Source organism: Meleagris gallopavo, chromosome 12, assembly GCF_000146605.3.
Source record: "Meleagris gallopavo isolate NT-WF06-2002-E0010 breed Aviagen turkey brand Nicholas breeding stock chromosome 12, Turkey_5.1, whole genome shotgun sequence".
NCBI classification, from domain to species: Eukaryota; Metazoa; Chordata; class Aves; order Galliformes; family Phasianidae; genus Meleagris; species Meleagris gallopavo.
The window spans coordinates 14998720-15070808 of record NC_015022.2 but is presented as its reverse complement, the minus strand read 5'-3'; the positions used below and the strand labels follow the sequence as shown (position 1 = coordinate 15070808).

General features: G+C 39.3%; 2 long non-coding RNA genes across 11 annotated transcripts in view; both read left to right on the top strand.

Moving 5' to 3' along the window:
• The window catches only part of LOC104912866, a 27705-nt gene extending 24512 nt beyond the window's left edge, over positions 1–3193 (top strand). For 6 of the 9 annotated variants that reach the window (XR_004161084.1, XR_004161085.1, XR_794962.2 and 3 more), the window contains one exon: positions 1–622. This exon is cut by the window's left edge. This is a non-coding gene — a long non-coding RNA (uncharacterized LOC104912866). Of the gene's footprint in view, positions 623–2252 lie in introns of those variants that run through there. The other 3 variants (XR_002119015.1, XR_002119017.1, XR_004161086.1) reach the window with 3 other exon arrangements.
• Positions 3194–15342: 12149 nt separating this feature from the next.
• On the top strand, positions 15343–55393 carry LOC109369658. Of its 2 annotated transcripts, XR_004161082.1 has the most exons (4): positions 15343–17026; positions 17599–17724; positions 54478–54656; positions 54748–55393. It is a non-coding gene; the product is annotated as an uncharacterized LOC109369658 (long non-coding RNA). The 2 variants fall into 2 exon arrangements; XR_004161081.1 differs by having other exon boundaries at positions 16628–17026; positions 54478–55393.
• Positions 55394–72089: the final 16696 nt, after the last annotated feature.

Sequence of the window (72089 nt, the reverse complement as noted above, 5' to 3'; positions counted from 1 at the left end):
AAACTCTAGAGATTTGCAAAACTCCAAAGTGCCTAAATTGAGTTCACTGGGCCCACACAAGATATCATTTGATCTACTCATTTAATAGCAGGTCAGTGTTTACTCTCTATACAAAATATTTGCTCTTTTACAACAGCCAGCATCTCACCAGTCCTCATGTGGGTACTTGTATATTAATAAAGGACAAAAAGCTAAGAAGTTAGAAGAGAACTCAGGACACCAACAGGTCAAAAAAGAGCCTAAATACATTAAGTAGCTTCAGAAAAATACTAATATCCAATATTTCCCTGCTCAAACTGTGCAGCTGTTGAAATGAGACTGCCTGAGCGGAGCTTCCAGAGGGACATCTCTGAAGCCTTGCACAGAGCCATCCACATTTGGCTTTGATGGTGTCAAGTATTTCTACTACCTTTTTTTTCCCCCCACACCTCAGAAAAAAATCTTCTGACTGTAACACGTTTGCACTTGATGCCTTAGATAGTGGTTCTTGCTCTGTGACCTCCTTCTGCCTTATACAACATACATGAGATAAGTGCTAGTCATATACGTCCTAATTCTTTCTTGATTTCATCTGATCTAGAAATACCTTTTAGATATCTGCAATAAAGATTTCTAAAGATTTCTTTTGTGTGCACATCTTCATCTATTGTGTTTGGCCTTTTAGAGTCATCATGATTCTTACAGGATACTTGCAACGCATGCATCCAAACATCACTGTTATGCATTGTGCTTCTTTCCTCCCCTCCTCCCCCCGTTGACTATTCCTAAAGTTTTTTTGGGATGGCAGAAGCAAAATTGATCATAATAATGCAAGTGAGAAAACAGGGAACAAATGACCAGGAATATAACTATTTAAATGGAATTTAGATCTGCCATTCCCAGAGCAATTTGATTTGAATTAAAAACCGAGTAATTTCAAAAGTCCATTTAATACTGGGAAAACTATGAGCAGAATGCATAGGTCAGACCACATTTCATCTACATCCAAGATCCCAGCCATGAGATTACATATCTCAGAACAGACACCTCCTTAAAGAGGCTGTTTAAATAATAAAACTTCTCGCAATAATCAGAAGAGATGCACTGAGGAGAGGAAGCACCTGCTTCACAATGAAAAGTTTGATTTTAGAAAAGGCTCATTAGGTTAAAAGAACTGCACTGTAGCAGACAGCATGGCTTATATGGATCTTCATGGAAGTGACTATTTAATTAAGAGGTAGACATCTCAGTTTTCCCCTGAAACTCACACTAGAAATTCAGTACAAAGGTTTGCTGCATTTTATCAGGTTGACTTCATTACCTTCAGGAGCAGCAGAAATTGCATTTGTTTCCCTGGGCTGTAGAATACAGAGAAACCCATGAAAAGAAAGAGGAAAAATAAGAGATGCTGATTTTCTTTGGATGAAATAAAAAAAAAAAAATAGGGCTTTGAGAACATTTGAGTATAGTATGCTCTGGATTTTTAAGAGAAGCTCGAAGAAACAATTTTAAAGAAACATTTTCTAAATGCATGTCTGTCAGTTTATTTTCATTTTGTGTTGCCATGTATAATTACGAGAAACTTACAGAAAACCCATAAGACTTTCAGTCTATTAGAAGTGCCTTTTCCAAGATTATTCTGTAGGCTATTACTTCAGCCCGTTGGGTATCATGTGCAGGCAAGGTGTAAGATTATGCACATGAATATTTCTGCCTACCACTTCTGTGTGCTGAGACAATACCAACTCACACTTTCTTCTATCATTGGTCCTTATTCCATTGAGAATATTCTTAATTACCAGCAAGACAATTGGGTAATATCATATAAAGCATCACAGCATCATTCCTGCGACGATTTACACCTGCTAAGAGCCTGATTATTGAATTTTAAACCATATAGTAAGCTCAGAAGGTAGACAATATTTTCTACAGGACACTGTTTCTATTTTTAATATAACTACTCTCCTTTTTCCAATTCATTGGCAAAATTCTCTTAAAAGATAGAATTTTTGTACACAGACATCATTTCTGAACATCTGAGCTGTCCTGACAAACTCAGAGTGCTCCTATAGTTTGTACTTTAAATCAACTCGAGTCTAAACACTGAATTTGACAACGTACATGAGGGTCACAAGGAGCACATCCCTTCTTGGGGATTCTAAAGAATACAAATAAAAATACAGAAATAAAAACAAGTTCACTGCATTCCTTGCTCCACTTTGAGATTACGGTTTTATATGACTTTTATTTGTATTTATACACAACCCTTGCAGGATTATTCCAAAATCTTTGGGAACGATGGAAATTCTGTGGACTCCAGTCTCTGCTTTCCATTATGGAAGATGTTTGTGCAACAGGTTTGCTGAGGATGGAACACTAATGAAAAGGGTAATTTTATAAACTCATCGGGGAGGGTAAGTGTCCAGCAGAAAAGAAGTCACACAGAGATGCAGAAATTAGTCTGCTTGAAACAAATAAACTAAGGAATGCCTGCTAAGGAGTTGTGAATTTCTTTAAAACTGTTACCACACATGGAACACTTCTTTTTTTCCCTAAATCACCTACAGAAACTCTGCAGCTGAAGATGTTTTGATAGCAGTTATGATCAGAACACCACCACTTCTCATACGTGAAATACAACATTGGGAAGGATTTTTCCGCTCCTCAAATCACTCTTCTGAGGCTTTATATCAATCTCAAGCAATTTGCCTAGCCATTTCTATGATAAAATAGGTGTTTTTATCCATTTAGAAGAGCAATAAAACTAAGGAAAATTCAGGCAGAACATGCTCTTTCTTTAGAGCTTCAACTCAGATAGTAAGAATCTGGTTTGTGCCGTACTTCTCTCATGAACTCAACTTTCCATAGTGCATTAAGTGTTGTAATAATGCAAATCAAATACAAATTTTAATAACTCCTTCCATTAAAATGATCTATTAAAGTTTTAAGAGTCCAACACTTATGAGCATTATTCTAATTGCATGATTTTGCTCGGGGCAGGTTTTACAGATCTGCCTGATCATTGGATATTTGCACATTTAGGATTATTTTAAATTAATTTTTGGAAGAGTTTCAGTCTCAGTAGCAACAGTTATTTAATAGTTGTCTTGTGGGTAACTACGCATCTGCTTCCACATGGGAAAAAAAGACTACATACATTTAGAAGTCTGGGAAAGGAGGTGGCAGAGGTTTATAGAATGACAAGCAATATGAAGAATATTCTGAAGCAAAAGAGGCTTAAGTTAAAAAATACATATATTTGTTATGCAGCACAGTTAAATTGTGGTACTCTCCCACAGAACACCAAAAAATATAATTGTATGAAGGAAAGCTTTAGAATTCAATGAGTGCAGCTCCTTTGATATCATTAACCTTTCTGGTTTCGTGCGACTTGTAGGATGGATTTCTGATAGAAGGATGCGCAGAGGAATTCACACGCTGGCTAAGAAAGCGGGCAGTGCTGTGCAAAGCTTCCTAACGTTTTTATGTGAACGGAAATAATTCAGATCAGTTCTGGGGGACAAAGTTCTGTAACTCCTCCTCAGAAGCCATCCCAAACAAAACCACTGTGAGATATTACATGATCTATATGATCCGTGTCTGGGGTTTTCCATGAAAACTTTGTATGGGATGATAATGCCAAAAAGGGGTGGAGAGAACAAATCAGTTTTCAAGAGGCTTTCCAACTAAAAAGAAGTTAAAGATATTTCAAAATAATGTGAAGTGTCTCAGTAGATACTCTTCTAAATTATCATTGGCTTTGAAATATGCTTTGGTTTAAAATTTTAATTTCTATATGAAAGCAAAAAAAAAAAGAAAATATTTTGAGATTACTGAAGAAAATAATTTGGTGCTTACTCCATTCCTTTTAAATGTATTGGTTAGTCACAGAATTAGTTGAAAAAAATGAAATCTTAAGAACTCCCAAAGGATAGGATGAAGTATTTCTATACTAGTAACAAAATGAGAGAAAAATCTTACGTCACTTTCATTAGCATACAGATTTAGTGAAATACTCACATTCTCATAGAGGTTGCACATACTGGAACTCAGAGTTTGGGTTCCTTTCCAAGTGTGATACTTACACACAGTAAGTGATAATTCTTTTTTTATTAGACACTGTCATCTACATTTCTAGAGAAATACCTGGAGGTGTTCCAGCCTCCACACGGGTGACCGCCTTTTTTTCCTTATGGAATAGAATCCTAGAATCCTTTGAATTGGAAGGAGCCCTTAAAGGTCATCTGGCCCAACTCACATGCAATGAACACGGACATCTGCAACCCGATCAGGGGGCCTTGAGCCCAGTCCAGCCTGACCCTGAGTGCCTCTAAGGACAGGGCATCATTTTTCTTACACTGCCACAAACAGGACAGGAAGTCTGAGAAGGGAATTTCAGCCACTTTTAGTACACAGACTAATGTGTTAAAACAAAAGTGATGATTAACTCTTAAGTTATTTAGAAGTCGGCTATCCAAGGTGAAAGAGCCCTAGATACCAGGAAGAGTTAGTCTTTGGGCAGGGGACAAGGCGGACAACACAGGGATGGTGTGCACAGCCATACTGTGTAATGATAATGGTGTGGGGCAGGAACGACCCGAGGTGTCTGCTCAATTTGTCAGGAATTTCTCCTCTGAACTATTACCTCCAGATCTCTCCAGAACACCCTTGGTCCTTTTATCTCTTGAGCTATCTCAGAGTTTACTGCCTGCCTATCGCCTTGGCTGAACTACGCTAATAGTGAACTAATTACATATGAACGCTCTAATTTGCTTTATGTCTTTCTCAAAAAACCACACGTGTGCAGGCATGCACACAAGTAAACTTTTGCTCATGCTATAAAATTGCAGCACGATGTAGAATCAGTGCAGCAGCCCAAACATTACAAAACACCACATGCTCATCTACTGCTTGTCCCTATCGGGCCACCACCAGTGCTTGTCATTCCTGATCTGCGACATCACCTGCTGCTCCAGACCAGAGAAGGGAGCGAAGAAGAGAAATACGTGTTTGTCATTGAAGTGAACTGAGAAGAAGGAAGACGAGAACGATAAGATCATCGCCTGCAGCACTTTGTTTATGAGAACATCCTTCCAGTGATATATGCCTGCACCAGGTGAAAGTATTGTGTCACCCCTAACATATTTTAAATGCCAGGGCTGTCCTGCAAGAAGACAATGATGAACAAGTTTAAACAGACTATGGTATTGTAGCCATGTGCAGTGTTACCTTTTAAAGGTTTGCATCAGTAGCATTTCTTAACAAAACATTTACAAACTGTTACATTCTCCTACAGAACCTCTTTCATACCCTCAATGAAACTATTTCTATTGTAGATGAAGTATGCATAACATAATACATACATTAAACAAATTAGGCCACTTTCTCATGCAAGTTTTTCAGGCTATTTCACATGACCTCCCAGCCATCCTATTTGATCTTCTCTTAACTCCTTGGATAACAATTTAGGGACTACACCTCACTTGGCAAATAGGTCAATAAAGGGACCTCCACACTGCTCCAAGAGCAGGAGCCTGCCCCAGGTCAGAGGTTTGTTTGGTTGAGCTCTGATGTGTGCCCATGAACTCCCAGATTGCATTACCTAGTTTAATTTCACACAAAAGGACTCGCATGCTGTGGAACTCAGAATGCAGGGTCAGCTGGATAACTCACTTAAAATACACTCCTGTCCCAAAATGAAACACTACTTGAGAAACACCTCTTGCCACAAAGCAGGTATGCGCAGAACTATCAGCATATGGCAGTTTTCTTCCCAGATAAATATGTCAAGCTTAACTGCACGAACACCAGCACTGTGCCACAAGGCCATTGCACAACATGACTATTTTCCCAGACTGACAGTTCAGAGAGTCTTGGGAACACCAGCATCCAACACATGATTCTGAACACACCCACGACCATATCCACTTCGGATCCAGATGGAAGAGCTTTAACCACCTGTCTCATGGAAGTAAGGCAACCATGTCATCAGAGTTTTCCATCTTTGTGGTCAGAGCCATTCTGTGAACATCCAGGACAGTATTAATTTATAGGAGAGGGAAGGGCTTTCCTGGTTGCCTGAGAAATGCCCACACAACTAGGATTCCGTAAACACTGCCTGGCTGAGGGGGTCCTGTGTGGACTTGTGTAACCTGTTCAACACCTCCCCATCAGTTTTCTTTTCTGCAGAACGGAGACACCTGATTTTTTACTCACAAGGTTATTAGGAGGACTTTCCAATTAAAGTTCTTTACAAATGAAAGTGTTTTGTGAACAGTATTTAATCACCTGGCTAAAAACAGTCTCCAATTTCTTTAGGCAGAACCTCAGTTTTCATAGGGACTGGTCAAGGTGTTCGGTTTACGTAAGGCTGCAGGATCTTACGCTGCATCTTTAAGACATAGTTTACTTCTGAATCAGTAAATGTACTAGACAAAGCAGCCATTATTTATGCATTCCTGCATACATGGCAAGGTGAAAATAATAGAATAAACATCATATACTTCATTATGATATCGGTTTACACTTCCAGGGTACACAAAAAGAGGCCATTTCATCAAGCTAATTGCCTGAAAGTAAAAGAGAGAACTTTAGCTATTAGTCTATTATGGGGCTTTTTTCTTAATCACAAATAGGGGCCGTGTGTCCCCAGGGGGATGTGTATTCTAATTTACAATTGAACTACAGATCAGAGCAATCAATCTTGTGCAGCACTTTTACAGTGTAATTGCTGCAACATAACAAATAAAAAAAAGCAGCCTAAGTCGAGTTTCAGCTTGAGGTGGAGATATTTACCAGGCATTGGGTCGGGGTGGGAGGGAGGCAGAGAGGCACCACAGCCATGAATATGCAATGAGGGCTCATTAGTGCCCCAGTGTTGCCATGACGAATGGCATTATCCCCAGCCTGGTGCAGCCTAAACATGAATTTTATAACGACCCATTTATCATGACTTGTCATGGGGTTCTTTACTGTACTTTCTACTGGCTCTCACACCTTCCTCCATTATCACCTCAGAATTCCTTTTGTTATTTTGTCTTATTCTGGTTTTGTTTTTGGTAATGAAGCCCAACTTACAAGAGAAGATGACTGCAAACAGCAGTGTGCTGATGTGCCTGAGCAACTTAAGGCTTCCTCAGCTGGAGACCCAATGCCAAGCATGTAGGTGGTCTTCAGTCCACTTACTAGAGGATAAGCATCCTCGTTGTCACAAATATCTGCAATCTTGTCAGTTGACTCAGCAGAAAGGTCTTAGATTGACTGAGCATCAAGACAACTATCTTTCCATTCTGGCAGATGTGATGGATGAATCTGTTTTGTTGACCCAGGCCTGTCTAAAAGTGCTCTTCTTCAACCCACACCAGCGATTTGTACAGTGTAAAAATTCACCTCTTGCCTCTACATTGATAAAGGTACCGAACCAGGTAAGTAGACAAAAACTGCATTCTGCCTAACTCCTGTTGAAATGGAAAAAAAAAAACCAACTAGATGCAAAACTGAAGTGACAGAAAAAGCATTAACTTGCCAGGAGCAAGAGGTAATAACCAACTCCATAGGAAAACAAAATTACCAATAAGTAATTAGTGTGTCTGGCTTGAGCTCATTTTTGGTCACTGCACGTTGTCTGTTTTACTGCTGTCCCTTTGGCCTACCCGATTCCACATTTAATATACCACTGCTTATAAAGAAATCCCTGCGGCTCAGGAGGCTGAATTGCCATGCTGGGGTAGGGCCTGCTCTCCAGTATATAGAAGCTTTCATTTCCCAAGTTACAAATCTGACATCTCATGGCCAAATCCATGCCAGTTTATTTCTGGGAAGTCTGTCCTCATTATTTACCCCAAATAGTTTCACTGTCAGTATGCCTTTTTTTCCCCAGTATGAAGTGGCTGCAGCATCTGAAAGTATCAAGCCTCTCTTTGTTGGATTTTACACTTTTGCTATTACAAGAATTTGTCTTTGGGGACAGAAAAATCAAGCAACTTATTTCCAGCTATTACTTGGATAGGACTTCATGTTCTTAAACAAGTTGTGAGCTCCCATGATCTCTGAAAACAACTCTCCCGAGGTCTCACATCAGGATAGTCCTACAGTTCTTTCATTACTCTACTGGATGTTTGAAAATATTAAAAGGCATCGAACATCCCAGTCCAGCAATTTATAGACTCAGAGCCTGGTGCTGTAGCCCTCAAAGCCTCTATTTCTTCCACAAAATCCGCATTTTGCTATTATCGCCACCAAGACAGGCATGTGTTTCACTAGAGGAGCAGTTTGTCAAAGCAACAGTCCATTACCCAGAGATTCATCACAGGTTCTCACTTCAGCATACAATGGGAAAGAGCCTGCATGCCAGAAAATGAGGGGGAAAGGAAAGCTACCTTGCAATGAGGTGCATGAGGTATGTGGCACACTGATTTAAGTCTGATGAGGGCAACAAATGCTGAGGTGTTCATGCCATCCTTTTTTTTTTTTTTGCCTGCCCATAAGGTCAGACTGCCATACCTGACTGCACTGCCACTATCTGCAGCTTATAAGATGCAGTAAGCAGACGGCCACTTCAGTTGAACTTTGTGATTCGTAGTCCCACACAGTGAGTTTTTTCTATTACTTTATAGCAATTGCTGGTGGTCCTTCAGGGAAACATACTCATCTTTCTCCCACTCATCAAAAAGACAGACATTGAAACAGATTATTAAAGGCCAGCCAATGCAGATGACATCTAGATCTATGTCACTGTAACACCCAGTGCCACTACAATTGCATTGTAGATTTCTAGGTTGAGATCAGCAGCCATATGGAGGGCAGCTGCGTGAGACAGAAAAGCGTTTACTGTTCCTCAGTCAATCTACAAATGGCAATAATTAAAATAAAATTCCAATCCTCAAAATATTAAGTCCTTGGTTCTAAACCAACAGGCCTCAGACTGTAAGAAACACCCAAATCCCAAATTTGGGTGGAAAAAAGTCTGTCATATGAATCCAGATCCCAGTATATTGGATGTGAGATCTTTTGAAGAGAAATTATAAAAAGGCAATATTTTAAAATGGAAGATAAGCACATAGTGTGAGACTAATTGTTTATCCAGAATTCAAGGGAAGCTTAATGACTGAGTGCCTTAGAATCAGAAGCTGGCTGTGAGCAAACCCACTGGAAAGTACTGCACCAAATGTATGTTTTAATGCAATCAAATCCTACCCACAAAAATATGCATACTTACATCCAACAGTTTGCTACATTTACAGAAAGAATTCTTAGGACACAAGAAAATATGGAAAAAACTGCAGGTGTGATTACTGTATAATGGTGTTCAGTATCTGTTCAATTGATGTATTTACAACAAAAAAAAGCAGATACTATTTCCCTGTATAAAGTAGCATACTTTAAAGGCATTTGATAAAATGCATGCTTGGAATGAGTTCTGTATTCAGTAATTTGAACACCTAGACAGTGCCAGGAACGCATCCCACCGTGCCTGCAAAGACTACCAGTTATACTACACAAACCTGAGCAGTCTGTTTTTAGGCTGTTTCTTTCTGTGGAGAAATCCCACCCTCCCTTCTTAATTGTATTTCAAAAGTGGCCTAATAATGTTTTCCTCACTGTTCTCCCTCCAAGGCTTAGCTTTAGGCATCCTAATAAATGAACAATCTTTTCCCTGGTTCTATTTCAGTTTTGGCTTTAAGCACTGTCTTTCCTTATCTGGAACCAATGGCTCTCTGCTTTCCACTTTTAAGCAAACAAACAAAACGTCCTTCTCCACTGTCCTCCTCTTATCCCTCCACTTTCTTTAATGACATCTTCAGTCATTAATGAGTTAATAAAAATCTCAAAGTCATCTGGGAATAGATAAGGGGAAAGAAAGAGGAGTATTGTACACATAATGACAGGCTCCCTGCTGGCCCTAAGATGTCATGGGTCAGCCATGTTAAGAATGTGTGTGCCCAATCATCTGCTGATTTTTATCAGCAAGGCCTCAAGCAGAATCTGACACGGCCAGTTTGGGAGTTACAATGAATAAACAATGACTTCTTGGATTGTTGGCGGCTGTATGATAGAGTGAGAGGGTTTATATATACTAAAACATGATGACATTAGCAATCAATATACCAATTACTGGACAAGTTATTGGACGAAGAATGCACATGTCTTGAGCTTTGTGCACTTTGAACATGCTACCAATGATGGAGACCACAGAAATAATGGTGCTTAACCCTTCCCAAGCTAGATATGCTATTTCTTGACAATGCCTTCAAGTTTGATTGCATGGTGAGAAAAACAACGACAAACAACTGGTCTGATTCAGCATATTAAGTCTTCCAGATAGAAGACATAAGCTTGACTAATTTATTTTTCATTAGGACTTAAAGAAAGGAATAGATTTTTCAAGTGAGCATTTGGATGCCTGAACAACGGATAATTTAAATTGTTCCCCATAAAATTTCAGAGGAAATCGATTTCTTTTCACCCAAGCACCACAAGCATACCACAAACTTCATCACTGAGAAGTTAGAACACATTTTTATAGGATCATTTAGACAAATATTCCAACATGCTTCACTTGCTTATTCCACAATAGACGAAGAAGATAGAACTCTAAGATACTTGTTTTATTCTTGTGCTACCAGAAATACATTTCTGCATCTGTTCAATGTCATCTTCTTGCTCTCTTTAGAGAGCTCAAAATATTCAATGTTTACAAGTTTATCTTCTATTATTCTGGAAGTGATTGTGAAGATTCAATGTCTGTTTTATAATTGAAACCAGAATGAAATGTGGTTAAGTCAATCACCTCATCCAAAGCACAAATGCAGAAGACAACTGACACAGAGACCAAAGAAGAGGACAGAGCTGCCACATGTGGGGCACAGCAGAAGCATTGGACTAAGTGGTGTCACCTCTCCATTCAGATAGACAAGTATACATTCCAACAGAAAGCTCACGGGCTTTGCCTTGAGATGAACCATTAAAATTATGTGGGAAAGATTTTAAAATGGTTCTCTTTTTCTGTACAACATTATGAATGACAGCTTTTACTGAGATCTGGGAAACAGAGCTGAGGAATCAGCAAAGCCACATGCATTTTGCCTTTTGCTCAGGTGAGAGCAAACAAGACAGGGCATAAATATATAATGACTTTGTCTCCTAGGGAATCAGGCAACAGTAGAAATTGTGCAAGAAAACCCAAAACACTCTCTGTATTTTGTGTAGATTAGAGGCTGAATAAAATCTTAAGATGCATCTCTTACAGACTGTTCTTGTGATGCAAGAGCTGAAGTGTTGGTCCAAATTACAATCATATCTGCTCCAGCTCCTGAGCACTAAGCTCTCTCAGAGTTGTGTTGGACAGTAATGGCAGAGGGATCAGTCCCAGACATGGAGGGAAAATAGATGAGACCACATCTGGTTTTAACTGCAGTAGTTATGAAATGCTCAGCTGCATCCTCTCAAATGGCTCTTCCCATTAAGTTTGTGAAAAGTTTGGAAGTGAATTTGTCCAGCATGTCTGATATGAATAACAAAATGCTTTTAAATGTAAATGTTTCATAAAATAGTACCATTATCATACATTACAGTGAGTACAGTTGAAAAAACTGAATCCCTCCTCTGTAATTTACAATTAACTTTTTGCCTCAAGGTAACAGCTACATTCACAAAAAATAATGGTAATAGATTGACCTTGTTATGAATGGATAACAAGCTGGAAACAATATAGTTTGTCACAGAGCATTAACTGTTACTGTTGAAATTGTAAATAATGCGTACAGAACATACAGTGTAAATGGCTCCCCTTAAAAATATTAATTATGTCGATTAAACACTTGATGTATAATGGATTACTCTGAAATCTACTTAAGTCCATGTCAGACTGAATACACCATTGCCTAAGATCCTTTTCTGCCCTGACTGCTCATTGTGGACCTAGCATTTACCGCGCAATTAAAGATATATGGCTACTTTTTTTTTTTTGCTTGGACTGCTTGCATGCTTTTCCACAGAATACAGCATCAGAATATTAGACTATCTAGAGACACTAGGCCCTTCTGACATGCTTTTAGGCTGCTTTGGAAGCTAATGAAAAGAAGCCCTCGTCCAACAGTACAGACCACTCAGTGAAGGATCTCTATGGGATTCAGAGCACACCACAGGCTTCTATGCCTCTTTGTAATCACTGGTAATGGGACAGAAGAATACAGGCAAGTTTTTACAACTGGCTGGTTTCTTACACAGAAGTGGTGCAACTCGTCACCCATAAGGAAGCAAAAGCTTTGAGGGCTGATGCTACTCAGCCGATGTGTGCTTTGTGTCCCCTTCAGAGCCAAGGCTGCAGTCATCTGGGAGGAGATTGCTATCACATGGCTTTAGAGAGCAATCCAAAAACTAGTACATAACACATGGCATAGAAAAGATTAACTTTTCTGCCAGTGCCTGAGGAACATTAATTCACAAACAGGAGACTAAACCATATTTTTTGTGCTTTCCAACCACAGTAAGTGCTCCTCAGCTGTGGTTCAACACTGGACTTAACAGCACAATACTTCACTGTTCTGGCTAATTACCATGTATAGACTATTGCATTATAAAGGAGGGATTCCCGCTAGATTATCCACATAGAGAAAGTGATATTAAAATGACAAGCCACCAAAAGGTCAAACAACCAGTTGCCAGAAGTTAGAATAACTAGACTGTGGAGCAGCAATATCTGGGGAGCTGGCATGTGTCCCAGGACTCGTTGTCATACAAATGGAAGAAAAGACAGCTGGAATCTTTCTGGATTGACTGTTATTTTCTCTGAGCATAGTTTAAATCCATCACTTTGGTTTTTCAACCAAACGCCTGAATGGGGAGTTCAGAAACTGATACAGTAAAATATAAAGTTTCTTTAGACATCATTTTTCCACGTGTGAGCTTCAGCTACTTTACGTTTTATCCTTTGGTATCAAGGACTGTTCAGGTTGTAAGCATAAAAAGTCTGATTAAAGTTAGACCTCTTCAGTATGCCTGTAAACCAAGCAAATACCTTATAGCCACGCTCACCAAGAGGTGTGTTCTCCTGTCTTAGGAGGGAAAGTCACTGCAACTGAGGAAGCACCTCTTTCCCCATAATGGGGTCAAAATCCCAGCACATGTCTAGTTGGTAGGGAACACTCAAGTTTCCCTCTGCTTTTCTCTGGGCAGCTCTTGTTTCACCTTCATTTAAAGTTTAGCTGTTTGCTATACATTTGGTGCCATCTCTTTAAAGATATACATCTGAATGGGCAAGAAAGTGAGGGATTAGCAATGGGCAGAGGTCAAGTCCGTCAAGACTTTAAGCATGTCATTGGTTGTAAAAGAGATTACATTACTGGCAGCTCTTTGCCAGATCAGTACTTCGATGCCAAATGTTAATCCTTGCTGGGGACACGATGGCTTGTAAATGTTATAGGAGAACATAGCTTTTCCTGGAGAAAACAGGCATTTATGGTTAAAACATGGATTATTTTCTCATGCTTACACTTGCATTTCATGCCAAATCACTCTAGCTTGCTATGAACTTTGCTTCAAGTATTTGTATGTATTTGAGTACATTTAATCTCTTCAGATCTTCATTTCTATAACTAAGGATACCATGTTGGAGTTCTTAAAACTCTAGGAAGCAGAAGAGCTAGAGCTGAGTCTCAGGCTTTGCAAACTAGGCAAAGCCTGTTCGCTTACTGAACCTTAGCTTTCCCATCTATAAAATGGATCTGCATGTGAAAAGGATCTGGTAAGATTTACGATTGCTGGAAGGGCAGTATTTACCAGACTTATAACAGCAACTAGCCTTTTCTAGTCTCTAGCTATAACTAGTATGTCTAATATCTGACTTTATAAGTAACATCCTTTCCTACAATTACACAGGTTTAGGCAAGCTGAAGTTTCTAGGTCAGACTTTTATACCAGGATAGCCAAGGCACAAGTCTGTACAAGAATTTATAATAATACAAGTCTCAATTGACCAAAAGTTTGTTCTGCTGTGGACCAAGAGCATAACACCGGGTGTAACCAGCAGCTGCTAAGCACATGCAAGACATCATATGAGAGTAAGACAGTCAGGAAATCCACACTGTACCATATTCAGTAGCAGCTGACTATGCTTGCACAGCTATACCTCAGTGTTCAGCCTGCAGAAAGTTATTTGCCTGTTTACAGCACACCAAATGAAAAAGAATTTAGCAGGTACAAGAGCAAGCTGTGTTCCCACCTGCTTTTGGGATCTTGAGATCCTCAGCATACATGCCTCAGTTTCTTATTCACCTTTGGGAGGTAAGGAAAAATCATGCTAATGTAGAAATTAATAAAGCTTTACTACAAAGGGCTTGGTGAGGTCAAAACCACCAGTGCTTCCTGCTTGTGAGTTCAGGAGTAAAGGAGACTGCATACCCTCCCAGATAAATTTGATAACAGAGTATATAAAGAAAACCCAATCATCTCAGCCTAGGGAAACCTGAGCTTCTTTGGTTTCATGCTGTATACACTTCGTGCCTATAAAATTATAAAATTATAGTAGAGGGGAATTCAACATTTTTCCAGCAATAATAATAGATATTAAATTGTGTTAGTTTAGTTTTGTTATGCAGATTATTTTTTTTCTTTCACTTCTACTCTTTGAAATGTTTTGAATTAAAATAGCTTACTCAAGGTCACTGAAGGCATATGGTCCTGCTCAAAACTTTAAACAAAACATTAGTTTTTACAACCTTTTGTAATTTGGTATTGTATACAACATGGTTATAGACGAGTTTCTGTAATCTTTGCAGTGGGTGACAGAAATATGAGAGCCAAATTTATAAGCCATTTAGTGAAGCATTTAATCAATTTCATGCATAGGAAATAACACCAATTGCTTTGCTTTATCAATCTTGCTTTCTCAGAGACCTGCAGTCACCCCAACCTAAAAACACTCAAGTGTGGGGGGGAACCATATGCAAAAGTCTAATGCTGTACACAAAATGTCAGGGACTTCAGAGGGCTGCTTAAGCTTACTTGCCAGCATCAATAAGGCTTCTTGAAGCTATTAATATATTTCAGAAAGAAAGCAAAAAGCTTAATATACATAGGGAGTTAGAAGGCCTCTTTGTACAGTTATTCATTAAGCACTCTCTGCTTAGAATGTCTTTTACGCTGTTTAGAGTTATGCATATTATGTTTGCTTCTAATACTAAAATGCTTGTGTATGCTGCCTCTAATCACTTACAAACACTTAAAAAATCATCCTTGCACCACAAGTCCCCGCGTTTCCAATAAAACATCAGTGGCAAATATCATCTGACAGACTCAGAGAGACATTACTCAAGACAACATTGCTCACTACAGCCTTAATAAAAAAGCAACACATTGAGGTCTAGACTGCCTTCAACCACTAAGAGTTAAAAGTCACACTTACCCATGGCTGTAACCTGGGGGGCTGGTTTGGGGCTTTATCTTGTAGAAAACAGGACTGAAGGGTTAGAATGGCTCCTCTTCTGGTCTTCATAGCATGACTCTGGGTGGCATATTGGTGCCTCGGCATCAGACGAGCAGAGGGAAACGACACTCCTCACACTTCTGCAAGGCAGCACCTCATGAACTGGAAGATCCTCAGCACTGCCATGGAGGTGGACCAGCACCAGCATATTTGTGTATGCCAAATGCCAGCATCAAGTTATTACTCTTTCAACAGAAAAATAGTGTTCATGCCAACCACGCTTTTCCTGTCTTGTATCTGAAAACCTTCACTGGATTAAGAGTTAAGGCTAAAAAGGCTATTTTAGAGCATGCTTTTCTTTCTTGTGTACAACAGCTAGTACAATACCCCAAAGCAGAGTAGTACAGTGACTTTTTTCCTAAGTGAAAAATTCCTGAAGGAGCAAAAAGGCAATCTCTCTGATAATCATCAGCTGCTCAACTATATTAAATTTAGACAAGGCTACAATAGTGCCAGAGTTGTCCCCTGCCCTCTAAAATTAGAACTGAAAGAATGGCAGGCATAGTGCTAAATATATAACTCATTTAAAAATAATGTGCTCTCAAGGCTTTCCTAATGCTTGAAAAACTGATCACCATAAATCCCTACAGATGTGCTTGCAGCCTGCCTGCCTCCATCAGCCCAAACACATTCCTGTGGGATACAGCCTTTCTGAACATCCTCTTTCCTCTACAGTGCTCAGGAAAGAGAAAGCAGTAGAGCTTCCTCGCATTTAAACAACACACTGCCCATTTATCCAAGAAGACAAAAATGTAATCTGGCCTCCACCTCTTATATGGAAGAGGGGGGAAAAAATAGGAGGAAAATAGAAGAGAAATAAACATTTACTGTATTCTCAGACCTAGCAGGTAGAAGAAGGGCCCGCTATTTGAGATCATTAGAAGCAGTAGCTCTACATCTGCAAGCTACAGGACAAGGAAAAAAGCAAGTTAAGATACCTCATCCCTATTTCTGTTACTTAAATCTCCCAAAGTCTAACTTTAATAACTTCAGAACAACCAGAAACAGGACAGATGAACAGCAGATTTGTGGAGAGACTGAGGTACAGAACTCTCTTCCTCACTTCCAAGTTCAGAGCAACTCCTACTCATTAAAAAAAAAATAAATAAATTCTATTTTCCTTTCCAACTTCATCTAAGCATTAAAAAAAAAAAAACCCTAGGAAAGCATACATATATGCAGAAGAAAGTAGGAGTAGGCTGAGGCCTTCACTGAATTTATAGCCAGCTGCAGCCTGTGGTGCAAATTGGCCCAAAGGAATGCTGGGAGCTTAGAGGACTTAACAGCCTCCATCTTGGAGGGTGTGGGCTTTGATTTGCCATCTGTTTCTCCTTCTCAGTTAATTTGGTTATTAGAGCAGCTGTAGCAGATGTTAAACCTCTGAGAAGAGTAATCTGAGGGGGCAGAGAGGTTTTTGTGGATGAATCTGAGTGCCCTTACCTGTGCGCTGCAGCTCTGGGAGGGTAATGAGCTCAAACCTGGTCTTTGCAAAACTCGGACCTCGCTTAAATGCAAAGATGAGGCCAAGTGGTCGTGCATGAAGTTGGGCTGCTGCTCTTGGAGGTGATTCTGCTTCTTTGACTTTAAAAAAAAAAAAAAGTGTCTAGGATTTGTTTTTCCTTTAGCTTCCCCTCTTTTCTTTTCTATTTTGTGGGATCTGGAGATGCCCCAGCACTGTTCCGTTGGCCTCCATGGGCCTGTTAGGTGCCTGTGTCCTTGGAATAGGGTCTGGACTTGATCTGCTGCAAATGCAAAAGTTTGTTACTGATGCAAACAGGTCATATTACACTATTCTTGTACCTTAAATAAATCAAGAAAGGTGTAAATGCGTTACTTGTGAACTTATTTCTCCCTTGGGCTGCTTCCATGAGATGTTTCTTTCTCTTCCTTTCTTTCCCCCTTGCTCCTGCTTTTGCTGCCTTGAATGGTATCAGCTTATTGAAGGATTTTCTGAAAATAGCAGTGCTGGAAAGGCATGTTCTCTGCTCGTCTGGAATATTCTAAGAGGAATTAAATCCCTTAATTCTTCGCTTCATAAATTTGGGGTTCCCTTTTTACTTTTATCTTGGAGATGTGTTAAGGCAATAACAAGTATAAGTAAAAGAAGCTGTAAGGTTTGGCTTTCTATTTTTCAGGAATGTGGTGTGTGGATCCAGCAATATGCAGGCAGGGCAGGGCTCCTGCCTGGGGCTGGTGGCTATTTGCACATGGGACGTCTTGATTTGGTGTCAGGGGACCTGCAGCTGACTGATGCACTCAAGGTAATGTCTAAAACTTAGCTGGCAGAAAAAGCCATTTTATCCTGCTACTTTTTATTCTCTTTGTTGACAAGGAAGTAGAGGTTTGGGTATGTTCCTTTTCTTTGCTCGTGAGTGTGAAAACTTAAGGCATTCCTCCAGTGGCTGTGGGCTGTTTTTGGGGAAACTTGTGTTTCTGACAATTCTATTTGTAATATGGTTCTTTTGCTGCTCCCAGGAGCTGTTTGTCGCTTTGTGGATTCTTCTGGGCTTGGTCTAGAGTTGTTGAATTTTTGCCAGTGAAGTAAACTAGAGTTAAAGAAATGCCACAGTCTACTCAGTCTCCAAAGGTTGTTTTCTTGAACCAGAGTAGACACAACAATTCAAAAACCTCAGTCAAAGATTGGTTGTGTTTTGATTTTTTTTTTTGGCTGTTTAAAAATCACAATATTTTATAGATGTAAGTTACAAACGGAAAAGAAGAGGGCTATTCCCAATATTATCTTCTAGACATAAATAACAAACAACTCTAGTAATCAAAATTTACTGCGATTGTAATAGGTTTTGGCATCGTTTATGTATCACAGGGAATGTTAACATAATGTTGACTTTCAGGACTGAGGCCAGTTTCTTTTTGTTGTTGGCTTTTTTCTTTTCTTTCTTTTTTTAATGCTGAATTCATTATAAAAAAAAAAGCTCCAGTATATTTGTGGTTTTTATGGTATTCAAGAGATTAATTCTCATAAATAACACTGTTTATACCTCCTTCTAATCAGAAAGTTGAAATTATCTGTGACAATATGAACACTAAAAAGTTGTATACTATGAAAATATTTCAATAATTAATGCATGCACTATCTAGAGCAATTGACAGTGAGGTCATAAACATAATGGGCCATCTGTGTTTGATTTGTATCTGAAAATGCTTAAAGGGAAAGGCAGGTAATTCAGGCTGCTCTTGCAAATGTAGACAGGCAAGATTTTTTTTTTTACCTTCTCAAAGGTTGTTGAACCATTTCATTGCTTTAAAGAAGGAGAAAAAAACTCTTCCACACTACAGTCTTCTAACATGCTTGCATTTGGCTCCTGTGTTCTCCAGTAAGCAGAGCACACCAGTGGGACTTTCAGTTTTCCTTCAGAGTACCCAGGGGGCTGTCATTCTCCCTTATTTACTTTGTATTGTTTGCTCTATTAAAAAAATGCCACTCCAGGCTCCGGAGTGCATTCTGCATTCTGAAACCTGGGTTTAAATAGTTTCCTTTGGACTTTTCCAAGTTCAAATCTGCACTGGCCTGTTGAAAGGCAGCAAAACTTTTATGCAGGGATCTGGCTCATTGCACCTTTATGACCCTTCTCTGGATTTGCCCCAGCTTGTCTCCTGAACCTTTTCTCCTTTGTGAAAGTCAAGGTTCAGGTTACCAGCATATCTGGGATAGGATTTAATTTAGCACTAGGCTTCTGTGCTGCAATGGGGAGAAACGGAGTGTCTTGCAGTCACTAGAAATGACTCTTTATCTCTGGACTTATATGCATTGGCATAAAGCCGATATCAAGCTGGAATGACTCAATAAACAAACAACCAAATACCCCTCTTGTTTTTGCTGGCTGATTTGATGACAGTCAGACTCCTGCTCTTGGCACTGTCTAAGGCTCTACTGAAGGAAATGCCATTATCTCTCTTGTGCCAGGCAGAGATTAATAATTTCTTAGAAATTGAATCCAGACAGGACTTCTAAATGATTTCATGTGACCTCCTGTATATCAGAGCTATTAAATACTACAAATTACCTATGATAAACCCAGAGATTGCTACCAATTTAAAACTCTGCAGTTTTTCTCTCTGCTCTGCACTTCCTTGTTGCCCAATCCGTAAGTGTAGGCAGAGAAAAAATCACAGCAAGATGCCATCAGGGTATGGGGAAACCAGCTGAAACACGTCCAGGTAATGCCATGCTTTAAGAATTCCTTCCCTATCCCTGATAATTTGGTCTGGGTTTACTTTCCTGCTCTGGTCTGAGTTTGGTGATCAGTGTGATCCTGCGAATGAGAGGAAAAGACCCCCAGCTGCTACTACCAGTGAGATTTCTCTGTTGCCCCTGAAAATTTGGACTACCTTTTCAGAATCTCAACCTTAGTATTGCAAAGTCATTGGTGTACATTAGGAGAAATAAAAAGTGGAATAGAGCAAGACCAAAATCTGAATTATATCATGAAGATGTGAGAATTGTTCTCAGTATTGATAGTGCCTATCCAAAGTTTAGTAGCTTTCAGTGCTGGGAAATGCTATCTAACTTCAGGGCTGAGTTTCTGTGATTTCTATTTTTGCATCTTGTCAAGTTGGCAGCAAGGTCAAATACTCCATGCTAACCAGTGTTCTCCTTGCATGCAGGTGCCACTGCTCAGAAATAAGTCCTTGTTCATCCTCTTTGTCAAACTGCAGAATTTGATGTGGGGTGTATGAAGCTTGTTTCTAGTACCTGGTTCATTTTTAACTGATGGTTATGCTTCAATATTGCTGTCTCCTTTCTGAAAGTAGAGTTGGACCCAGATATCTAATGAGTTATCCTAGCAATTTTTTTCAGAGATGAGATAATTCCGTTTTCTATTTGGGTTTTTTTCTAGCTCTGGACTCCAGATACTTTTGGCATCTTTATGCTATAGCATTCAACATAGGTGGAGATGAAACTCTGAATCCTTCTAATTCAACTGTTTTGAGACAGTTTTATGTTCTATAAAAGTAGCTGTGTTCCTTGACTTCTGTTGTATGTATCTACATTGCTTTAAATAGGCAGTAACAGGCTGCTCTGAGTAAGCATCTTGTCCTCTTCCATCACTTTCTGCCATAATAATTATTTGTGTTGTCTATAGATTTTATTAACACGATTTTGTGTAGTATATGAAGATTTAATAATAAGGCTCATTATTTTTCTGTAATTTAGTTGCAAGTTGGGTCAAACCTAAGCAACACCTGGCCCACGCATCTTTAGTGACGGATGCTTAGGAAAAGATTTGAAAGCAGAGCTCTGTGTCCTTCTGATTTCCACAGTCAGCAGTTAAGACATTCAAAGCCAATGCTTAGTAGCACCCGGTGATTTAAGTTTCTTCAAGCCCAACTTTTGTTCTCATCAACATTTGTGTAAATTAGTTCCATCATTTAATTTGGACTGAGGAGGAAAATACTTTTTTTCTAATAGGCCCCACAAATTGTACTATGAAAAACAGTGAATAATCATTTTCTACTTACCTTCTCTATCCTGGATTTTGTAGGGTAGGTATCATGTCCCCTCTTTCTTTTTATTAGGTATTGTTTACTTAAAAATGGGGGAAGTGTTATAATCCATCTATTTTGAATTAGAATAACCAGAACTACTGTGGATTTATACATGGTGTGGGGTATTTTTTGGGTCTTCATTCTCTACTCATATTCTTGTATCCTATTCTCCTTGTTGTGGAACACGAAATTGGTGCTTTATGGCAAATCATTGACAATCACTGAGGTCTTTCTGGCATAAATGTCTAGTGCCTGTGTGTCACACTTGCATTGCTTTCCCCTCAGTGGCACCAGATTTCTGCAAATTATGTTGGTATAATGCCATGATACTCAGTACAGTGAGAGCTTTTAGCTTGGACTGTCATGAGTAATTGTGTCTTTTAATGTATGTGACCAGCATAGCTGCTAAGATAGGGAGGACTCTGCTCAAAAACAACAAAATAACACGGGTATTTATTCTTTTGATCATCTCATCCTATAATCGGTCAGTATAAGGGCCTTTGCTGTGACACCTTCTCAAGACCTTTCAGGAGATCTGTGCTTTCTCCCAGAACATGCATTTTTTTGTTTCTTTAGAGAACTTGGATCATTATTGAAAGTGGTTTGTGCAGAATATAACTTGGCATTAAAAACTGCAGAGATTTTGTTTTACTTAGTTGAATATAAGGTCTCCAAAAAGACCATGGATTTCTGTTCAGGCCTGTGGTCTGGCATTGAGGATATGCAGGTTTGATACTCATCCTCTGCCAAAAATTTGTTTTACTGAGCATGTTGTTTATTCTTTCTGTGGTTTAGTTGGTCAGGGTGCAATCATTGCTTATTCCTTTCTTTTTCTCTATCTAGCACCTAAGTTTTCCAGGATAGGGGCAGTGTATTTATTTGCATGGCTCTTTAAACAGTTTTGTTTGGTAACTCTGGATAATGTCATAATCCAGGCTGATAATGCATTAGTTAAGGTCAGATAGTTTGATGAGGGCACTAGGTTACCGATTTTAATCGGGCTCTGTTTCACTCCCTCAATTAATATTTTTTTTTTCTAATTTTGGTGATGCATTATCTCGATGGGAATGTTTGTTTTGGCCAGTAAATCAAGCAGCATGCTGTAAGCAGTTTTTAAATTCTGTGTTATTTCAAGTGAAATTATTCTGCTGTTTTAAAGAAGCTGGTTGGACTCTGGCATGAATGTTGTCAGCAAAAAAAAAAAAACCCAAGGACTTTTTTTCCTGGGATTTCACTAAGGTGCTGTAATTAAGAAATGCGAAAAGAACAAAACCAAAAAAAATGCTTCTGCACTGAAGATGTGCCTTAAAAGTCTGAGTAATAGCTGTTGGGTCAGTGACCATAAAACAGCCCTATAAAAGCAGAATATAAGATCTGAACTGGGGCATTGCCTTAGCAACAATTATGCCAGCAGCTAATGGTAATATCCAGTGGGGTGCCCTCCTTCCTCCTTCCCCACTTAAAGTGACAACATCCCCATTTTCACTCTGCATCTATCATAAAGACACATTGATTTCCTTTTGGAGGAAAACACATATTTCTTCCCTCCTGCTAAGAAGATAAATCTGACAGATTTTAATCAAATGTAGTTGTTCACAACTATAGAAATGTTTCCAGTGTCATAGATGAAAATCTTTTTTTTTTTCCTTTGGTGTTTTGAAAAGGAGGAGGTTTCTGGAAGCAAGTTTATTTGGAGAGTACACCTGTGCTAAAAATCTTACTATATGCACCAGCAGTTAACATTTCAGGATGCCCTATGGGCAGGTTTAACTTTACTGCCCTCCAACATAATGCCTGTCTTGTAGTGGTAACCATGAATACTGCTATAGTTAAGGGTCTGTCAGTGGTTCTATCATAAACTCCCCTGTTTCCAGGGTTTTTATAACTCAGCCATAAAAGCTCTCTCCAAGCTAAAGCTTAGCTTACCAAGGCAGACCTGATTCTGATCTTGGAAAGGCGGATGATGCATATCCTTCTGTTGCTTCTGAAATTAGCTATGGTCCCTGAGGAAGGGCTCTCACAAGTCATGGGTGCTACACATGCCCAGAGATATGAGGAATGAAGTGTCTTAGGCTTTCATCCTCTTCAGATAGCAAACAAATTGGCCTTTGTACTTTGAAGCGAGCGGAGTCAAACAACGCACTGCTTTCCAATTTAAATTGCATTTTTACTTCAGTCTTTTATTTCTTCAAGTAACTTCAGGAGTTCATTACTTCTTAGCATGGGCCACAGGCAACAATCTGATAGCACTTAGAAGTGTGGAATATTATTCACAGTTTAAGTATTGCTTTGGATTTAAATCAGTGGGCATGAATGTAAAAGTGGCTGTCCTGAAGAATAAGATCAATCAAATCTAAGGAGAGCCAATGTTCAGAGCAACATAGAAACAGTGGCTGTTTTGACCCAGAAATAAAGGAATCTGTCTTAAAAATGGGAAATTACAGTTCAGCTTTCTACTTATATGACTGTGGACTTAACCCAGCTTGTAAACCAGGCTGGGTGCGGTGAGCTCTGGAAGTAGAACAGATGTTGGTACGTAATTATCTTTAAGGGCAGATAGTGTATGTTTGGAAATACATTATGTGTTCCTCAGTCAAATTAGAATGTGGTAGATGAATGCTAGCTGTGTTATGGCTCTGATGATGTGTCAATGACCACTACTGAAAAAAATGCAGCACATTTTGGATATTTTGGAGTAGGAAGAAATGTTTCTGAGCACCATACAAGGAGTGAGGTGTCTGGTCTTGGTCTTGTGTGGGTGAGGTGTATTTGCTCTGGTTGTCACTATTAAAGCTTGCTTGGTGTGAGTGGGGGAGCAAGAGAAGCCATGGCATAGGCTGACGCTGCCCCTGTTCCTTGCAGGGAGCGAGGGAGAATCAGGTCCATAATGTGCTTTAGTTCCTGTTCCTCCTGTGCTCCTGGGCTGATCTGTTCAGCTTCATGCTTTCTGCTCTGACTGGGGGAGCAAAGGAGTGGGAGGATGTTCCTGATCTGTCTCTTCCAAAGGGGTGTTTACAACAGCCTGAGGAAGAACTATGGAAAGTGAAAACAAATGAAATGAGAAAGGGAAAAGTGCCTTTTATTTGCTATTTCTATGCTAATAATGAAACACTAATTTAAACCAGGACCCTTTTTGGAAATGAGTCAGAAGTGAGCTATGGCCAGCTACTTTTAAACAGTATTTCTGCTTCTATGTTGCAAGGAGCTTTTACAGCTCCTGCCCCTAAGCCAGATCATTAAGGCCTTGTTCTGGTGACCAAGCTTTTCTCTAACGCTCGTGCCTTATGAATCTTCTCAAGATCTCAGGGAAGCTTCCCTTTTTAAGAAGTCTAGTCCCCCAGTGATCTCGGGCTGGATTTGCACATTTAACTCCCATCAAATGCTAATAGGAATTCCTTGGTGAAATCCTCTCCCCTGTCCCTCTTCGAGCCTCCCTAGGAGAAAAGAGCCATTAGTGTGTTTAAAAGTAAATTTCAAGGTTTCCTTTTTTTGTGTGTTCCAATGGCCAAGGTTTATTCCTCTCGTCCTTTTTATTTTATTGTGAGGCACCTTGAGTTATTTGCATGATAAGACACCCTGTAAATGGATTATATTGTAATGCATTGTGTAGGTTTAATGCTGACAACAGCTCGGTTTGGAAGTAAGATAGCAACTTAGATTTTTAGTTTCTGATGTGCCATGCAGAGAAATGCCTTTTGAGAAAGCGGGAGGCAAAGCAGGAGGGATGGGGAGGAGACGGCCGGAGTTAAATTGTATGAATAAGGCAAGGGAAAGCTGGCATTGAAGAGAAGCAGAATACATTAACTTCTCAGCCTCTGCACCGCAGAGAATCAATGGCACGAACTGGAGTGTCCCTTTCCTCTCTGCCCTAACAGTTAATGTAGTTTTTCCTCTCCTTTTTCCAAGGATAGCAAAGAAATGGCAGTGCTTTCTGCTAACAATCATTCATATGTGATGAGTGTACCTTTGCAGCCGCTGTGCCCAGAATGTTATGTTGTTATATACTGCTTACTTACAAACTGGAACTGGTCCCTTAGAGAAGCCTTATATTTCATAAAAAGTGTTGGAATGAACAAAAATCTGTTTTCTTCTTCTGGGGAGGGGGGAACTGGACTGTGTAATAAGTGCTGGTGTAGGAAGTTTGGTGGCCTAGCATAAAGCATGGAAAACATACGCTGCCCAGGAACAGCGTGCTTAAATCCTGGCAGGGAGCAGCTTGGCTTTCCTTTCCAAGGTAACCAGCAGTTTTCATTGAGTGGGTATTTTAGATAATACAGTAAAAATATAAACGTGGTGTGGACACTGAAGTACTCATCTGAATTCCTGCACAGGGATGCCTTTAGTTTTACATACTCAATGTATTCTTTGAAAGTGGCAGGTGGACACTTTGTGCTCCATCTCTTTTCCACTGAACTGTCCTTATTTTTTTCATATGTTCCAAAACTTGAATGAAATATCATAGATGAAAGATCTGTTCACTTGCATCTTGGCTTAATTCTGCATAGTATCCAGCACCCCTGTGCTGATCTAAAGTCTTGAACTGCTGATTGATTTTTGACTTCAAACTTCAGCTTGATTGGTATCAGTAAATAATTTAACAAACTGTTCTTTACCTCCAGTGGTTGAATGGTGGAAGTTAAAATGCAAAATTTATACCTTCCTTAAATTGAAATGAAATGCTGTTTGGAATCACTCTAGATTTCTGCTTTTTCTTTTTTTTAAACTCAAAGTAGTCATGAATAGCATGTTTTAAAAGCGCTTTGATCATTGCTGTGGTTATTAAAAATTAAAAAAAAAAGAAAAAAGGAAGGGGGGGGAGTATCTTCTCAAAAATGGGAATAGAAGCCTTTGAAATCATAAAGTGTAAGCAAACCTAGCCAGCCTACTGTGACCTGTCAGGAAGGGACTGATCCTATTAAAGTTCCACTGCATGTAGCCAAAATACTTTAAAGAGAACTCTATAGATTTCTGTGTTTACTGACGTCAGCATGGCATGAGAAGCGATTGGCTGCTCTGTGTTTTTTAATAGAAAAAAGAACTTCCCAGAAAAGCCACCAAAGCATTCCTGATTTATGCTGCTGTATCGATGACGATGCAATTTCTGGGACATGTTGTCACTTGGTTCAGCCCCCTGAATCTGCAGTGGTTCAGACAAAGGGAGTTTTTGATTTACCAGTCCATTCTTTTCTGTTAATATACACAGAGCTCCTTGTCTTTGCTATTTGAATCAGCTCCACAGTTCTGCGTGAAGAAATTGGGCACTAGCTGTCCTGTATAGATGAGTGATGTGTAAATCCGGATTAATTCCAGCAAACTGAGGGAAGTAACTTAAGGATACGTATTGCCTGAGTGCATGATCTTAATGCTACTGCTCTGTTACACTGATAAAGAAAGCTGGCTGTATAGTGGCATAGCCAGCCCCAGACTCTGGGCAAGAAGCTTTTAATATTAGTTTAAATTAAAACAACTGGTGGCTTTGAATAGAGGAAGAGGTTCTTTGTAAAGTACAAACAAATTCTTCAGCTCTCTCTGTGAAGACGTCACTAACAACTCATTTAAGCACTTCTAATAAAAAGAGCATTTGTGTTCTAACAACAACTTTTGCAATATGGTACAAAATGTTACTGATTGGGAAGATGTGGATCTCAGCTACTCCTGAACGACTCCAGATTTAATTCCATCCTCGTTAGTGCTATTTTTCTGGATTAACTTATGGACAATAGAGCATGCTTTAGAGAAACTGGCATTGCTGAACATTTTTTTGGCTAAAGAACTGTCCCAAGAAGCAGTACTGGTACAACTACTTGCAAGAGAAAAAGTCTGAAGTAGGTGAAGGCGAAGCCATGCAACTGGTATTTCATTGCGTGACAGTATCTGAACGTGCAGCTTCGTTTCCTTTTGTGGCTTCACTATTTGCACACACCTGTGCTACGTGTGGTGAGAGTGTGGCTGAGATAGGCTGCGAAGCTGCAAGCACATTGCAAAGCAAACCAGCCTCCATCTGAAATCAGAAACTTGGATTTATATACAGGAACACACAGACTGATACAACACTACTGCTTTCTGAATGAAAAACAGCGATCAAAATTGATGATAATTCTTCCATTAAGTGACAGATAAAACTTTAATTAAGACAGCCTACTTGAAGCTCATGATGCTTCATGTGTGACTAATTCTGACTGGCAAAAGATTAATTTTAACAAACATCAATTAGCAAACTTTTGTCTGTATTGGAGAAGGCAGTTGTTACATGTGTGTATGCATGTCTGCACGTAGGAGTATGTGTGCCTGTGACACGTTGGGGGAAAAAAACTCAAAGGTTTTTACAGATCCTGCAGCATTTGATACAAGATTGACTGGTGTCTGTATGATGTGTGACCCTACTGCTTTAGGCTACTGCCAGCCCCAAGAGGAGCTTACAGCTTGGCTCTGCCTGCTTTCCTCTCTATCTGGGGCTTCTTGCACCTTTCCAAGCCCCAGCATTTCCTTGTGTCTCTCAGCCCTAAGATTGCACAGGCGCTTGTCCCAGGGTCAGATCAGACCAAGGTCGGCTGTGTAATGTGCCCTCCAATTTTTAGGGGCTAAGGTTGCACTGCTGGTGTTACAGGAGAAGCACTAAGTGGCAGAATCAGCTGGATGTGGCTGCTTTGGAGAATTTTAGCTGTGGCTTGAGCATTTGCTTATATTTTAGCAATTGAGATGACCATTCTTTACAGATATTAAGAATGCAGAGCCTTGTGAATAGCGGAAAATTTAACATTTCATGGATGTAACAACTCATGCTCTTTTTCAGTAATGCTAGTGTGTTGTAGTGGTTTTTTTTTTTTTTTGCCTCTATTATCTTTTAACACTGCTACAGAATGTACTTTCATCTTTTGGAACTGACCCCTTAATGTAGTGACTAGAATTTAATTTAGGATATTTTGTTCTAAAAAAGTACAAGCTTTGTTTCACAGGAGTAACACTGGAGCCTCCATAGTATTTATTGTATCTTAGGGAGCAAAAATGCAGCATTTGAAGTTTTTTTCCTGACTGCTCAGTCTGTAAACTCTTCTTTGACTTGCAGACCATGCTGAGTTCCTCTTGAGGTGTGCATTGCTAGCAATACAAATTCTGACTTCCCTTCCTTCCAGTGATGACTGTCTTGACTCTTTCATGCTAAAACAAGCAGAAAGTAATTAAAACTTAATTTTGTTTTGAAGGTATGTAGGGAAACATGTCTCTAAAGCACATGGGAAGAATTTTCTGAGAAGTATTTTGTGAGGTTTTTTTCTTCCCAGTGTAATGCAGGACTTTAGATTTGGAATGAGGTTTTCTCCCCTGTATGGGCCACAAGATGAAAGTTGTTGTCCGCCCTCATGTCTTGGAAGCATCCAAACCATATTTAAGTGGAACATCACACAGTCTTCTTCAGCTGGCCAAAGTAATTTCAATTTCAAACATCTTCATAAAGGTGTGCAAAAGCAGAGGCTTGTCTTGTTGTTTTAGTGCCTAATTTTCTTGACTTGTAGCTACAGAGGATTTTTGCTTGTGTTACTGTAACTTTTTTGTGTGGTATCAAAGTTTCCCATTCCTGCTACTGATTTTATTGCCTAATGCTGGGCAATACTCAGTTATCTTTATCTCATCTTGATCTATGCTTTTTATTTGAGTTGCAAAAGACCACAGCCACAATTCAGCCTAAGAAGATAAACTAAAGTAATTCAAGCACAGTGAATGGTTTTATTCTCGTGTTTATACTTTCATAACTTACTACTTGTCTGATCCATTTTCAGCTGTAATGTACACATAATCAACCTTTTCAGAGTTCTCACAAGAAAAGCTTTTGTGGACTGTGCAGTAATCAGTATTAAAGGCCTTTAAAATGGTGGAAGCCAATGATACTGGCACATTGTCCAGATACATTGTTGTTGATGATGCAAACTGATATTGCTGTGAAAGACCAATTTCATCTCAAAGTTCTTTCATCTGTGGTGATCACAACATTTTTCATGTATTGTTCTTCAGAATTGTGTAGGTTGGTACACACCTGATATTTCATTGTAGCTGTGGATTTTTTTTTCTGCCCTTTCCTCCAGAACAGCTGTAAAATGGCTTAATGGCTTGGAAAACCATCGAGTGCTTTAGCCCATTAATGGAGCCTCTTCTGGCACCATTTTACATGGACTATATGTATTATGAAGTTGGAATCAAAGAAGAAAGCACCTCGCTGCATGAAGATACTGAGTTTAAATCTTAAGAGAGTGACTATTAAAAAAAAAAAAGGCAAAAACAGTGAAGCTACTAAATCAGATTTTTTCCTAGGAGGGCACTGTACTACTTCAAGCCTAGTTAAAAACATAAGAGATTTCAAATCATATAATGTTAATTTTGAGATTAGATGCTTCAGTGTGTGGAACTGCAGGGGAAATAATCATGTATTTGTCTCCTCGTTTTTAAATGTTTATTTTTGACTAATTTTGGATGACTAATTTCGTTTCAGAAATGAGGTCCTTCAACTTTTAGTCACCATTAGCATGTAGTTCTTAATGGTCTCCACTGCTCTATAGCCTGTTGATTCAACTTGCAGTCAAAATGTGGATTTAATACTGATGTAGGGAACATCTGTGCATCACCCAAAGTTGCCCCATGGAGGAAGAAAACACTAACTGGAGTCTCTGGCTCTGATTGCTTTCCTCTTGCCCTCAGGGTGTCCAGCTGCTGAAAGACAAGTACTTATTAGTTTCACCACTACAAGAAGCAGATTTGAAGACAGTTGATTTTTTTTTTTTGGGCACCTTTCTGACTAGAATACCAACTGGAAGGGCTTACAAAAGGTGGCATTCAAAATGAATTTCATCTGATGCAGATTTCAACCTTGATGTTGTCCTAAAGCATATTTGGTTTGAAACACTACTACTTTTAAAACTAAGTCAGAGCTTGTTTGGTGCAGTTTTTTTTTTTTGTTAGATACCATAATAGGGTAGGAAAAAAACAGACAGTTTTCAGGCATTGGAAACCTTCCTTATGTCTGAAATGTAGCAACAAACTTGGCTAAATACAGATGAAAACAGTTGTCACATGTTAAATTTATTGGTCAGTTGCAGAAATGTTTGATACCCTTAAGAAAATAAATTCAAGCATACTTTTCCAATCTTCATATTTCTATCTTGCTTAAAATAAACAGTAAACTTTTTCATTTTTCTTTTCTCTGTTCTCTTCGAGGGAAAAAGTTTTGGTTTTTTTTTTCATCATTTTCTTTTCCTTTCCTTTACAGTCCCCATCCTTCTTCCTTTTTTCCCTGGTTTTTGGATGAACTCCTCCAGATCTCTAATTCTGGATAAGTTACAGGAGGGAACAAAAGAAAATTGAAACTCTCTAAAGTGGTTGAGCTAGTTTCATTTTTCGTTCTGCTGTTACAACTTTTCCAAACCAAACTGAAATTTTGGATATCGTTCACTTATTCAACCAAAGTAACAGAAAGAAAAAATGGGAGAAAGTGGGCAGGGAACAAAAACAACTCCATCACTTGCAAAAAACATGTAAACAGTAGGAAAAAAAAACTTATTATTCTTTGAACGTTTCAAGTAGAAAACATCTGAGTTTTTACTTTTTTTTTTGTGTAGAAGTTCTTCCATTTTTTCAGCTACTCTGCGAAATCTGAAGACCTCAGCTGTTTTCATCACTAGTGTTGCTGCATTTCTACTTGTCTTGGATCTTGCTTTTACAAGATGCTATCGCTGCTATGCTGTGTCTCTTCTGAATTAACTGGGCTTCTCAGCTGCATACTTTAAGTCTACACGAGTCAAACGTTCATTGGACTCATCAGTCATCAGCCCCATATATCACTAATGCCAACTATGATACTAAGATGACTCATGTCCTAATTATTTTGAATAACAAGTGTGCTCTTGTGATAGGACAATATGATTTTGCTTGCTACAGAATAGATCAACAGAAAGTGGCCGCATAATGCAGGCTTGCAAAATGATCAGGAAAATGCATGTTGGTACAAAATTGTTCACTTTTCCTTATTTTCATAAGAATTTTTCCCAGTAGCTCCACTAAAAGCTGCTCCCCCTTCCCTCTGTAGATAATAGGTTCTTCAGGTACTTGAAACTTTAAACCTGATAATAACATACACAGTTTTAAATTACTTTTATGCAACTGAATTATTTCAGATGTGATGTGCTATGAAAACTAAGTAGGCAAAATCCACCAAAGAAATTTTTTGATTATAATTTCCTTTTTGATCATCCAAACCTATGATTTAGTAGAACCTCAATTATACTACTTTTTGTCCATTTTTTCTGTATCTGTTAATAAACACGAGGAGAAGAAATCTGAGGTGGACTTGATGAGGTGGCCATTATCATACAAGAGAAACTTTTAAAAAAAAAAAAAAAGATCATTGGGAGGAATGTTTGGACTACAGAATAGAGTGGTTCAGTTGGAAGGGGCCTAAAAAGATCATTGCTACTTGATCACTTCAGGGCTAAGTGAGAGTAAAAACATTATTAGTGCTGTGCTGTACTGTAAATCACAGTGACTGGAGTGGGGACATGTCCTGTTCAGAGCATGGCTTATGATGATGAGTGGTGTGAAATGCTTTGGACTGCAACTGCTTTTGCTATCCTGGTTTAACACCTCAGTGACTCAACACCCTGAGAATTTGCCAAGAAATAGGTGGTGCTGATCTCTGCTCTCCTCTGGTCAGTCTCATACAAATATCCAAGCTAGCTACTTTAAAGCATCTCTATGCTGTTTATTCAAGGCTTCACATTTACAGCATTGAATGTGGAAGGTGTAGCAGAAATGCTAAGTCATGGCCTGAAGCAGTGATTGAGCACCTGGTGGGAAGGCAGGGCCAACCCAGGGAGCTCAGGTGCATGCAATGCAATGCACCTGTGTGACTGGAAGGGGTGGGGCCAGGATCCACCCTTTCCCAGACCTTATTTAAGGGCTGGCAGTGGAGATGAGGGGGCCTTGCTGGAGATCCCTGCATAACTAAGGCCTTCTAAAGGTAAGCAGTTTTTTCTTCTTTTGTTTCTGTGTCCACAGTAGTTGCATTTGGGCTTGTTCTGATTTGCTGCAGCATAGGGTTGTGCCACTCCACTGTTATTGCTGTACTTTCCATCCATAGTATTACAGTGATACAGAAGGCTGCCTCTCACCTGTGATTTTCAGATATTATAAAAATGGCTATGTTACAACAGCCTCTACAAAATTCACTGGCCAAGAAGAATGCCATGCAGTTGTTGCCTCCACCTCCAGATCTTGTAGCTATGTGTTAATGGGGTGGGGGGGATTGCCTGGTTGCAGTTCTGTAATTGTTTGGTTTCCCTAGTACTTGAAAAGCAGATAAGCAAAGCTCTTCTGAATTAGTTTATTTGGAAGTTTTATTTTTTGAGGTGTGAAGTTGTCCAGTCTATCCATGTTTTAGGTGGGTGACAATGGAATTTCTGGCAAACAAAGCCTCAACTCTTCATCAGTAGAAAAGCTGTTTCTGAGACAAAATTCCATTTCTAAGCTCAAATGGAAAACAAGAAGGTAAAACGTAGAGGAGCATGTGGACCACACAAAATGCAAACAGCTAGCTGATCTTTGGCCTGATCCAAGCAAATGCTGTCGAAATCATTGAAAATATGCCAACTGACTTCTGTGGGATTTACAGCAGGTTCTAAGTTGGCAACTGTCCTTTCTTGCAAACAAATCTTCACTACTTTTACATTTTAGACTTGTAGTTAATCAAGTTACCGAAACAGAAATGTCTTTGGTGTGAATGTGTTTCTCTGTTTCTTTTCTCTGCAACTAATAATGTTGCCACAGAATTGCTTCCAAAAAAATTCAAAGACCAGTATTTAGATAAGCAATATCAAAATGCTTCAGCATTAAGCTGTGATAAGTATTTCCTCCTGTTTGTTGTAAGAAAGAAGGTTTTACACAAGCCATGTAGTCTTAACTTTCACCAAGTTAAATAAAGGCTTAGTAAAGGATTTTGTGCCCTTTTAACCCCCAATAACCAGAGTGCATCCTGTGTGACCATTCATTACGTATGAAATGGCTGTAATTTATACCAAATGGGGTAGGTGAATTCAAACAGAAAGATACGGTCAATGATAAAAAGATAACACTTCTCTGTAACAGATGCTTCATTTTATGATGGAAATGGGGAAGCTGAATGCTGCAGGTGCTGGGCTGACACTGGGCCTGTGGAGAATCATTAGAGCCTCCTCAGAGATCTAGGTTTACTCTGTGTTTAATCAGCCACAGTCAGAAGAAATGGCTTCATTTCAGCTTGATGAGAGCCAGATTACAAAAGGAAGATAGATGGCCAATAAGGTTCATCACTATAAGCATATTGTCTTAATTTGAAGAAACAAGCTGGCATTCTGTGCTGAGGAAAAGTGAAGTGCAATATGGCTAGTATCAAAAACTAGTTATTTCAAGTCTCTGCTCCACACAGTGGAAAGTATTCTGGCTGTACTTCGACTAAAATATTAAATGAAAATTACGTATGCTACAAATGACTGCATTTACTCATGAGATACTTCTACTTTGAGTTCCAAAATGCTGAAACCTATCAACATAGATTTGCTTTGGCCACTTATGTACATCTGCGAGTATTGTAAATATGTTTGTACAAATACACAAGTGGAAAGGTTTGAATTGACTATCGATGAAAAATTCTCTGAGCATAATATGAACATGCACTGTCTAAAAGGGTCACAGTGTAGCCATCTATCATGACTTCCCATGACAGCCAAGGGGACAATGAGGCTGTCAGCTGGGGGCTTGCTGTGACAGAGGATGAGACTTTGAAATAAATAAAATTACAAATTTAGGGACCCGGACCAGGGAAACTGTTCACACAAAAGACAAAACTAGAGATCTCTGCTTCCTGCATGAAATGCATGATTCCTTGTTATTGCTTAGTGCTGTTCCTTACTGCTGGCTTTTGCCTCTTGTGCATAGACTGACTTTTTGTATAAGCTTCAGTGCTCTCTGGAAGAAAGAACTCTCCTTCAAACTAGGAGAGCTCTCAGGATGAGAGTATTGGGGCCTAACATGATGAGAGCAACAATATAATTATTACTGTTTATTTTACAGTAGAATCCAGGTGGTTTTATTGAAGTTGGAACCTTTTAGGATCAGGCAATCTACAAATAAATGCAACGCTGATTTTTTTTCATCCTGTTTTGAACTGTGAATCCTTAGGATTTTTCTTTTCAATGGTAAATTTAAACATCCTAGCAATAGGTTCACTTTTCTGAATTCTCACAGATCTCTTAAAGGAAGTCCTGTGCCCTGGGGCAGCCCAGACCACTTGGGCAGAGTTTGGGGAACAAAACTGCAGAGAATTTTAATCGTAGTCAGGGAAAGCCAGGGGCTAAATTTGAGTTAAACTGGGAATGGTAGTAAATGAATCTGTGTCTCAAAAGAAGTGGTGGGATAAGTACTTGATCCACAAAACCTTGGAAATTAGTATTTCCAGGACCTTGTTGGATTTTGGATCAGGCTCCAAGGAGTAAGAAAGCAGGAGACTTTATATGAGAAGAACATGGAAAGCTGAAAGCATTAAAAGGATGTGTTAGCAAATGCTATCGTGTGTATAATTTTGTAATTGTAATGAACATTGTAATGATTTTCTATGTGTGGAAGAATGAGAGTGTGGTGGGTTGTTTTGATGGGTGAAACTATGGTTAATTTATGGAGTTTGGGAAGCTTTAAGAATAATACTGCCTGAGGGAGAAGTGGATAGTCAGGTTTAACTCAGGACAAAAATGAATGAGAGGAGGGAATGGTTATGGGCGGCTTGGCTTGAAAATGCCTTTGGGTTAAAACAAGAATTTTGTGCCTCGGTGCAGTGGAAGAAGAGGAGGAACTGATAAATAATGTGAAACATAAGCATGATACGGCCTGAAGAGCTGGCCTTTAAGTTGGTCTTGAACAGTATTTTTAAGGAAGTCCTGGAGGATATTGTGCTTTGTTTAAGGCAGGCTACAGCCTGGTGCAGTCACTGTGGCAGAGGAAATGGGAAAAAGACAAGCGGAGGACTCAGAAAACAGGGCCTGAATGAGCACTCCCAGTTAAATAACTGCTATGCAGGATAGTAGATTGCTTTTGGTTTTGTCCTGGCACCAAGAAAACCACTGGTGTTTTTGGTCTTTCCTACGTGAGCTTCTATGACAAAAGCTCATATTTTCCCATCTTTCTTTGTTCTAACTTTACCCATCTTTGTGTGTTAGGATGAAAGTAAAACAACTCCTACTGATTTTACAGGTCTGAAGGGAATTAGGAATTTGACTCATCAAATTATCTCTACTCCCACACTATTCTTTTTCCCCGAAACACTGGAGAAACACACACTTCTTCATCCCTTACACACTTTCTGATGTCTATTTGGAACAAAAGCAGAAAAGCAAGCGGCCACTTTCAAACAGCTCAGGCTAGGCACATCTGTGTTTCTGCTGTACCTGCTGCCCAGCTAGCCCAAGACAGCTTGAGCTGCTGCCTTATTTTATGGCTGTACTGACACAATCCTGCAGTGAACCATGCGACCTCTGAAGTGTTTAGAAAGGTGCATTTGTGTAGGGGAGACTTTTTTTTTCCTCTGGAGAAATCAGAGATTCCTAGATAATCTTGCATGAGCACGTTATTGACCAGTACCTTTCCATAGGCAAGGAAGGCTGTATTTTTCAGAAAATGATACACCAAAGCATTCACAAAGTGGAGACTTAAGAAGCTTAACAATTGCTAGAAATATTATCATCAGCTATCACGGTAACATTATCCAGCCATTCCCACCCACAGATACACATGCATGCACACTGGATCTCAGCTTAGAAGCCTTGCAAATAACGCACTGTAGGTGTGTGGTCCTCAAAGTGTTTAAATGTTTGAGGATGAAGTGAGCAGGAACATCTTGCATGCACCAGCTGAAAGAGGGCTGGGAGAAGCAGGGGGTGGATTTCCCTGGACAGATGATAGTTTTCTATCCTTCTATGTGCTGCCAAACTACCTCAGCTGGGGGGTGGGGAGGGTGTGTGTAAACTTTTTTTTGTCTCTGGAGAGCAGTTTTTCTAGTGTTTTTGGAATGCATCAAATGCAGTACAATTAAACAGGGGAAAAAAAATAATTCCCAGGGCTCTTCATCCACCTCCTTTCCTCTGTCAAGATATTGCTTAATTTAAATGCTGTAAAAGTTAATAATGAAATACAGCATCCTCCAGTGTGTCAAAGCACAGTGCCCAAGCAGAAAAGCAAGAGTGTCTTTTGCACTCCTACCTTTACTAAGTTCAACCCTGAAAAAAACACTAGGTCCAGTTCAGGGATTATCAGGAGTCTAAATGGGCAAAAATAAGTGACCTGAAAAGAGCAAAATTGTCTAAGAACTCAACACCTTAGCCAAAAATGCGATGGTGCCTACATGACAAGGTTATAAGTGCCATCGTGTTTGTTAGCCTACATGTATGTCACCCACAGATGGCCCATAAAAATGAGCTGCCTCCTGACAGCGTCTGCCCCTCATCAGAACCAATGGAAAATTGACTGAGTACAGCTCACGTTTTGTGGATGTAACCACCAGGCTTTTTGGGGAGGAAGAAAGGAAGCTGGTGCTTGCTGAGGACCTGGGAGGTTTTGGATTGAGAGACGTGATAGTGGTGAGAGCAGCCTCTATTTTCTCCCTGTTCCCACAAATGTGCGATGAGCAGATAAGCAGTGCCACACGTGGTTTTTTTCCTCAATGCAACTTTTTTCGTTTTCTAAAAATAATGTGCATGTGAATCAAAAGGGGGAAAAGAAAGTAATGCCCAAAGATACAGAGCAGCTTATTAATTAGTTTGAGGCACTCTCGGTACTCCTGTAGATGGAAGGAATGAAAGCATAAGAGATTGAAGTGACGTTTTTGCCATTGCTGGGCCTGGGGAGCATCACTGGTGTGTGCAGTCCCTTTTCACCTCAGCTGTCCTCTCTTGGTGTCATGACTCTAAAGCAGAGCTTGGGTCTGCTAGAAGTCACTTTAACTGTTAACCACCTTGTCCTTGTGCTCCTGGTACCAGTATGGCAAGGGGAGCCTGGAGGTGGTAACTGAGCCCACTTCAACAGCTCCAGGAAGGACCTGTGGCAGTACCTGTTCTACTGGAGTGTTTTGGTTCTGGGGAAAGGTTAATTGTCTCTTCTAGTTATGTCTATAATCTCTCCTCTCTGTGGAAGATACTTACGCTTTCAAAAATAAAAAAGCAGGAAAATATCCTTAAGTACACCTAATTTGTTAATAAAAACAGACAGGTTGCATCTCTCTTGTGCAGCAGCACCAAGAACAGGTTAAACTTCTCTTTTCAATGCACTCAGTGTTCCTATGCTGAGGATGGTCCGAATTCCATCTGGCTGTAACCTCTCTCCCCTAAATACCTCCTACTGTTGTTTGTCAGCTGCATGTTTTGGGCAGTAAGTAGTTTTTTTTTGTTTTGATAAGAGTATAGCCTGTAAAACAGTGAGGGAGGAGAGAAAGAGTACTGAAAGAAGAGTTTTGAGTTCTGGAGCTAATTACTCAAATAAGATTAAATCATGCATAGCTTCTAGAAAGCAGTGAATGGGCATGCCTTGTTCACTCACCCAAAGGCCACATACCTGCTTTCCTGCTGTTTGTCCTCTCATTTCTTTGCTAGGTACAGCAAAGAAAAAAGGCTGATAATTTATGACTCCTATTAATACAGGAGGCTGGATGCGTTGACAATATATCAATAATTATTTCTGGCAAGACCTTAATGATATGGTATGGGTCTCTGTAGGATGACTCATTTTACCAGAAGACAGATATGTGTGACCTGAGTTTTATGACAGATGTCAAATATATCGAAATGTGGTGTGAGGAAGATTGTCTTATTGGCAAAGTAATGAGAGGCTGGAGGAAAGATTAATGTTAAGGCTGAATGGTGAGGTCCGTCTCACATTCTCCTTTTTTGATAAGTGATACTGGGGTTATCTTCTATCTTGTGTGGGCCAAAAGTGGGAGAAGTTTGGGAGAGAAGTAACAGTGACCAGTGTTAAATTGGATGGAGTGATCAAAAAATCAAAAATACTTTGAAGTATTCCTTTGAAGGGGAGGGAATTGCTGGAGGGCTTTGATAAACGTGATGGTGCTGGGGGAATAGCCGGTTAACCAGACAGTATGGCTTAAGTCTTTCAAGGTGACTGCTGTTGTGACAACTTAAGTGGGTCTTATTTTCAGCAGGTGCTAAGCCTCCCACCTCCTGAAAATCAAGCCCTCGTGTTTCACACTGCCTGCTGCAGCATGGAGATCAGCTGCTGCCTCAGGAGGAGGAGCAAACTGAGCAGCTTCTTGTCCTGCAGTACTGAAATAGCCAGGGCCTCTTGTTAGACTTGCTTCCTGTGCTGCTGGGATGCTGTTCCTGGTACACAGCCCCGGGGTCTCTGATGTTGCCCTTCCAACCATCTGCATTTAGCAAAAGAAATGGATCATCAGTGGGCTGATGGTTGGACCTAAATGACCTTAGTGGTTTCTTCCAACCTTAATGATTCCATCAATTATCAAATGCTGTGCTCAAAGTTCAGACCTACATGAAAGAACCACTTCTTTTGTACGGAGAAATCTACAGATTTATCCTTCTTCCATTCCTTGCTCCTGCTAGGAAGATGGTGAGGAGTTGCCTCCATGGGTAGCAAGGGAGAAGGCCCAGTGGCAGCAGGGAGGATATCTAGACTAAGTCCACTCTGCTAATGCTCCAAGGAGGGAAGAGTCTGTTCCCCAAAACTGCAGCGTTACACAGGAAGCCAGCTTTTAGAGAAAGCCTTTGTTGCAATGTGCAAATATTTTTCCTGGTTTGTGTAAGAAAGCCCCTTTTGATTGACACGGGTGCTTTGAAGTAATAACAAGGTCAAACCTGAAAAAAATTATATACTTTGAATAATTGAACTGTATTTTTAGCCCTCATTTTGTGATCTGTGTCATATATATATATATTATGTATGTGTGGCTCATTTCCCTGTTCACCAGAGACACTTTTGCCATATCCAGGTTTGCTACCTAGAGGAGAAGCACACAGGCTCTTGGTGAGTTAGAGGCATCTCTTGACTTCTTTCAGCACAAAAAAGCTTTGTGGAGTTTTCTTGCCTTATCTTCTTCTTGGAAAGGTCACGATTATAATTTCACCACAAATAGGACAATTTTCTTTCATTCAGCTTTAATAACGGCACAAATTTAACTATATTGTGCTAGCAGGCACTGATATATTAATTAAAATATAGTCTAATTATTTACCCTAGTTAGTTCATACAAATCTCAGTAGTGTAATCAGTGGACTCCCTTAAGGATTTTTGCTATCGTCAGCTGTAGAAATGGTTTTTCTTTTATACTCTGCTCAAGAAAAGAGTTGGTTTAGGGTTTTTCTTCCCAGCCACTAACTCTGTGGCTGCCATGGTGCAGGTCCAAGTGGGGGGATCTTGCAGCCACAGCCACACTGGGCAGTGCTAATGGGTGGGTTAAGCCTCCTTTCTGATTTTTTGCTAAACCTATACCTGTCATTCAAGGCACGATTGACTGAGAGTTAATTGAACTTATAGTGATCTCTATGACCAAAGCACTGCATGAATGTTAACCTTTCATACGTGAGGATAACAGCAGCTATTGTATGAATTGAATGGGTGAACTGTGGCAGTGGGGTGAGGTGATTCTTTCTAGCCTCAACTTTGAGGATATTCCTGACTTTGTGCTGATTTCTCTATGGTACATTTGGCCACACATAGCCAGAACGGTTTCTGAGAAGTGGTGCTCTGATGTTCTTCAGTGCGAACAGATGTGGAACGATGTTTACACAGGAAAAATATTCAGCTTATTTCTTAAGAAAGGCAAGGAATGCCTCCTGGCAGAACTGAGATGGAGTGCTGAACGATAGGCATCTGAGCCTTTATTAAAAGGACAAGTGAAGCTGATGTCTGGGCTGTAGCACAGCTTGGGATGCCCAGGTTGTATATACTTAAGGCTTATTTGCTGCCAGGTGTTCATTTTAAACACAAGCAGTATGAAAGTTGCAGATGGCTTTGTTGGAAATGAAGAAGAAACACTGAAATCAAAGAGGTGGATGAGATGAGGCTGGGGAGGACTGAGACCAACCTGCAACTTGTGACTCTGTGAAACTCAGTAGCACCTTTTTTCCCGTTGGCATTCAGCCACCAGTCCTCAAGAGTGGGTAGAAAAAAAATCCTTAGGTTTTATTTGTTTATTTGAAAATTGTAATGCCAATACTCCACCTTCTCACCTACACTTTTTCTTGTGCTTGAGAAGATCAAACAGGCGTTGAGCAGACAAAGCTGTGTCATTTAAGCTACTGGGGGTAGACAGCAATGCAACTCCATGCAGTTCCTCATCCATGCCTTTGGTATATGTTTAAAAATGCATTCTTCCTGCTGTTAAAAAGAGGGTAATCCTCTGTGTGGGGTATTGAGCACTGAACCTGAGTTGTCTGTTGGCTGTGTGAGCAGAGTGGGTAGCACCTGTAAACCAAATTCTCTGCAGGAGTTCTGTCCCTCCTTAATTATACACTTCCTGCAGTCAGTCCCTAAAAAGATTGAACAGGAATTAGCATACAGGCTGAAGAGTTGGGCTTCTCCAGTGAGATACTGCTAGACTACCTAAAAACCTGTCTTAAACAGCAGCCTTTAGAGCTCCTGGTAGCACAGCCTGAATTTCTTTGAAAATCAGGCACCCTTTAAGCACATTTTCATCATCATATATCCAAGATAGCGTTTATTACATTTCTTATCCCTGTTCCACTTCTGGTTTAACCATGTGTGAACCAAGCTAACGCGATTAGACACCTTGTTTTTCACCAGTCATTTCTCTTTGCAGTCTTCCATAAAGTGCTTCAAATGAATTTTAATATGTTGATGGTACTTACTGAAGAGATTCATATTCATAATAAATACCCCTTAGAAATAATCTTCAGCAAATCCCTTTGACAGAGGAGTCAGGGCTGCTAACGACAATAACTACTACAAAATGCAATTTGGTCAATTACTTTAATTAAATTTCATTCTGTAATGTCTTCTCATTTATATAGTAAACTAATAGGGGAAGAGTACATCATCCTTATTTGCCTCTGCTTAAATGTCCAAAACTGTTTCCTTACGTTTTAACATTTGCAGCTCTCCCAGCCTCACGGAACATTTGAGATAATTATGGGTTTTACAAATAAAGCTTATTCTTCACCAAGAAAGGTTGAGACTTTCTTTTGAATATGCCTTCATAGAATAAAAGCCTTCACTTCGCAGATCCTAATCTGGTATTTACAGACTGGCTGAGTTTGGATGGTGCCAGCATTCCGGCATAAATGGTAGAAGTGTCTACATTTCATCGAATGCTTTTTTTTAATTGTATTGTTTGAAATTGGAGTAAAAAGGAACACAGCTGTCTAGAGACTTTGGTAACATACAGGTTATAATGAACTCATGAGAAATAACAGCGGCAGTCTTTTTAATGTGCTTTTTTTGCACTGAACAAGGAATTTTACACTGTGGGCTACGTTCTCAGCTGGAGTAAATTGCCGAGTCTCTGGTTTCCTAACTGTATGACAGTAGTTCTGAGCTCCTCACTTAGAAAATGTGAACCCTTATTTTCAGCAGTTCATAGAACAGCAGAGGATCTGGCCTGGGTTTATTGTGGTGCAATAGTGTGTAAATATTAAGGTCATCTGTTATCTGGAAAAATGCATGAATTAATCTAAAATCAGTAATTCTGATCCCAGCCCGTATCAGTAAAATCAATAAAGCTGTTTCCATGAGCACTGTGAATATTCATGTGAACAATCGTAAGACATACGGGGCTGGGATGGGAGCATGTATGTCAATTTAGTGACAGTTTTAGGGACAGTGTTGTGCTGGGGATCCCTGCATCTGTTGGTGCCATAATTCTTCTGCCACAGTATTGGCTGCAAATAAGGCTTCAAAAGGGAGAAATAGCTCATCATTATTGTGTGGTAAAATGTGGAGGGATGGAAGGGAGCAGTCCCTCTTCCTAAGCAAATGTATTAGATGTTGAAATAGAAATTTCAGTTTTTTCCCCATGGTTTCACTGAACTTCTGCAAACTGTTGCAGTTTCTATGGGGGGAGGCTCTCAGGTTCTCCGAGGCTGCCATAAATTTTGTTGGGAAGACGAAACTCTACAGTGCAATTAACTCCGAAAGTGGTACAAAGCAACAGCATGCAGATACTGGGCTGCAGTGCTTAGCACTTAACTCTGAAATTCTGATAAGCCCTATCAACTCCGGGTTGTGTTTAATGTTCACTCCTGCTTATATGCTGGAGATACAACCTAGCGGTCACAGTGTTAACACTCCCCAATATCTATTACAATTAGTTTTTGATTAAGAGGCCTTGCATGGCTTTTGAAGCCTTTTATGTTGTGTCAAATGGCTAGTGATGGAGTGAGATGCACAGACACCTCCCAGTAACAAAGCATCTTGTAAAAGGTTTCAAGTGAACTATTTTATCATCCTAATGGAAACCAGATGACTCTAACTCCCCCTTTAATTTCAACTATTTACTGAAGAGTCCTTGTTTTGAATTACTTAAAGATTTATTCCAAGCCACTATCTCATGCATTAAGAATCACTAATAACAAAGCCATTCTGAGCAGAGCAAAGCTTTTAAAGAATGTGACTATGCCATTGCATTTATTCTTAAGTTTAAACCATGGTTTTTTTTTTTAATGGCTTTCACATTTTCTATCTCAGTTTATTTTCTTGGGGGTTTTATTTTTTTATTTTGTTATTTTTCTCCCTTGAAATGCTGAGCACATTTCTGTCCAGACATTTCTGTTCCATGCTGCAGTTCCCTGTCCTGCTGCCATGGTGGTTGTGCTGGGATTTGGGTGGTGGGACCAAACCCCTGCACGTGTTTCCAGCCCCTTCTGTCTTTGTCAGCCCTCTGGAGAGCATCTATTCTGGATTTCCTTGGTGTGTTTAACAGAGGAAGGACTGAGGAATGAGGAAATAGGGAGGAAATCTTTTCTGCCAAGCTTGGTTATTTCTGCTGAGTGGTAGAATGTTTGGAAGACAAAAGTTGTCTCCTCGTTGGCTGATGGCTGCTATCTCTGCCTCTGCAGCTCTCCCCAGAAACACAGGAGGATGCCCACTGCCCAGTTCCTCTGCCCTTGCCCACTGCTCGCTTCAGGCTTATCCCTTCCTCCCCACTACAGCACTCTGTACTGCTGCAGAAGAAACCCTGAGAGAACTGAGATTAATGGGATTAGCAGTGCAGAGTGAGTCTCCTGGCCTGGGGTGTGGACCTCCCCATTCCTTTGCGGTCATGCAGAGACACAGAAATTAATGCTCTTAATGAGCATGGCCACAAACTGGTTTTCATGGCCAAATGTGACACTGTTATTTACATCTGCCAGTATTGTACCGAGTTCTCCTGCTCCCTGCAGACACTACCATCTATGATGTTTCAGGCAACGCAGCTGTAATATTCTTTTGCCAAAGTGCCCTTTGACTCGGACTGTAAAGTGCTTCAATATATATATTTTAGTGGCATTAAAAGGATTAAAGAATAGTATAGTTAATTAAATAAAGATAGATTTCTTTTTAAAGGTAAATTTATGAGAATAGATACATGTTAGGAAAAAAAGAGGGTGAAGAAATACAGCTATCCAAGCATAAGAATAGGTTATATATTAAAATGTAGTCATTAAGTGTCTTTGGAAACTAGAGCTGTATTGAACAAGAAATTTGGACAAGTAGAAGATGCTTTATTTCTAAAAACATTAAGCAGGCTTTTGTTGCAATGGATATCAATAACTATTAACCTTTTGAGTCCATGAATCTTTTGAGTCCCAGAAACAAGCAGCTAACAAATCAAACACCCACTCCAACTGGAGAGCTCTTCATCCTTCACAGAGCCTTCTACTGTGCAAATACGTATTTTAAAAATCTAGATCAAACAGAGACCTTCAGTAGCACATTGCATGTGACAAAAGTAGAGTCCTGACCATGCGATGGAGGGGGGGAGAGTGAGATGTGGGATGAACCTCAGGTGATTCCGAACAGAATGGAAAAAGGTGGGGCAGAAACCACAAAATAAAACAATTACCTGCTTATGAGGTAGTAGAAATGTTGTTGATTCTCAGTTCTTTAGTCTTGTTATGAGGCTGAACTATAGTGTAAGCCCAAGACTGCCAATAAACACAAACACAAATATTTCTGGATTTGCAAAGTTCACCTGCTTGCATGAAAATATGGTGACTTCTCAACATCAATAAGAAAACTTTAAATCAGTTTTGGTAAAAATTAGGGTGAAAGTCTCTTCTGTCAGTGTAACATGAGTTTTTCATTATTGTTCACATCTGTAGGCCCACAGAAGACTCCTGGTTTGCCAAATCCATTATCAGTAACCTCTCCTGTTACATCACAAATGTTCCTCTTAATACATTTTCTTAGGTTTCCCTAATATGTTCGCTCCTATTGTTCTGTTCTGACTTTATCTTCTAGATGATCTGTTATTGCAGTTTTACTCAGTGCCTGGATAGTGCTGCTGTGCTATCAGAATCAACGTGATTTTTGTGCACTAGAAAAGGGTAATACTTGTCTGTAGTGTGAGTGCCGTAATGATCATTGTTGCAGTGTTTGTAAATTCTACTCCCTTCTAATCTGCAGTTCTATATGCTTTCTACTTTCTACCAAATTTGCTTAAATAATAATTGAAAGAAGCCAAGTAATTGGTGTCCATTGAATTTGGCACTATGAATACATTTCAGGAGAAATACAACTGGTCTCAGATCTGGCTGCCTTTATTTCCTAGCCTGTGTCACCAGGGATCCATTTACAGTCAACTCTGCCATGACTAACTGTGGACATGGGGATGAGACCTGACTGCTTGGATCTGTATCTATAGTAAAACCCGTTACCCAAAGAACTTCAACACCTACCATTAATAATTCTGATGTTAATCAGGAAATAAAGGCAGAGCTGAAAAAGAAAGCTTCCTTTGAACTTATAAGCCAAACAGAATTGAAGAAAAATAAATGTTGTTTTCTAGAAAGTGGGAGACAAATGCTGAGACTTCTTAGGAAAAAAGGTGTTGGTAAAGCTTCTGCAACTGGCACTTTAAATATAGTTTGCTTAGAATCTTTAGGCAGCTCTCACGTTTGTTGATGGAATGTTAAATCCAAATATCCATTCATTTTAATATTTTAATATGTTTCTAGTAATGAACAAAAAGAGCAGCTATCTTTTTTTCTTTCTTTTCTTTTAGCTATATATATTTGGGGACAAAATCAGTCCTTTGAATATTTTACGTTCTGTGGAGTTGTCAACAAGACAGCATCAGTCTGAGAATCAATTGCAGAATGAACAGCTGTGCAATACTTTTTTTTAGTGATTCACATAAATTTACTCTCCATGATTAAAAAATCTGTTTACAAGTAAAGGAAGAGAAAAAACAATGAGAAATTAATGCCTTAAAATTAGGCTCCTCTAGGTTTAGTTTTTAGATTCTTTTAAATATTGGTCCTTGCCCTTTCCAAAATTATTTCTATTAGCTATTTTCCTAAGCCTGCTCTAAACTGCCAGTTTTCCTCTGTGTTAATTATTAATATGACCTGTTTATGTACCAGTTATCCAGCTAACCATTAATGTCTGTTTACTCATTGATGACCTTTGCTACTACATGCCAGGCTCTTGGCCAGTAAATGTCAACATTTTTTAATAACCTAAAAATACTCTTCATTGCTTAAGATTATCTACCTATTTTTTTTTGTTGTGATGTGAAAAACAGAAATTAAATACCAATTATAACTCACTTTCATAAAAGGCCATTTCAGCCAAGTGGCACAAAGTAAAAGAAAAAACCTCAATATTCTTAGCTTCTAGTTGTATTTTGAAATAAATCACAACAGGGAAAAAAATACAGTTGCATGATACTGGCATAATAAAACACTTCTAAAAAAGAACTACCCCAAGTAAATATCCAGGATTTTTTCTTCAAATTTTCAGTATTAACCTGACCTCAAGTAAGATTTCTCTTTCTGGTATTTTTCTAAATGGGTAAAGACTACATTGGGGACACAAGTGATTCAAAGCTGAATATGGTGTCACTAATTGTTACCCATGATTACAAACTCCGTGTATTTTTAATTTTTGCTTGTCAAAAGTGCCTAATTTAAAAAGACAAGCAGTAGCCCACGATGAAGAAGTATTTGAGGGCACTTCCCACTCAAATTGATGTGTAGGGTGGCCTCATCCAATCTGCCACTGAGATAAGTGGAGCAGGCAGCTTTCTTCTTCCCTGGTCTACTGATATCCTTTTGTAAGAGGAGCCTTGAAATATTATCTTTGTGATTACAATTTGCAGGCCTGAGATTGGCTTTCTATTGAAATATTTTCAAATATTAACATCATCTCAGCTATAAGTAATGGTAATGGCATTTACAAGGATTGAAGCTTTGATATGTATATATAGGTATACGTTCACATTTTCTTGTTCATTGGAATTCTAACTTCAGTAAAAATTAGGTTTTTTTTTTAGTTGCAGCCTTGAATGCTTACTGTGACTGTCACTTCAAGTTGAATTTATCATACAGAATTTAAGTAGTAAGGCTGAGGAACAATCTGTCATGAACTATTGTATCAATAATCTCTGAAGGAGTTTGTTTCAGTCCTGGCTGGGAGGTAAGCTTTCTAGATCCCTCCTGTTGGCTGCGCAGACCATTTGGGCTCAGTAGTATTGTTGCAAAGGGATTTGGCTGGGCTGTAACACGTTTGCTTCAACACTGTGCTACTGTACAGAATGGTTATACACTACTTCAAGCATATAAATGCCTTTCAGGTTTTCTGTACTGAATGATAACTCACCTTGTCTTTCTCGGTGAGGTAGGTAATAAATAGAAATCTGGACTGTAACTGAGACATTCTGACTTAGTTAGATCTTCTGGTGTCCTGAAAAAGACAAGTAGACTCAATTACTATGCCAGCAACTACATAAAGATTGTCAAATTAAATCCAAAAACCTATGTTTAAATAACGGTATGACAAAACCTGAGAAAAGGCAAGAATATCAAGCTCTTCTGACATTTTGACCTGAAGTTACAGCACTGTGGAAAAAAAGAAAAATGCTCCTTAAAGCATGCATTATTATCGTGAAAGACTGCGGGGCAGGACTTGGTCAAATCCATCTTAGTTTACAGCCGTGGACAAGCAGTGCTGGAGCCATGAATCCATTCAGCAGTCCTGCCTTTTATTGAGGTAGCCCCTGAGTTTATTTGATAAATATATACATGTATGAATAAAAGGAAAAAAAGAAAAGAATATACTACATTTTTTTTCTAGAGTCTTTCAACCAGCACCTTAATTAAGCTGCCAAAAGCCATGTGAGTTGGCTAAGTGTTACACTGAATTAGCGTCACCCACCACTGATGTGGAGCTATCCCAAGGTTCAAGCACAACAGCTGTCTAATGGTGTATAGTGACACTACACAACAGGGTAGAAACTGAAGAAGCGTTCCGCATCCGATTGAAACTGCAGGGAGACCTGAGAGAGAATGTAATTATTTCTGTTGGAACTTCTTCAGAACATTGGTTTGGCACCCCAGTCTTGCAAAGTATGCTGTAGAAACTTTAATGAGCTGCAGTTGTGGAGGGTAGGCTTTCTTTTAGATATCATTGAACGACAACAACTCAGCACACCTTAGCATGAGGTAGGAAACGAATTCGGTGCTGACTCAGAGGATGGTGTGTAAACCAGAATCATCAGCACCATTTCTATGCAGAAACCAGGTCTTGGAGTCTCTCATCTAAGATTGACCTTGCTTGACACATCTTTGCTTGTGCGACAAAGGAGAAGGCTCAAATATGATATTCCTCTAGGAAGTGATGTTCTGCATTTAGGTACAAAGCAATGACATATTTAATCAGGGCTTTCTGCCTGCTCAAGGTGCTTATTATTTACAGTGAGCTGTTAAAATTTCGTAGATAAATATGTATTCAGAGTCTTTCCAAGCTATATAATGTGCTCGGTAGATCAGAGCAAGTCTATTTAAAATTGTTTTTTGGAAACACAAATTATAATTTGATAGACTGGAACAGCTCTATTGGTTTCATAGATAGCTGGGCATTTATTTTCCACTATAAAGATCATAATATTTACCCAATGGACCAGAACAGCTCTTTCTTAGCCTTTACTCCCTCTATTATGCCACAATTATTTAAATACAGATTCTACATGCATTACTTATGTTCTACCTAGTGGATGGGGATCAATTGGGTGAGTGAGTAAAAGGGGCAGAGGTTGTCTTGCACATCCCATCATCTCCTTAAACACTGTTTAAAAATCTAGATATAATAGGAAGAGATTAAGAACTGATAGCTTCCATGACTATTTTTATTTATAATGTATTGTTCAGTTCTCTATCTCGTTCAGTGGGAGAGTGGGTTATTCAGCCATGTGTTCTATGCATTGCAGGTGGGAGATATTTTAAATGCCTAAATGCTGACAAGGTGAGTGGTTAGGGCATGATTTCATTATATGCATGTATATATATTTATATATGAAAGCACAAGAATAATTTCCATGATTATTATGTTCTTGCTTTATTTTTGTAGAACTGCAGAAGGCAGGAGTATAAATCCTTGCCGCAGGGGTGTGCGTTATCTTCTTATTTATTTGTGGAGAGCCAACAGAGAGCTTGATGCCATATGGGCCGCAGCAGAGGAAACACTTCTTCAGAAGTGCTTTTCCTAGTGGCACAACAGAGAGGTTACTACTGCAGACATTTCTTCATGTGTGGGCAATGTTACTTTAGATTTTCAAAAACCTGGGAATTTTTACCCACTGAAGAAAACTAGTGACTATCATTGCCATCATAGTGCATTGCCTTGGTGCTGCCAGATGCTAAATGATGGCCATTTATATGTGTTTTGCATGCCCTTTGATATAACTTAATCTCTGATTTCAAAGAGCTATTTTATCAGGCATCATATTCCCTGATTTTGGACAAGGATTTCTTCCTCTTCCTTTAATTTCTTTTCTTAATTTCTTTTTATAATAAATACAGAGAACCAAATGTAACCACTCTAGAACTAAGAGCCATACCTATCCAACCCATCTTAACTTGTAATGAAAGATGCAGTCTATCAGCTTGCTGTCTCTCTGACTTTTCTGGACTTTGTGTCTCCCTTAGCAAATATGTTTCACAGCTGTCATTTGCAGCCATGAAAGCAAAGGTAAAGACCATCTTCAGTGTACACATTTGCCCTAATTTAAGAGGGAAACCAAAGATATTGCAGGCTGTGATTGTGTTTTTCACTTCCATGTGTTGGCTGAGCTGCAGGACGGTTCTACTCTCGGGTTTCTTGCTTTTTACATTGTATACTTTGTCTAGCTCTGTGACTCCTTTCTTTCACAGCTCCTTTCTTCAAAGAAGATGCCCAGTCAGCAAGTTCCCTGTCCTCTCTCATGTTCTGCTTGTGCCTCCCCTTGTTCAGCTGGTCCAGTTCCAACTCCACTGCAGGCCTCCAACAACACAAGTATTTTCTTTCTTCCCAAAAGCTCATTCTGATTTATATCCCAGATGAGCAACTTAAAAAGCATATGAACAGTGAAACACGATTTGGATTTTGAACTTATACAAAGTTACAAGAACTGAAATTTCCTGAAGTTTGGGGACTGTCTGGTGTGGGGTCTGAGTTAAAGGAGTTCTCTGAGCTTGAGTTCTTAAGCAAAGGGTTTTCCTCACTGAAAAAGCAATGGATGAATGTCAGATGTTTAATCTGAATTGTAAAGAGTCTTCTTTTCCTCTGGATAGGTATGGTGCTGGTTATGTGATTGGTGCATGAGCAATCTAACTGTAAGCTGCTGATAAAAGGCGTTTCTGGCCTTAGCTACATATTATTTGTTTCTAACTTGCATTCACATTGGTTCCCTGGCCAGATTAACCTGACCAAAAGCTACTTTTTGTTTTTTTTTAATCCTGCCAGTAGAACTAGACAATAGAAACGTGAAGTAGACGATACATCACAATGAGGTTGAAGTAGAGGGAAGGGGAAAAAAAAACAAATGAATCCCAACAGCCCCAGAACAATGACAGTTTTCATTTATTATCTAGAAGTCATGTGAGTTTTAAAATCACCAATCGTCATCAAGAGAAGAATGGAGCTAGGTGCTTGACAAGGAAGATGCTGTCTGTGGTAGCATAATATTCAATTTACCACCAAGACTAACTAATTTCTGAAGCAACGGGAGAATAAGTGAAGTAATTGATTTCTTCCCTCAAAGGTAATATGGTATCAGAATTACCTTAGCTATGCTCAGCTGTCTTCTTATTTCTTTTTATTTTTAAACAAACAAAACTTTCCTGATTTGTACTTTAGTCCTTGAAAAACTAGAAGTTCTTAAATCTGTCTCAGGACTATATCACGAAAAAAGTATTTCTTAGTGTATCAAGGGTGCAAAGAAAAAACCTAAAATACATACCTAGCAAAAAGCACATTTGTTGTCTGTCTGAGGTTGCAGCAAAATCTAAACTGCTCTTCTGGTATTAATTTTATTCTGTTCTGAAAGCAGCATAATTTTCATGAACTTTTTGTTGGGGTCCTTGCAGAATGAGCTGAGGGCATCAGGTTTCCTTAACATGACCCTGCCCCATTCCTGTGCCTATATATTGTCTATTTAGGGAAACATTCCGCTGTCCTTGCTCATGCTGAGCACTCCTGTAGATATAAATCATTATGCTGGGGAAGCAGGCACAATTCAGCGTGACTAACAGACCCTTCTGTGCTGATGAACATTAATGGATGTGGCATCATACATGTTCATAGAACTGAAACCGGTGGGACAGCTGGAGTAAAGTGCTACTCACTGCGAGTAAATGTAGCATCTCCTGAGCTATGGATAAGTAACCTCTTTGGGGTGAGGATCTGCCAAATTATAGAAAAGCACTTTACTGAGCTTGTTAGCTTAAGAAAAATCTTATGCATTTATGCCAATAATCACACAGAAAGGAACTGTAAGGATCTTAAGCCAACAAATATAGAGGTGCAGGAGTGTAATTTTACAATGTGAGATTGTCTCTCTTGACGTAATTATCAAACATAGTGAATAAAGGGGTTGTTTTTAATGCTCAGAAAGCGGTTAAGTTTGACAAACATATATTTTCCAAAACAATTTATATTTATTAATGGCTACTACAAAATCCACTTGCCCATGATCAAGTGAAACTTGAAGGTGCTGGCTTTCATAAGTGCTCAGAGTCAACAATATTAAAGTAAATAGTGGAGGATATTCCAAGGTAGTATTAACACATTGATTTATTGATGATTGCACAATGGGAGGTTATCTTTTGTTAATTGACTCTGTAAATAAGCTCATAGGCATCTCAAGCAAAGAAAAAAATCTATTGCTAGTAGAAAGTCTACAGAGTGTGATAGCTGCAACACTCCATAAAGCGTCTGCCACACTGTAAAACTCCCTGTGTCTGCATAATGGCTGAGGGATATTTGTAGCAGCAGGTTCTAGCAGGTGCACATGTGTATATGGTAGTGACACTCAAAATGTTAGCATGGACTAATCCCTATGTGAAGCAGTTTACCTTGGATTGTGTAGAAAGGGACAAACATAGTACAAGGAGCGACCATCGTTTTTTGTCATCTCAGACTTAAGGCCAAATCATTGCTGGTTTATCAAAGCTGTGCTACTTGATACCTTCCAATGGAATATTTTACAGGTGCTTAGATTTTCTTTAGATTACTGACCTTACCCTCCAACATGTTCTTTCTGTTTTGAGTTGAACATTGATCAAACTGGGTAGCACTTTTACCATGTCCTTTTTTTTGTTACTGTTTGCTTCAGTAAGGTTTTGGCCATAGCAGGAATACTGCTTACCCACTTGTTAAGTGTTTGTTCACTACTTTCTAACCTTTTTGCTTGGAGGCAGCGAAGATAACTTCACAGCTTACTTTTTCCCCCACTTTGGTTTCCATTTTCCTCTCAATAGAATTTCTTTCCTCCTCCTTCCTCCCTCTGTTCTTGTTCCCTATGGTAATGCCATTTACACCCCACTCTGACCCAGTCCTGACAAAGCCATAGTCAATCTGAATCCTACTGTGAGCAAACATAACTTCTACTTTTGCCTGACGAGAGCAGGTAGGCAAGTGGAACAGGAGCACTTTGGCCACAGAGCTACTGTGCAGGGACAACCCAGGAGTGCATTTTCAATCCTGATCGGTTGAAGTGCCATGAGCTTTCTTAGAAATTGGCTGCTTCGAGCCAGTGACCCTTATGAATCACCTGCACTGAGTCACGCTCCTTTTCCTGTCACATCAACAACCTCAGTGTACAGAAACCAAACAACCTGTGCCACTTCTCTAGAAAAGCACCCAGGCTGTGAGAACAAAGGCTCTGCTGTTTCCTAATCTCAATAACAATTAAGATATCAGATTAATAGGATCTTTAAATGCCTTGACGAATTCTCATGGAATGCTCTCTGTTTGCATTACTATAAAGCCTATCAGTACCTTTAACATTAAATAGCACAAGGGAATAGAAAGTTGCAAAAAAGACCAAGCACGAAGTCTTGCTCTAAGAAAAACCAAAAGAAAAAAACCAAAAGCAAACAAACAAAAAATGTGTTATTTCTTGCATGTCTCTAAAATTTCTACTTGATGTCACCAAAGCCATCAGAGAGGACAGGGAATTCCCTTCCTTCATTAGATGTAGTTTCTTTTCTTTCTTTCTTTCTTTCTTTTTTTTTTTTTCTTTTTCTTTTTTTAAATCTCTTTCCTCTTGTTCCTCAACACAGCATTGCATTCAGCAGTTCACTTAGTGACTGTAATCCCCTTGGTTAATAGGATTTTCCTGCAATTCCTATCCTTTAACTTGGCATTGGAAGCTGGTTTGCATTTTGTGTTAGCTAGGTAAAGTGCTGTCTGCCTGGGAACAGCATGACAACCCATCCTCCCAGTATTCCAAGTAGTAATCCTTGGAATTATCCTGGATCAAGCAGAAGTGAAGTCCTCATGTAGAGGACTCAGATTTCTCTGCTGGGATCGCATCTCATACAAAGATTAAAGGCCACATCCACAAAGATATTTAGGCTCTGATAGGAGTGAGGTGCCTGAAATCTTTCATGGGACTGGCCCTGACTTTGTTTAGCACACCTGTCTGACAGCCAGGTGTCAGAATGCTGACTCCAAAACTGATGCCCGCTGATTCTCTTTAAAACAGCTGTTGATTTAAAACAAAACAAACAAACAAACAAAAATTATTCTGGAAAGAAGCTCTATTTAAAGAGAACCCCTTTTGAATCCTTTTACTGGGAGAGAATAGTGAATTTCAGAGTTTTTTACAGCTTAGCAGATGAAGTTCTTATTTTTCTTCTCAATCACCTGATCTGTTGTGACTGATGTGTGCTTTGTGACACCAAAGTGCTTTTCCATTCTTCATTCCATCGCTTGGAGATCTATAAAAAGAGTGGATATACGAGCGATTTCTACGTAAACTGTTTTGTTCCTATCACAACCCCAGGAGGATTAAAGTTGTGGAAGCATAGAGTTAGGCTCATACTTCCCTCTTTCCAAATGCCTGGCTCAGAGAGAATGGCCTTTGTTTAGCAAACATTAGTATTTCCAAGGCAGGACTTGGGATGAGGTGCTTTCACATTGCCTCTCCCCCTCATATTTGGTTTGCTCTCTCTCATATGAATTCAGTAGCTTCCCCGTAATCCAAGCCATTCTCTGGAAGCATCAGTGACTCTCGTTTACGTCTTTGCCACCTTTTCTAGGAATGTGCTCATTTCATTGATCCCCTATTTGAGCGCAGCAGTTGTCCCTGCCATTATCCTTGACCTAATCATAGCATTTAGGGATCTGCATGTCTCATGGTCACAGATGAGCACATGGACAGAAACTGCCTTGCAGACCTTACCCATATAGCTTGCTTTAGATCCATGAGAACAGCGCGCGAAATTCCTGTTAGGTCCAGTTTCTTCTGAGCTGCCAGGGCCAGGATAGTTGTACTTCATAATCTGCTGGAATGCTTCTTCGCTTGCTTGCTATAGCCAGTCCTGTGGAGGAGAGAGGGGGGGAGAGGATGTGCTCCAGCCCTAAGATCAGATGTCGGGCACAGGTGCTGGCAGTGGAGCAGCCTGTGGTATGAAATCGCAGGCTGGCCTCGTCCTGCAGACCTTCGGAAAACAGCCCGAGATTGTGTATCATGAGTTATGACTGTGATATAAAACTGAAAGCCTGAATGCATCTGTTAGTTAAAAATTGCTGTGAGAGCTTGGGAGACAGCTAGTACAGTGTTTCAGTTAAATCTCAAATAGGGTGGCTCTATGCTAGCTTCCTCATTAAATGCTCTCAGTTTTTTTTTGTTGTGCAAGTTAATTTTCACTTCCCTTCTTGCTCAAAAGCTGACATAGGTTAGAGTTTGGGATAGAGACACCTATCCACCACAAAAACTTTGGATTTGGATTTGTATCTTGTCATCTTTCCCAAACGTTGTAATGTTCTTCCAGATGGAGCTGCCACTTTCTGTCCCAGAGGCCGCATATTTGGGGAAGAAAAGAAATCTCCTTTCACAGAGGCCAAGTTTCAGCTGACCAGAGACATATGTTGAAGTAAAACCTGCATTATTTTTCTTAAGTGGGCCAGGACTGTGTTATACATCCATACTTGCACTTTGCAAGTGAAGAAGGTACTTTGTAGATGCAGAGTATGTACAATCTTTTACACCTTCATTTTGAATTATGTAATGTGTTTTTTCCTTGTGGTCTGCTTGCTCCTAGATGTTCTGGTGAATGTTATTTTGTCATCTGGTATCATAAGTGAAGTGTCTCTGTTCCTGTTCTCATGTGAATGAATGCTAGACATCTTCTTGGCTTCCAGAGGGCAATGTCAAACCTACATGAGGAAGAGGTATAACAGCATTGGCTTGAGACACTCTTAAAAAGCCTCTTAAATGATCTAGGAAGGAGCATTCGTAAGTGCTCCCCTTCCCTCAGAGGCAGTAATGAGTCACTCCTTAATCAAAACTGTCTATGCAGAGCACTGTCCTGCTGGCACAAGAGCAAGCTTTGCCTCTGCAGATATTTAATATAACTTTTCTGAGATTCTTTCTTTTGGAGGACCTGAGTGACCTTGCTCTTCTTTAGATTAGGTTGTGATCACAGATTCATTGTAGAGATGCAGGGCGATGTAAAATTCCTTTCACCTCCTATCTTAAACTCTGTCTTGTGGTCTTAGCTTGGGCTGCTGGGGAGATTGCTACGTGCCCATCCCTCTTCCAGCACTGCCAGTGTTCCAATAATGGGGTGAAATGATCTTCCTATGTAGTTTGAATATCTTTTTTATTTGTTTATGAAACACTTTGGGTCGTTCTGTGATACAAGGTACTGTACAAATGGAAGTCGTTATTAAACCAATAAAAAATAACAATGCCAGCTCCTTTCTGTTAGATACAACAACACATTAGGTTGCCACATGCACAACATGACACTTTCTGTTTCTTTTACACTCTTGATGGCTGAATGCATTTTCAGAAATGATTCTCATAGAAATGTTTATGTCGGCCCAGTTTTTGGCATAGGAGGGGCCTTTAGAGTTTAGAAGGGAAACTGCCTTCTTAATAACTCATCGCTGTTGTGGCTACTATGTAAATCTCTTTATCCAATCAATCAGACGTGAAATAAAATATACTGACCTGATGTTTGGCTAGCATGTAAATTCCAAGTCACATGAGGCCTGGGGAGTTATAGTGCAGAAGACGGAGTTTTCATTCCCCATTTGTAAGATGATATCTGCTGTGCTCATTAAGCGAAAATATTTTGGAGCCTGTGTCTTACAAGGTAAACTCGCTCTATTGTGCAGAAGAACATTCACTGAAATAGCTAACATGGATCATCTGATGACATTAGCTTTGTAAGTAATTTCCATGATGTCAAGGGTACACTGGAGATTAAAGGAGGATTAAGACCTACTTGCACAGTCAAAGCATCACAGTAAATTGACTTGACTTGGCAGGCTGCACCTCAAGTTGGCAAGTTTTCACTAACTAATCATATAAAATCCAGGTTTGTGGTGTTAGTTAGACTACACTTTCACAGAGGCCAGGAAACGTTAAGCTTTCAAGGTGGGAGGTTTTAGGAGCTAAAGGAGGAAAAGGGAGGGGAGATTGTCAAGGAGAGTTTTGCAATGTCAAGGTGCCAAGAGGTGCTAAGTAAAATAACGAACTGGTTTTACTAGAGAAGACTCGTTGGATTCCTACCCAAAGGGCTTTTCCTGCAGCAAAGTTTATTTTTTCCCCTCCCTCTGTCACAGAATGCAACGATCAGACCCTGCACAGGAACTTCACTGAATAAAGATGAGTTTATATTTTAAAAAGGAAACAGCTGGATTGCAAAAGCAAGGGAGGTAGACAGCTCTTGTTTCATTAGCTAAGGGAAACTCAGGGCCCCAGAGGAGAACAACTGGGAGAGCAGCCATGACAGAGGAAAAAAAAAAAGGAAACAGAAGATCATAAAGAACTAATAATGAAAAATTGAAAGTGAGGATAAGCCAAGAAAAACAGGCAATAAATAGATTTGTTTTTTTTAATTTTATAAAGTTGGGGGGGAACAGAAATGTAAAGTGAGCAGGCAAGAGGAGAACAGGGCAGAGCATATGGATTTTCTGGAAATTGAATAATTCTGAAATTTCTCAAGAACCTGATGAGAAATGTGAAGTGTCTTATTGCTGATTTCTCGATCTTCAGACTGGTGCCCTCTTCAATACAAAAACAGAGGAGGAGCACTATAATTACCCAGCAGTTTGCTGCTTCCTCTAGAAGAACAGAGTGAGTTTGGCTGGGCAGCAGAATCTCGGCTCCATCCTTGCTGATGAATTGGAGTCCTCTAAGAGCAGCTTATAAAAAATGTATCTGATGATTGTTTAGAAGGGCCCAATCAACTGTTTATCTGTACAGTAATCACTGGATGATGAGTTGGAGGTAACCCGGGTGTGGGACTGTGCCTAGTGGGAGTCTCTGAACAGTTTCAGATGAAGAAAGAGTGGAGACTAAAGGAAGAAGGGGCTAGGAAGAAAAGCAGATACTAGTCTGTCCTTCGTCTTGAAATCTGTTCATTGTGATAAAATATATAAACATGGTTAAGACTTCATAGTCCAAGAGGGAACAGATTTTTTTTCAGCTGCCCTTCAATTACATCCATAATAATCCTGCAGCTTTATATGGTTTACAGATGACACTTCGCCCAGCAGAAATGGTGCTATTCTTTAAATTGTGCTGTGCTCATTAGGTTTTAATAGGAGCAGTTGTTTAAAGGGTGGGTGGGGGCGAGAGGGAAATGCACTTGGTGATGCATAGTGGAATGTACATTAATCTTGTTAATGACAACACAGTTAATGGCTGGCAAAACATTACTTTTGAGTTAACCTTTCTCTTGTGCAGACTATACTTGAGAAATAGAGCCAGGACACGGAAGATACAAGGAAAGTGCATGAAGACAGGGATACAGGATTTCCTATGATTTTATGTTGTTCTTAATTAGGAAGCATATTGGCAGCAAATGCTAACATGTGTTGGGATGTTTAGCTGTAGCCAAATAAATGTTTTCTATTACAACTCTGAATTCTTTGCCTAGCCAGAGCCCATGCTGTTCTGTTCATGTCTTACAAAATCCCTTTATAAGTCATTTTGGGGGCCAATTTTCTGTTGGCTTGTACTGCAGAGTTACTTTGAACATATGCACTCAGACTCCAGAAGGGTCGTTGTCCTCATTTTTTTTTAATTCAAAAATTTTTTTGAGTGATAAATGGGGAAGCCCTTCTTATGAAATGCTTCTGTAACCCAGCTAAACAATAGCGTATGGTGAGCATGCTCATTTAAAAAAAAAAAAGTAGAGAATGGAAAGAACTAGTTTTGTACATCACGTGTTCACACATAGGCTGAATGAATAATCTATAATGAATCACTTATCTGACATTTAATCTTTTACTTCTGTTTATGAATGGTCTGAAAATACACTGCTTGTTTTTTTTTTTTTTTTTTCTTCTCAATTATTTGTCATTCCAAATTATTAGTTGAACAATTTCTGATCTGTCTTGTAGGTTACTTGAGAGCAGTCTGGTATGTCTAATTTTTAACTCATTTCTATTTCAGTGATGTGAAGCCATATCTGGAGTCTAACTTGAATGGTGAAAGTCTTTTCTGGTGTGAATGGAAATGTAGCACTTTGCTTTTGCAGACAGTCTGTTACCTTTGATTGTTATCTGTGTTTTTTTCTTTTTTTTTTTCTTGATTTGGCCACATCTAGGTAGAAAATCAGTTTGATTTCTCATACTTCTGTGTTGAGTCTTGTATGGTTAGATTATTCTAGCAGGTTTGAAGCTTGCTGAAACTTATCAGCAATATGATGACATATCATTACAAGGTATAGCTGCTCCCTGCACAAACTGTATATAGACAAACCAAAAAGGGCATATTTTTATGAGAATTTAAGGCAATCTTTCCTCAGACCATTCTGTGAATAATTCAAGCTAACTAATCTCAAATCAAGTACATCAAAGTTAGTATGAATGTGTGTTTCCTCTGTTTATCAGTACAGTGTCCATCATATTTTGATTCTAATGCTTCACTGTTTTTTCTGATTAGAAAGTCCTTTGCTTCCCTTTGATGTTCATAAAGAAAAAACAACACGTGAGATTATCTGCCAAGACTGTTCTGCATGGATTCACTTCTTTGCTGCTGGAAGGGTAGAGAAGGTGCTCAGGGACTGCCCATTAACCAGTAAGAAAGACAATGAACAATGGAGCTAAAAATAACTCACAATTATAGAAATATAGCAGTTCTGTGTTGCTGCAAATATCAGTTTAAGGTGAAAAAGAAATATGTCACGGTGTTTAATTACTTGTGAATGTGATTAGTTACTTAAAAGCTTAAGGACCATATCATATAAAAATTCCATACTGTAAAAAGAAACTTGCTCTTAATTTTCTTTTTGAATTGGACCCTATTAATCACTGAGAAAGTTTCAAAATAGTTTGACTGAAGAACTCAGATAACATGACGCTCTTGGGAGGTCATGCTCTCAGATCGGCATTCTTGACCCACTTTTGTCTCACTTTCCCATCTTCTGGCTTCACTCTGGCTGTAGTGACCTGACTGTGTCTGGGCTAGGTTGCTCTGTTACTGGTGTGACATCCTGCATGGACTCACGTTGCATTGGATTGGACTTGTCAACAAAGCATGAGGGAAAGAGAAGTGGCACCAACAGTTCCACTGTGCTGTGGAGTCCAGTTTCAAAGAAAGGCAGAGGTTGCAGCAGAGTGGTTGTGAAACTTGTGAAACCTCACGGAGTTTATAATTAGATCTTTGGAGTCCAGTCTGTGATTTAAGGGCTTGAGGCCTGATGTAGAGCAAAGAAATATCAATCTTTACTAGAGTGGATTGGGCTGCTTAATAGGAAGGAATATCAAAAGAGAGTTTATAGGCATCTCTTAAAATTGAAGTAAATGTATTTCATTCCTTTGATATGAACGTGTTTCTTCTTGATTTACCTGCTATTGAATGTCACCAGAGCTAGATGTGTGTAGCAGGTGCTTACAGTGATCTGGAGGACTCACAGAGACTGGGAGATGGTTAACATTTGACTGAGAGCACACAACTCACAAGCCTGCCTTATATTGAAGTTATATCATCCTATCTGATGTGTTGGAAGCTGGATCTCTATACTTCTTCCTGTGGCTCAAAGAATATTTGAACCATTGAGTGGTTATTCACACCTAACCCTTTTTAGGATCGCCCATTATTATTATTAACAACAGTGAGCATTACCAAGGAGGAAAAAATAATATCGTTCTTTCCACAAAAAGCTAAAAAACATAATGGTGAATTAAAGTTCTAAATGATAGGACTGTTAACATAATGCCTTTTGTCTAGAATGAACTATAAAACACATATATATACAATGGAGAAAAACCTGTAAATGTGTAATGGACAAAAAAAATATATATAATAAAACTGTTGAAAGAATGCATTTTCTCAGCACCAAGGCTATCCATAAAAATTTTACAGTTTTCCACTATATAACATTATCCTTCATAAAAAATGATATTTTAAAGCAAAAAGGTTGGCAAAAGAAACAATTGGTAGTTAACGGAAGGACGGGATTACAGCACTGTGCCTTTGCTGTGAATGGTGGGATAGAAAATGAAAAACATTTGGGGCATTATATGAAGCCCAGCAGTCATGCTCCATATGGTTTGAAGAGTTGAGCAATGCTTGACATAGATTTTACGACTTCATTTTCTTAACATCGAATATTATCCCTTCAATCTAGGCCTCCCACCCCATTCCTTGTCTTAAATTTCTTCTGTTTTTCAGACAAAGAGAAATGTGTTTTATTAGTATGTATCATTTATATTGTATTTAATCACATTTGATTTAATATACTGTTTTGTTACCAGCGTGGCCTTTCTGAGGAATGCTCTGTAATCAAGGTATTGAGGCAGAGGTAGTCTGGTCTCCAGATCCTCTAATAATTTTCTATTTGACTGAATGCAAGTTATTTCATCTCTTTCTATTTCAGTTCCCCATTTGTAGAATGGAGAGAATAGTACTCCTGTACATCAAATGTGATTGTGATAAGTTTTAGGATAGATAACTAGAGTCATCTGTATGACAGGACAGGTCAATATTTCTGGATAATTGGATTTGGAGCACAGAACTTACTGACTCCCAAACCTGTGCTCAACCAGATCAGGAGATTAAAATTTATCTCTTGGTTCACATCATGACTTTCAAAAACAAATATTGCTCCCCTCTGTCATAAAATAGAGATTGATTAGTTACTCATCTTCAGTCTGCAATCTACTGCCAAGCGTGATGCCGTCAGGAGAAGGAAGCTTGTAACCTTCCCCAGAAATTCACATGAATTATTCTAATATTTATTTGACATTTAAATCATTGGGTACAGCTGGGAACTGGGGCAAGTTGAACATTTGTAATGATGTGCATACTCATCATGGAAAGAGAATCCCTTCTGTGAAGCAGACGTAGTAAAAAGGGTATTTGTGGCTTATCTTACAAAAAAAAAAATAAACAGAAGTTTCACAGGGATCTCAGCATTAGTAGACAATGCTCTGTGTAAGAGACACAGCTCAGTGTTACTACAGATGACTTAAACTGAAAATTTCAGATGTAGATCCAAACTTTTTGAAACTGCGTATTTGGATCTGCAGTCTTAACTTGGACAAATCCCTAGAAATAAATTACTGTTGTGATTTGTTACAACAATTCCCATATTATCCGATACAAACTGAATCTTTCCTGAAACATCACTTCCCATTTTGTTTATTCATTCTGAAAGGCAGAAGTCCTCTAACCCTTCTCCTGCTGTATCTGAATGCATGCCTTTGCCCGTGGCTCTCACGTGCAATGGTATTTTAGATGGTATGTTTGGTTATAGGTAGCTAGAGAATCACTGATGGTATGTATGTTTTACTCCATTGGCTCAGTACACTGGAGAGCACTCAGCTGGTTAATATTTCATTTTGATTTTTTTTCTTTTTTCTTTCCAACCATCTATGTAAACTTTTAGACAGCCGGCCTGGTTTTAGGAGGTGATTTCCTTGCTGTGGATTAAGGATCCATTTGTGAGTCACTCTTGGGGCACTTGAGAAAAGTAGATTTCAGACCTGAAAGAATGTATTGTAAACAGAATAATGTGCTTTCAAAATTAGCTCACGTACCAAATTATGTATTTACTTAATACACCTTAATGGCTTCTGAAGAAGCTATTAGGCTCTATTGCGTAAATACTATGTATACCAAAATATGTATTTAACCTAGATAGGGCAGTTCCCCATTGTTGATTTTTTCCCTCCTTCTTTACAAAGTTTTATCTTCATGGCCTTTTAAAAGTCTATTATTCCTGAAGAATTTATCTTCCAGGAGATTGTTTCGGACAGTGGTAGCTCAGAGGGTAGGAGCTGTTGGGTTTTAGTGTTTGGAAAGGAGGAATAGCTGTCAGAGTGCCTTATAAGACTTTCCCTCAAATATTCTTCAGCAAAGCAAATCTCTGAAAGGGAAGAGGCCTTGTGCCTCAAAGCCCTTAGGGCCAGGATACAGTCTGACACTGGTTCAAAGCGACCTAAACTTGTACTGAGATCTCAAAGTAAAGAACTAAGTAAGTTCTTTTATTTTCCTCTGTGTATACATCTGGAAAACTGGGACAATAATCGTTGACAGTGGTTTTGCAAGGATCACTTGATAAATGCTCAGGATACGCTTTGGAAATGGAACAGTAAAAGAATTACATGTGAGAGGAGTACTAAACCAGTTAGGACTGGCAGGGAAATAAGTACAAACAAGCTAAAACTGCTGTGTTTCACTGTTTAATTGCTACTTCCTGTAACTGGCACAGCAAGCAAACCATATATCTGCTAATGTCACAGGTGCATGCACAGCTAGCTCATAATGGAAAAATATATCTGTAAATAACTGCTCAGTTACAGCAAATGCCAAAAATTACAGTCTGTGTTATTCACAGGTGATGCCACCAATGCTAGTCATGTTCATCAATTTGCAAATAGTAAAAACCCATATCAAAACTCTAGGAAAAGATTTTATCTTGCCCAGAAAATGCAGTGAGGAATAGCAACTAAAAATAGAAGTGTTGTATGAAGCCCTGTAACTTTGGCATATAGTCATGAAGTGCAGAGTGAGGGAGAGAGTGGAAGGCATTCCACTGGGCAAGAGAGAAAGCAATGATGGGCACATGGGGATGAGAACTATAAGGGGGAAGAAAAATAGTTTCCTCCTGCCTATGTGACTTTAGGACAGTGTCTGTAGTTAGGGTAGGTTCTGATATACTTGATATTGCCCTGGATGATTTCTTTTATTTAAAACAGGAAGGATGATAATGCAATAATAAAAATCATGGAAAAACTGTGCTGTAGGCCTGATTATGATGCAGTTTTTTATCACGGACTTGGATGCATGTATGAACAAAGAAATACACCAGAAATGATTTTGTGCAAATGTATTCAAGCAATGTTATCAACTGCAGACCAAAAATGCAATTGGAGATGCATTGTTCTTTTTCACTGACTTTCTGTTGACCACAGGAAAAACTGGTTTTAAAGTTCAGTACAGTAACACAGACCAGAGGAGTGAAAAACTTGCGGAGCCAGTTTGAGTTATAAGGGTGTGCTAACTGGTGACACAGACCTGCTGAGAGTTTTAAAATCAAATTGAAACAATGAAGTTTTGTTGTGCTTTTCCCATATTCTCCTTAGGAAATTATACCCCATTTCCTCTACTTTTCATCCCCTAGATCTCCCATCTCTTTTACCCACTGCACCTTGCTTGCTTCCCTTGCACCCACAGTCCTTCATCAGTTCTCTTGGCAGTGACATCTCATCCCTTCCATGATACCTCAGGCTGTGTATTTCTGTATATTTTTCCCATTTCATTTATTCTTACACAGTTTAATAAAACTGTTTTTTTTTTTTTTTTCTTCTGCTTAGTAGTTGACTTAACAAGTAACTTTTTTTGGGTGTCAAATGACTGCTTTAATGAAAGGGTGAAAAAACTGCTCAACAGCAGATAATGTCTTCCGTCTTATTTAGCCTCATGGCTATCATCCTAATGGAGTTGGATGTATTTTCAGGTGACATAGGGTTGCAAATAGCAAGTTGAAAGGTTGTCTTTGAGTATCAAACTTAAAGAAATTTCTTGAAGTTATTTATTTATAATTCCCGAAGTTTGGCCACAACTACTAAAAATATGATTATGCCCTTTTTGTGCTTTGAGAACAGCATTTTTATTTTCAGTGATGGGGGATGAAGAAGAGAAACTGAACTATTCCACTATTTAGATTAGACACTGTTTAGAGAATAGCTTTGGTACTTTGCAAAGCCTCTATCACAGTGACACATGTAACTCTATCAACTTGTAACTGCTCCCTTAAAGCCATACAGTTTGCACCTTCTCTTTTTTTTTCCCCAGGTACTGAGAAGTTATTCATTCCTGGTGTTCCATCAGGCATGTCAAAGACAAACATTTCTGTGTGCATCTGTGATTAGGCCACCCATCCTGAAAGTAGCTGAGCTTTTCATGCTGAAATCTCCTCAGTTAAATTTCATGCTGTACTTTCTTGGGGTTACCTACAGGTGCTATTTTTCTTGTTTTTATTGAAAAAAACAACCAACAGAGCTCAGTTGTACTTCTAACCAATCTAACCAAAGAGTTGTTTAGGACCAACTGGCCACTGTGAGATAAATTCATCAGATCAAAGGGGAAATGCAGCTTTGTCTTTACTACAGGGCCATGGCTTCTATTGTAAGGAATTTGTCTATGGATCTTCTATCAGAATATTCCTTGATAAGCTTTGTGCATATCCAAATTTATACACTTATAGATTTCTGCAATTCTGTTCACTCTGAGATTTAGAGGCTTTATCAGTGAGCTGTTTGCGGAAATATGCTAAGAAATTAGATGGCTTCAGATTTTATAATACAGACCTACACAGTTTAAGAGAAAACTGGGCATTGTTTGGAATTACTGTTCCTCAAAAATTCATAAAGATGTGGTGAAACGCTTAGACTTTATAACTTTAATCAGGTATTTATTCAGCTCTAATTTCAACAGATGTCTGAACAATGGGGGAAAAAAATACCATATAACAAAATATCAGTGTGCTTCCAGCCGTCCCCGCTAAAGTTTTGACGATGGTCAGTGGCAAATGCATTTTTCTCTTGTGGTTTTGTAATAACTACTTATACTTCTTTAAGAAGTTTTTCCTCTTATGCTGTTTGCTGCTGTCCTCTCTATGTTGTCTAATTTTCAGCTGTAGATTGAACGTAGTTACTTTTTCACACTGAATACTCCTGGTTTTGTATCTCATGTATTCGTTTAAGAAAACTGCAATAAGCACAGCAGAACATCTGGAGCCATCTGTTCAGATGAGGGAATGTTTTGACTGTCTGGACATCTGGACAAGGTAGTAGCTGCCATCCTTTCGGCAAACAAAAGGTTTACCAGTGCTTGAGCTTCTTCTGGATGTCCAGAGGATTTTGTTTGTCTATTGACATGCCTGGTCTTCATCTCTTCTGGTCTGCCTTTCTGCCTCCACTCTCCATACCCACCACTGAAGACTTTCCTCCTCTGGCAAAACCAACCCCTGCTGGGTGCTCACTGCTTGCTGTGCTTCCCTCAAATAGCATCTTTCCATAGGGGATGCACAAATTCTGTTGTTTTATATCCCATTGTCACTGGAGCCACAGGCACTTGCCTGCACATGTCCCCTATCAAGGGATGGAAATGCGTTTCCTCATGCCTGTGCTTGCAGCCACATACGTGCTGCCTGCTGGAGCTCTGCTTTCAGAAGAGGGCAAACTGATCATGCCTGCATCTTGGTGCTCATTATGGGACTGTATGGTGGGGGATGTGAGCTGCCATCAGGTTGGAAAGTCCATTATTAAGTCTGTAACACAAACATCACCTTAGGCTCCATTTGACGGTCAAACTATATTTCACAGTACACACGGAGCATCCCATAGCAAGAGGAATGTAGGTGCCAGCAATTGGTGTGTCACACTGAGGCCAGTTGGACAATGGCTGGAAAACCTGCTTAGTGCCACTCTGTCATTTGATGCTACATGCTTCTGTATCTGGCCCATAAGCACGTGCTGAAATTCCTGAGCATGTGCGTAAAGTTAAGTACTTAAATGCTTTGCTGAATAGGAATTGACTGAACATGTGCTTAAGTATCCTGCTGAATTACAGCATTAATCATTTTTACAGCTGACAAAATCACTGCCTCAGAAAAATATTCTCCAATTAGAATGAACAGGATTATTTCTTTCATTTGTGGGAAATAAGTGTGTTCCCAGTTGTACTGAATGTATTCTGTTTTCTGTGATATTGGAAATCATTTTCCATAAGACTTCATATTACTCAGGAGAAAACTTGAGAGATTTTGGAGATCTGGTCCCTGGTTTTGGGTTTATATTAAGAAAACATTGTAAGAAAAGATGTAATGGGCCAAAAATATGCACTTGCTTTTTTCATTGACTTCACCTAAGGGCAGAACTCGGGCCAGTGTGTATATTCATTAATCCTCTCTTGTGGGAGCTACTTCTTTCCATATCTGATTTTAATTTGTTTGTAGACACTGAATGTAGTTTTTCATATAGCACAGTGCTCCTTTTTCTTCCTTATTTCCTTCACAATCTTTTCATAACAGAGTTCAAAACCAGAAAGAAATAAAAACCCAAGCCAGCTGACCAACTTCTTTGTACGAGCAGCCAGTTAAATAGATAATAATGATAATTTCTCTGCTCTGCTAATGATGATAATATTGATATTTATAAATAACAAATAGCTGATCCCTGGATGAATAGAGTATTTTGCACAGTGGAGTTTATATCTGTATATGAAATGCTGCTTGGTAAAGGCAGGGGAGGGAAGCTAAGCAAAGAATTGCCTTGCATCAAGGCACCCAGTAACAGCAGAGGGGAAATTTAGCCCAAGCCAGGAGCAGAACTCATCCCTGCAGTGAAAAAACTGCCAAACCTGTAATCTGAATATCCAGCCCAACAAAGACCAGACATCTACGGCTTTGGGTAGGTGAGCTGGTTGTCTAAAGCAAGCCCAGGCAGCCTGGGGTATTTCCAATGCTGTGTAGGCTGCTAAGCAATCCCTGGTGTTCAGCATGTTTTATTTTATTTAAAGTCTGCAGAAGGGACTTTGAGAGTTGTTATCTTCGGGAGATACATTTACAGCTGCTTTGCTTCCTATATTATGTTTACATTTTGAACCTGTGTGCTTGAATATTACCTGTTGGTAAATCTGACTCTGTAATTATTGATTCTGGGGCTTATGTTTGCTCATCAGACGAGGCTGGGGAAAGGGAGAGCTGATCACAGAACACCATCTTCTCCAAGACCTTCAAAGGTGACTCACACAGAAGCAAATGGCCCAAATTCCCCTCCAGAGCGAGCAAAGTACTGTACTGTACCTGCAGTGACATCCTCTGGGCTTGTTTACCGAAGCCAATTTAGGATGTGACCTTTGAGTTTCATTGCAGTAAATGCCTTGAAGTGTAGATAGAAACATTAGGTGTGTTGCATTTGCTTTCAGAGAATTCACTGCCAGGATGAAATAGGGAACCAGTTGTGGATTGACCATCCAAAGTATGTCTGAGTGCTGAAGCTTGGCATGGAGGTGGCTGGGGGAAGCTTAGGTGCCTGCTCTTAGCATTGCCCGTGAGTCTGACTTGGATTATGGCTCCAAAACAGCTCTTACTATGAACAAATCCAGGAGTGTCCCATCCCTAGACGCCATGTGAGTCCAGATTCACCGCCCTAATCACAAGATCACAGTTTGTTATGCTTGTAGTCACTACCAGATCGAAACTAGACAATATTACCTTTTTAAACAAAACAATAAAGCAATAAAAGAACAATAAAACCAACATGCCAGATGTCTTTCCTATGTTAGATAACATAAAACTAAAGAACAGCCACATACATACACATTTTTCTGTTTATTGTTTTACTATCAGCTACAACTGCAAAATGTGATTGTCCGTACCAGAAAAACCCCAACTCTTTGAATCATGTTGTTTGTAAATTTTATTTTCTTAGGCCTGTACATATTTCCTGAACAGCAGGGAAAAAAACCTTTTAGTTTGCTCTAGCTGTTACTTAAATTTTTCAGCAGCAACACCAACATGTGCATTCCCCTCCCTATGTGCGTTTCTCTTGACATGTTTCATGTTACAGAGACTGTGTGAGACTTTGAGAGGTGTTATCTTTGATAGAGGAATTTATGGCCATTTTCCTATCTACCGTATGTTTACATTTTAAATCTGTGTTGAACATTTGTTATACTCGCTTGTTGTGTCTTGTCTTAAATTAGATCATAAACATTTTGAGGCAGGGACCATGTCTTCCTGTATATTGCTTGTTTATTTAGGCCCCGCTGTTACGGAGGTGGAAATGACTGAGGGTGATTGCAATAATAGAAATAATACCGCTAGAAATTTTGCTTTTATAAAATAAGATGCAGCTCTTGTTATGAGAACATTTAGGAGAGTAAGGAGCACAGAAGAGATTGTAAAATAGTAATCATCTTTGCAAATTCTTTGACCCTTACTGTAAAGAAAATAAAAGAAAGAAGATTTATGTTTTGATTTACAGAAGGCCCTGGCAAACCCATTTGGTTTCTTCCCATAGAACCAGCTGCCAATAGGCAAATATTACTCATAGACTTGCATGTGCATCTAACAACAATTTTGAATGATTACCCCTAATTGCCCTCTTTTAATATTCTGGTGAACAGAAAAATCTTCATTATAAGAACACACGGCTCGTAAATGAAAGGGATGAAAGCTCATGAAAGGACGGAGGCAGACCATACGTCATCCCACACCTAGGCACAACGGGATGCATTAAGGAAGCATTTATGGAGAGGCATTCCATCAAGTCAAGGTGTCAGAGGACATATGGTCTCTTTAGCCATTAACTCGGTGAATTTCCATACCTTTCCACCAGTCTGTATTAATCTCACTTTGTGACGGTCAGTCTTATTTGATATCGTTCAGGCTGTGCTTTTAAAATACCCAACATGCACACAGAAAATTCACGTAAGTAAATAAGCAAAAGTCATCTGTTTGAACTTGCTTTCTGTGAAAGTGAAGTTAAAAAAAATATAATTGGGTGGTAAAGAAGCATTTTCAGTAATTAAGACAGAAATGTGGTCATGAATATTTAGGCATATCAGTATAGATATCTACTTGACCCTCCTTGTTGACTGGAAGAAAATGCTAGGGTATGTCTTTGGTACCAATTTGTTTGGCATGTGTAGGTGTACCCATCCATCTTAGTTGTGATCCCAATTATATCATTGGTAATTACTAATAAAATGTACGTGTATTGATGCCCGTGACAGATATTAGTGTAGGGAATGACAAAGCCAGTTTACACGTAAGCGGGTGGGAGTGACAACATTAAATCTTACTTTAAACTCCTGTGTCACAGTTTGCCACTTCCACCTTTGTTCTCCTCAGTTGCTTTTGGGGATCTATGGGAGAGACAGAAGGAAGAGGGGTCCCTACTTATTTTTTAAGGCTTTTTGGCACTCTACATGGACATCTGTAGGAAGTTTAAATTTAGGTAGAGAAGTCTGTGCTAATCCTGAACTCAAAACTAAATTTCCCCCTCTTTGGATCTATTGTCATCTCAGAAGATATCATGCAGACACCTTCAGCATCAAAAACTTGTTGAAAAATGGCTCATACACGTATGATCAGACTAACTGGAAGTTACTGTTATTATCTTCTAAGATGGGCTCTGTTCTTATTTTTGGCATTTCTTAAGCTAAGCAATGATTATAGCCCAAAAAGCTCTGTGATTTCTGTCAGAGGAAACTTGGTTGTAATGACATTGTGTTTTTCTTAGAAATAATTGAAATAATGCTAAAAAATCTGAGAAGCCGTAATGCTGGGGGGAGAGGGAAGGAATTTGTGAAAGTGCTGGGTGGGAATAAGAAAGCTTTTAAGACAATCATTATAATAATACCATCATAATAATGCCTTTATCTTGAGAGGAAAAAAAAAAGGAAAAAAAAGTAATAATCAAGCAAGCAACTACCACCAAACCTGAGATTAAAACAATCTCTCTGAATTTTCAATTGTCATGAAGCACTGGTGTTTGCTGCGGAACAAAAGATAGCAAAAATATGTGTCTTGGTTATATCATGACACCTCTTTTCACAGTACATTTCTCTTGTCCTGGGGCTTCACCCAGTCTCTCTGAGGAGTCTCACTTCTTACTTGGACAGAGGGTTTTACATGTTGGACTGAGCAAAATATTGCTGTGCTTGATAGTTTAAATCTGATAGTAGTTTCATGAACATCTAGAAGCATTGCTATAGTAGAGTGGGAAGATTCTCTGTATATGTCTATTCCGTTTTCCCATCAGAGAAAATGTTGGCACGCCACACAGCTGTATACTTCCCAGCCCTCTGGTGTGGTCTGTGTTTAATATATGTAAAATCCCTAAAATATTTGCACAAAGAATATTTCTATTCCCTGTGCTGATGTTTATCAGGAAGAAAAGCTCAGTAGACTGAAATTTGGAATGAAAAGTCAAATGAATGTAGACCCTTGACTTAGTCTAGATGCTACTGACACACTGGCCAGTGTTTTAGAATATATGCATTCAGAAGATCAAGCTATTAAAGAAAAATTCTCCATCCTGAGAAAAAGACTTATCACTGAATCAGGAATTGCCAGTAATGTCTCCTCTGGGATGCTCTTTTTTAAATTGCCTTTTGGGAGGCTTTTATGACTGCATCCGCATCACTGCTGTGATTCAGAACAGCGATGCAGTTTTGAAGCAAATCCCCCAGACTGTCCCATTTACTGTGCAGTAGCTCAGTTCACAGACTGGTTTTGCAGCACACAGGCTAGTGTCTGTTTGGACAAAGCTAAACTGGAAGCTTTGATCCAGGCATGTGCCAAATGTGCTTCAACTCCTACTGCGGAAATAAGGGGCCAAACCAATGACTAGACCTCCAGATGACTTGGAATTGCACACTGGGACATTTCAGTTCAGGGATCTGGCCTAAATCAAGTTTAAGACAATCTTGTCCCTCCACCTCTTCAGCAGTGCAGATAAAAAAAGCCTCAACAGCAACTGCTCCAAGATATTGATCAACTCGTGTGGCTGCACTGCCTTGAGAAAGTAGATGTAGCCTATGACATCTTGAAAGTATTCCAGGTTTACAAATGTTTTGTGTGTTATGTTCGTAGCTTTTTACTTCTCTGTTGCTTGGATATGGTGCAAATGTTCTTAAATGAATTTGAAATGATCTGAGTTTATGCCCATTTTTTTTTTCCTTGCAAAATCTAAGATCATGTGGGGTGTTTTTTTTTCTCCCAATAGATCATGCTGAGTTGTGAAAACATTTGGGTGGTTTCAGACTTTTTTGTTTGAAATTGCTATTTATTGAGTTATTTAAAATGAGGATATACATTCCTACTCTCAAAAAGCTTGGCAGGAAATTGCAAGAGCTGTAAGAAATCTTCCACAATGCTTTTGTCCTCAGATTTCCATATTGCCTTGTGATTCTAAGTAGTCAGCTCCCGAGTCTACATTAGGCCAGTGGGCACCAAAGCTTATGATCAAGTTTAAGCAAACTGCGATGTTTCTAGGTTTTGGTAGAATGTGGTTGCTTTACAGGTTAAGTTTTCATTTTGAATTTAGGTATTCATCTCTTTTGTATGTTTTTCCTCATGTACTTGGCCTCATTAACCCATCTGGTTGACCTGCATCATTCTCTTGTTGACAAAGATGGGCATTATGAACCTTAAAATGTCATAAACACCTCTAAAATGTGACCCTACTTGCATGAAGTGGGGAAGGTTTGACAGCATTACACCAGTCATCTGATAAGCTCAGGTCAAAAGTCCCCCAATTGCTCGCCTTTTGTTTGGGTGTCAAAAAGGCAAAAGCTTTTCATGTTTTTAATAAGCAAATTAACGAAATAGTTACAGTACATTGCATATATTAACTCTTAGGTAGCTGGCTTTCTTCGGAGGCCATCTTTCCAAAGGTCAGAGGCCATAAATGCAGTTTCAATTTTCCAGGAAACAAAGAGGACAGTATATTTCAGTAATCCTTTCCTGCATGTAGTTAAGATTCTTTTTTTCATTTTGGCTTACTTTCTAGAGGCATAGTAACACTTGCCAGCTAAGCCAGATGTAGCATTTCAACCAAAAAAATGCACCGGATGCACGTTCCAAGTTTGCCAATGGCTATGCATGAGGCTGGAATGTCAGAGCAGGAGCGGCGGATTAGGAAGATTGTGTTCATGTTACTCAAAGCAGAAGGAGCCCAGAAAACGTCTCTGGAATTTCACTGTTTCAGCCACTTTGTCTTCATAGATATAGCATGGTTGTCTGGTAACGTTTTCATTCTCCTTTCCATTGCTCATTATAGTTTTCTTACATTTCCAAATATTAACTAATTAGTCTTCATGTATATATGTTCTACAGTAGTTTATAAAGTTTAATTTGTCTTTCTCTTATGAAGAGACTTTTGCTTACCTAGGGGGACGCTAACC